At 37.8% G+C, this 72089-nt stretch overlaps 1 protein-coding gene, 3 long non-coding RNA genes and 1 pseudogene across 5 annotated transcripts; 1 reads left to right on the top strand and 4 right to left on the bottom strand.

Moving 5' to 3' along the window:
• Positions 1-15780: 15780 nt before the first annotated feature.
• LOC131236037 (G-type lectin S-receptor-like serine/threonine-protein kinase At1g11330) lies at positions 15781-20996 on the bottom strand. Its single transcript, XM_058233129.1, has 4 exons — positions 20788-20996; positions 19161-19240; positions 16807-16937; positions 15781-16129 (listed from the first exon to the last, which is right to left on the bottom strand). The coding sequence occupies exons 2-4, from the start codon at positions 19180-19182 to the stop codon at positions 15878-15880; spliced, it is 405 nt and encodes a 134-aa protein (XP_058089112.1). The 5' UTR covers positions 19183-19240; positions 20788-20996; the 3' UTR covers positions 15781-15877.
• A 13296-nt stretch (positions 20997-34292) lies between these two features.
• Positions 34293-34861, bottom strand: LOC131236043 (uncharacterized; annotated as a pseudogene).
• A 7511-nt stretch (positions 34862-42372) lies between these two features.
• LOC131236038 (uncharacterized) lies at positions 42373-43971 on the bottom strand. The gene is made up of 2 exons (XR_009166514.1): positions 43927-43971; positions 42373-42560 (listed from the first exon to the last, which is right to left on the bottom strand). It is a non-coding gene; the product is annotated as an uncharacterized LOC131236038 (long non-coding RNA).
• Positions 43972-48109: 4138 nt separating this feature from the next.
• Positions 48110-49170, top strand: LOC131236030 (uncharacterized). Its single transcript, XR_009166501.1, has 2 exons — positions 48110-48217; positions 48998-49170. It is a non-coding gene; the product is annotated as an uncharacterized LOC131236030 (long non-coding RNA).
• Positions 49171-60585: 11415 nt separating this feature from the next.
• On the bottom strand, positions 60586-61543 carry LOC131236032 (uncharacterized). Of its 2 annotated transcripts, XR_009166502.1 has the most exons (3): positions 61430-61543; positions 61052-61327; positions 60586-60762 (listed from the first exon to the last, which is right to left on the bottom strand). It is a non-coding gene; the product is annotated as an uncharacterized LOC131236032 (long non-coding RNA). The 2 variants fall into 2 exon arrangements; XR_009166503.1 differs by having other exon boundaries at positions 61052-61543.
• Positions 61544-72089: the final 10546 nt, after the last annotated feature.

The following is a 72089-nucleotide window of genomic DNA, read 5'->3' as shown; positions in this document are numbered from 1 at the left end:
GCTATTTCACATGCCAAATACGATATTTGTTTCGTGTTTCAGATATATATGAACTATATTGAGTTTAGTGTATTCCATGTATTTGTAAAAAGGGTCATATACATATGGAATTTGAAAATGTGTTTGCTATGATTAATTGTTGTGTTTATACTAGTTGTATGTGTAAAAACTCCGTGGCGAAAGGATTTGCCCCAATACATGTAATGGCCAACATACGTCGTGTATGTTAAAAAGTGTAGTCTAAGTGTTTGTAAAAATGTCCAAATGAACTAGTAGTTAGTAAATTATACTTTATATGATTGTTGAGATATGATTCTCAACTACCTTAATTATGTGTATGATTTCCTCCATGTATTTATATTATAGTGTCTGTTTAGGTATGGAATGTATATGTGTGAACTCATGTTTAAGTTGTATTTCCTAATATGCTCAAATGATTGTATGAATTGAGTTATTGATTCATTGCTGCCTTGATTTTCTCATATGATTATCTGCTGAAGTTGAATGCGCTTGGGATTATGATATAGTCCAGGTAATCGGTAATAGGCTCTGATTTGGTGGCTGAGTTTGTTTCGCCACACCAGACGTGTTCGATGAATCCGAGTCGTACTTGGGTTGTCGACAGTGGTTAGGCCACGCGGAATGCTTACGCACTCCATGTCGATTAAGTCAATGTGCGCTTGTACCCGTCGAGCTCGTCAAGTAACCCGATTGACCCAATGTATGTTCACCATATATGGACACTACTGCTTGAATCTAAGGTAGCAAACTCACCAGTGGAAACCCCTTTAACCTTGGTACCTCGATCCACTAAGACTCATGAGCCGGGTATGGCGATATGGAACACCGTGGTCGAGCTGTCAGCCTACGCTGGGGTGACGAGCCTTCCCGTAGTGACCAGTGAATAACCCAAACTCGTGAGCCGAATACGGTGGTATGGGACACTGTATTCGAGCTGTCGACCTACGTCTAGGTGACGAGCCATTCATAGTGACCTCGAGCATACTCTAAGACTGCGCTGAGGTGACGAGCCTCGCCGTAGTAAACAAGAGTATAAACCAGGCATGCATCGAGGTGACGAGCCCTTTGCAGCGACCTGTAACCGTAACATCGTATAAGATTTACTAGGACTGACGACCCTAGAATGGATCATCATTGGGAATCGATATAAGGGAGGTACCTTAGCTTCCCAATCTTGCTGTATAAAAAAAGGTCCAATAATAACTCGGTAATCACGTTCATGCACCGCATTACGTGTGCGTTTGGCGTAGCAGGTCAAGCACCGAGGAAGGGTTGCATGCTGCGATCGTGAGATGAAGTCGCTGAGGGAGAGTAGGTGAGGGCATGCATCATTATTTTATATCATTCTTTCATTAATCAGAGTATTTACGAATGTTTGAATGTACTGTTTTATCATTACTGCTTGACTGAATTGATAACATGTTAACCTTTGCTTTATAGCTCCACCAAGTTAATCACTCACTCCCACATTACAGGACAGTGTTTTAAACACCAACCAGACCCTGTTGTAGTTTCAGGTGATGACGCAGCCTGCGAGGTGGAGCTAGAATTTGAAGATGATAAGGAGGCATTCTCATACATGCAGTATTCAGGCGGGTTTACGTAGACTGTTCTGAATCGACGGGGCTTCAGGGCTGATACTTTGTAGGGGACCACCACATTTTGATATTTTATATTTTGAAATAATAGTTGTAACTATTCGACCTGGTAACATGATCATACTTGGGAGACTCACAATCACTTACATACTTTATATACTTATCACAGTATTCCGCTTGCGTAATGTAACTGTTTCCAGAGTATGATATGCTATTTTGGTATAATCTCATTCATGGTAAATACACTAATATGGACAACATTTAATCATCACTATCCATGTTGCATAAGTGATGCGTTGGAACTCGGGAGCTGGGCTGATGCTCGACCCCCGATTTTCAAGGCGTTACATAAACTGATTCTGTCAAAGAATGAGAATTTTATCGGAAAGGGATATGCTTGTAACGGGATGGTTAAGTTTTCTCTGAATGAAAGTAGCACTTCTGCGTATATGGTTGAATCCGCTGGACTGTAGCATGATAGACTAGCCCATATAGGGTATAGTACCATGAAGTTTATGGTTAAGAATAGTTTAATCTTATACATAGATAATGAAATCGATAAATGTAAAGTGTGCATACAATCCAAAATGATGAAGAAATTTTTTCCAAGTGTTGAAAGATCGTCTCAAGTATTGGATCTTGTGCACAGTGATATCTATGAGTTAAACGACATTCTTACTCGTGGAGGTAAACGGTACTTCATAACCTTTATAGATGATTGCTCTAGATATGTGTATGTGTACCTATTAAAGAGCAAAGATGAAGCATTGAACATGTTTAAAATATATAAAGCAAAAGTAGAGAATCAACTAAATAAAAAGATAAAAATTCTCCATAACGATAGAGGAGGAGAATACTTCTCCAATGAATTCGATAGCTTTTATGAAAAACATGGACTAATACATCAATGTACAGCGCCATACACACCTCAACAAAACGGAATAACTGAAAGGAATAATAGAACATTAGTATAGATAGTCAACTCAATGCTGATAAGAGCAAAGTTATCACTAAGTCTATGGGGTGAGGCACTGCTTGTAGCGTGCCATATACTAAACAGAATTCCATCTAAAAAATATAAAATATCTCCATATGAAACATGGAGAGGTAGAAAACCTAACCTAAGATATCTTAAAGTGTGGGGGTGTCTTGCATACTGTAGAATCTCTGATCCAAAAAGAACTAAGTTAGGACCAAGAGTTATTAAGTGCACCTTCGTAGGGTATGCACAAAATAGTAAAGCTTATAAACTTCTAGACATAGAGTCTAATACAATAATAGAATCAAGAGATGTTGAGTTCTTTGAGAACTCACTATCCTTTGAGTCAAAGGACAAGAATAGAGAAGAGTCTCAGAGATGACTACATAGACTCATAACACGTCATTTTTCATCTTGTAGAAGGAGATAAAGAAAATATTATAAGAAAAATACCTATAGTGATGACTATAGAAGATGATCCTAAAACATATAAAGAGGCTGTATCCTCTAGAGACTCAGCTTTCTGGAAAGAAGCTATAAATGATGAAATGGAATCCATACTGTTAAATCAAACATGAGAACTAGTAAATTTACCTCAAGGTTTTAGACCCATAGGTTGTAAGTGGGTATTTAGAAAGAAATATCACACTGATAGGACTATCCAAACCTTTAAAGCTCGACTAGTAACTAAGGGTTTTAGAAAAAAAGAAGGGATAGATTACTTTGACACATACTCTCATGTAGCTAAGATAACATCCATTAGGATATTATTTGCGCTAGCTTCCATACATCATCTTCACATCCACCAAATGGATGTAAAGACCACATTCCTGAATAGTGACCTCAATGAGGAGGTATACATGGAACAACCTGAAAGGTTTCGTTCTACCAGGAAATGAAAACAAAGTATGTAGATTAGTCAAATCTTTGTATGGATTAAAACAAGCACCAAAATAATAGCATGAAAAGTTTGATTCCAAAATACTATCTCATGGTTTCATGCATAATGTAGCTGACAAATGCATATATTCTAAAGTAGATGGTAGTTGTATCGTTATTATTTGTCTGTATATTAATGACATATTAATAATAAATATAAAATGGAAGGTGTGACTGAAACAAAGAGGTTTCTATCTTCCGTATTCAAAATGAAGGATCTTAGACAAGTTGATACCATCATATGTATCAAAGTTAAAAAATATTATGGGGGTTATGCTTTATGTCAATCTCATTATATTGAGAAGATATTAAACAAGTTTAACCATCTAAATATAAAGGAAGCAAAAACCTCATTTGATCCAAGTATGAAGTTAAAAGAAAATACTAGAAGAACCGTTGCATAATTAAAATATGTGAGTGCTATAGGGAGTCTTATGTATGCTATGTAATGCACTGGACCTGATATCGCATATGTTGTGAGTAAAGTTAGTAGATTTACTATTAACCCTAGTACTGAACACTAGAATGCAATCAGTAGTCCTTGGTTACTTAAAAGCAATCAAAAACTTATGACTATTTTATTAAGAATTTCCTACCGTATTGGAAGGATATACCGATGCGAGCTGGATATCGAGTGCAGGGGACAACAAGTCTACTACAGGGTGGGTATTCACCCTAGGAGGTGCAGCTGTATCTTGGGGATCCAAGAAACAGACTTGCATAACGCACTCGACTATGGAGTCTGAATTTATAGCCCTGGCTGCAACAGGCAAAGAGGCTGAGTGGCTAAGGGATCTTTTATTAGAAATTCTTTTCTATGTAAAGCCTATATCGGCTGTGTCATTACATTGTGATAGCGAAGCCACATTAACTAGAGCCTATAGCGGCACATATAATGGTAAGTCAAGACATATCAGTCTTCGACATGATTATGTCAGACAATTGATTCGAGATGGAATCATTGTTATTTCTTATGTGAAATCAAGCAATAACTTGACAGATCCTTTCATTAAACCTCTATCGAGAGAGGTTGTAAAGGCTACATCTAGAGGGATGGGGTTGAAACTCTTCAACCAAAGTTCCACCAGTGATGGTAACCTAACCTAAAGTCAGAAAATCTCTAATTTTGAGTTCAATGGGTAAGAACAAGTCACTGATATGTGGAAAGTTTTTAGCACTAAATTATAAAATCTCATCCATAATAGATAAGTGCTGAGCGTTACGAAAAAGGGTTAAGTCTTAGAAACTCTTAATGAAATTCAGTCTATAGGACAAGTGTCTTATACTAACGGAGACACTGGAAGGATTTCACCTATATGAATGTAGACATGGTGCCGTCTCTCATGAGAGTTAGGAGTTCTCTCTCGGGATTGATCACGAATTAGGATAAGCACATGGCCATTAATTGTGCTGATCAAGATTGTGAGAACTCTAACAAACACATAGCGAATATGTGTGTGGTTTCTCCGACTCTGTTATTTAGGAATAATTGGTTCAACGCTACGGCTACCAGTCATTTCGACAGAGTTTTGAGATACTTATACTAAGGAAAGATTAAAATCGAAAGATATCTTTCTTTATGCATATAAGCTAATTATTCTGACAGAAATGTTTAATCGAGAAAAAATATTTTTTTAAATCAAGTGGGGGATTGTTGCAAAATATTGATTTTAAAAATATATTTTAATAAAATAAAAATAATATATAATATATAAAAAGTGTTTGAAAAAATACCTTTTTTGTGGGTTTTTAAGAATAGTCCCACATAGAAAATGGAAGAGAAGATTCTGTGGTTTAAATGAAAACAGTGAAGTATTATAATATTTGCTTAGTCCAAGGACTATGGACCTTACATGTCCACTCACACGTGCGCGCTCGCACTCGCGCTCAGGCTCGGGCTCGGGCACGGGCACGGGTACGGGTTCGGTCTCGATCTCGATCTCTGGCTCGGTGCGAGTGCGTAGGCATGTGAGGCAGTGTTGCTGTAGAGGCGCTAGTGGCGCACTTTGTACTTCGCACGTCTGCATCGTGTCGCGGAGGGTCGCTCCTTCGCGACCTTGAGCAAACCGGAGCGAGATGTGTGCGAGTCACAATGTGACTAAGTGGCTAAGGCGCATGGCTGGGTAAAGGAAAGACTAGAGGACAGAATGAGAGTCCTCTAGTATATATAGAGAACTGAAATAGAGCTGTTGTAACAGATCTATAAGAGCTGTGCCATTAGTGCAGGGTCCAGCTGTAATTGCTGCATGGCTAGCCCAACAGCTAGAAAATGGCTAGATGCTATCTCACAATAGTCAGCATGCAGCAGCTTAATGGCCCATGCACAACAGTCAGAAAACGGCCATAAAATGGCTAGTTTTCTCCAACAGATAGAAAATGGTCATGGGATTTATTTTCCTGGACCATAACCCCCAGCCACCATAGCCTATAAAAGGAGGGCCTGGATGGGTTTCCAAACCATCTCTCAACCCACTCCAACAAACCCATATGAACTGAGACAGTCCTCCACTCCTCTCCTATACTCCAACAAGATAGTAAGGGTTGAACCTTTGCTTGAAGAACAGACCAACGGTGTGGTCTATAACGGTTCAACTGAACCAGTGGCTAAATACTTGACCAGTGCAGTGGTCTAAATCACATATTTTCTTCTCTTTCTTTCTTATGGGAATTTTCTTTTATTGTATTTCTGTCAGACTGTGTGTAAAAGAGTTCCAATAGGTGGGCCTTCGTGTTTGCTGAACGCAGACCCACACTAGGCTCGTCGTATCTTAGAAGCGGTTTGCCTGTAACCTATCGACATACTCAATTCATTTGAGTAGGGGCAAATAGCGCTTTAAGGACAGCATTTCAGACGTGCTTTAGCCTGTCCATATTTCAGATTAATTTGTATTTTTCGGATTCCATATTTTATAGAAAAAAATATTATTATGTAAATTTCCAACATCCTAGACCATTCATAAGCACCGATTTGGTTAAGGAAAATATTAGCCTGCTTCTCAAAATCTTGGGCCATATAGACTAACAAGAATCGATCGACAGATGGGCCCCACTGCATATGGGCCAGGTATAAAACTACTCTCCAAATTATCATAATTATCTGATGAATGGAGTTCAAAGGCGGCCCTTAGAATTTGACTGGTCAATAATAATACTTCTAGTAACATGGCGAGCTATTGATACTCTGGAAGAGTCTTGATACACAGACATCCGAAAGTTGTACATGTGGCATACACTAACCCAAATTAAACCAACTAAATTATGGAACCCACCTTAAATAAGATTGGTTGAGCTATCGTAACCTCTATCGACATGTGTAGTGATTGAGTTTGACACACGCAGATTGTGTGGGTACAAATGGGCCATTGGCAGGCATATTGTCAAATCTTCAAATGGGCGATTGCCAAGCAATTTCTCAGCCAAAAATTTTCAAAGATTTTTTAACTTTCACGGTTTTTCTCATGATATTAAGAGGAAAAATCTCAAACGGAATAATTCACGATAATATAATTTAAAAATATTATGAGGATTCCATGCAGCTCGACGTTTTCGACCACGTGGCACGACTCTTCAACGTGTGGAATTTCAAAGCAAGTGTTAACACACTTTCCATTTGCAATTCTCATTTCACAATGAGAAACGACACTACGCCAAAATCGTGGATTTGCGACGGACCAAATCCATCGTAAAACCAAATAAACGACAGATTTCGTCTGTCGCTTGGTCCGTCGCTGTTTACTGGGTCATTTTTCTCTCGACGGATAAAAGCCGTCGTTTAATCTGCGACGGATAAGATCCGTCATAAAAAAATAAAAAATCTATCGGTAAATGGGAAGTATTACTGAAAACATTAGCGACGGATAAGGTCCGTCGCTAATATGAGTAAGTGACGAACCTCAAATCCGTCGTTGATATTCAATGTTCAGAAAGTAGCAACGGATTTGGTCCGTCACTTAAATATCTGTAAATAAAAAAAATATCAATAAATTATTATTATTATTTTTTTAATCTTGCACCTGATAGTCATTCTAAAAATAATTCACACTATTGTTTGATAAGATTCCTATTCACAAAATTGGTAACAGCTCAATTCAATAAAAGAGGAAATGACCCAAGTGGCCCACTCCAAAAATTCACTTTTAACCCTCCTAACTAAACACTTCCCCCTCCTAAAGTAGGACCCATACAAAAGAAATTACCCGGAACTTCCAACAGTTGGCTGTGCCTTGCCTTGTATTGGCTACTCAGTATCTGCTCTTGTTCAACCTTCTTTTGAGCCCTTCCTACATTTATTACAAACAACAAGATTCAATCCAAGAAAAGACTAGTTTAGTCAACCCTTCACATATTTCAAATAACCAGCTCAAATCCATGAAAAGTGAATAGTTTAATCAACTGAAACTAATTAACAAAATAAAATATTAGAATTCATCCTACCCATTAGAGGTTCAGGTAAGAGCATTTCTTAACTTCATAACATTCACTGGGAGAGCACGATACAGTTTGAAAAGATCTTTAGATGTTGAAATCAATACACAACAGCGCAATGCAATCTGCATTTAATGCACTAGTGTCTAACAACATGACCAAATGAAAGTGTAGGAATTGGGAAATTCCTATTTCCCAACAATCTAAACTCTTTTACGAGCAAGGATGATGCATCAAGTTCAGCTAAGTTGGACCATAGGTTATTGTCCAGCCAGTGGACAACTTCTAACATGTCATGCATGCAACATCCAACTTGTCCAAAAGGTGGGCCGACCGTGAGGAACCCTATATGTATAGATGCCCTGGCCCATAATTCAGGCTAGTATGCTCATCAGGCTGGTCCCACAAGCATGTTGATTGTTTGGGACCACATGAAGAAACTTGATTTATATACGAAAACATCATGTGTTTGGTCAAGCATAGATTGTCTATTTGAAAGAAAAAAAAGGAGAATGTCCACATTTAAATAGATATCCATGGTTTAGATTCCATGTATATGAGAGATTCACGCCAAAGATCCCAGTAACCAATGAATAAATAGAGAGGCAAACAGTTCCAGAGCTAAGGAAGAGCTCTAGGTGCAATGGAATAGAAGAAAAGATAAATAGATCCCCAAACATGCATTGCAACTAAAACAAATACTGTCAGTAGTAAATGCAAGAATTTGGAGATCAAACTGAAGAAAAGAATCCAATGCATGTGCAGTTCATTACCAATGTCCTTGTAAAATCTCACCTGAATCAGCTGATTTCAATGACTGTCAAGTTGTAGCAGAGGGAAAAAAAAAAACCATGATTGTCAGTTGCATTAACATCTTCAGTTTTACTATAACCATCACCATTGGAGTCGGCCATGTATGCTGTAAAAGAAACAAAACTTGAAAATGCCCACAGAAGTGCTTAATGCAAGTGTAAGGGATGGTATTAGACTAAAAAAAACCCTGATAACTTTGGAACTAAAAAATAAAGAAAAAATAATTCACATTCACAAAATTGGTAACCTTTCTTTTACACCTGATAGCCATTTAAAAAATAATTCACATTCACAAAATTGGTAACCTTTCTTTTACACCTGATAGTCATTCAAAAAATAATTTACATTCACAAAATGGTATTACACTTGATAGTCATTCAAAAAATAATTCACATGATTGTTTAATAAGAATCCCATTCACAAAATTGGTAACAATTCAATTCAATAAAGAGGAAATGGCTAAGTGGGGCCATTTGAATGTGGACCGTTGCTTTCTCTCTTCTCATCCGTCAATTTGCATATAGTAAATTTAAGGTTATGAGGATTTTTTTTGGGGATTGGTCCATCTACGTTGGGGCCCAACTAACCAATGGTTTGGATCACTAAACTATGGGCCACATTTCTAGTGAAGGTACAGTTTGATGGTCCCCAGGATTCTTCATATGGACATCTATTGGACAGTTTATTCATGATGAGTATCCAACAGTCCTAACAAACAAGTGTCCACAAGTTGCAAGTTAGGACTACTCAACCAATCTGATTTTGGACTGCGACTGAGAGACAACTAGTTCCAAAAATTGGTTTAATTAGAGTTAACATATGCCCCATGCACAATTTCTGAGTGCTTGCACATATGCACCAATTTCTGAGTTAAGGTACCTGATGTTCGAAATGCATAAGAACCTCTAGCACAACATCTCCGTATCTATCCACTCATAATACAACAATAAAAAAAACGCGGTTAAGAGAAACCATAGCCAATGCCAAGATTACTAGAAGAAAGATGCACTTTCTTGGATGTTTTCAGCAAACTTGGCAAATAATCCATATGCAAAAAGTTTCTTGACAGGAGGCAGCCAAGTTCCATGCCAGATACAAAGTGCTTCCACATAAAAAGCAAGAAAGTAAAGCATGTTAGAAGTGAATCAGAAGTAAAAAAGAAAAAGAAATACTTACAGCAGTTTCCTCATCTGGATCATTCCGGAAGACAGAGAACAGTGGAGCCAAAACTTCATTCATTCCTTGTACATATCTTATACCAGGATTTAGCTTTGCAAACTGTAATGACCCGGAAAATTTCGTGCAAAGACCCGAGTACTACCTCAATGCTTTAGAAGTTAAATGTGGGTTAACTAGCGCTAAACTCGATTACCTGTGAAATTGGTACCGATCACTTTAAATTCGATCTGTAAGACCCAAAACCTATAGAATCGTTAGCGCTACGTTACTCTGAAATCTTGGATTCAACGCTAAATCCAGTTGCTCTCGGGAGTACTTGGAAACTTTGTATCGGACCTGGACCGCGCGTCGAAAGTCCGATAGCAATAATCTTAGACCATCATGATCACCTTGTTGGGCTTGATAATCACCTCTAAAATCAAGTCCAGATGATGTCTTGAGACGAATTGCTTGAGTCTGGAGTGAAGAGTGTGAGAAAGGTGAGAAATTAAATATGAATTTATGAAATCTGAGTCGTGTCACTTGCGCGCCAATTTTAAGCGTTCTGACCGTTGGATTCTGACCCAAATTTACCCTCGAATCAGGGAAGATGGCCCACACATGTCAAAGTGCTTGTGGCCCTGATCGAGTTTCGCTGACCGTTGAATTGAAATTGGTCCGCCATGGACGATCTGGAAACCCGATCGGATTGAAAATTTAACTCGCTTAAGATCTAATATTAGTGAGCTTAAGTCCGACAACACTCAGAAAAAGGACCTCCAGAAACACTCTTTTGGATCGAAATAGACCCGATTTGGTTATAACCCAAGTATACCTTGGACCTGGGGCTATTTCCATCAAGTTTAGGCCTATATAAAGACCTTAAAACCCTCACTCTCAACTCCATACGAATTTTCTAACCCTAGCTAAGAGAGAGAGAGAGGAAAAGAGAGAGAAAGTGAGAGAGAAGTTGGTGAATCATCTTGATATTCTTTCAGTTAATCGGCGTACTTAATCCTTTGTATCTGAATCGTTATTCCGACGATTCTAATCTCATTCTTGGGTAAGTTAATCAAACCCTAACCTGTTTTGGAGCTTAGATTAGTCTATGTGTTGTTGTAACTAACTTAATTCATGCCTTAGGTTGTCTAATCGCCGTTGACGAAGGTTTATCGTCTAAATCTGATCCGTTGCGCACTTTTTGGTGTAAGGTGCGGACTATATTCATATAGGTTATGGTTTTCAAGGCTTTCAATGTCGGTTAATGGTTTATTATTGTTGTAGGTGCAATTTCACATGCCAAATGCGATGTTTGTATTGCATTTCTGATATATATGAACTATATTGAGATTTGTGTATTCCATGTATATGTAGAAAGTATCGTATACGTATACAATATGAGTATGTGGTTACCATGATTAATTGTCACATGTTTATGCTAGTTGTATGTGTAACAACTCCTTGGCAAGAGGAATTGTCCTAAGGTGAGCTATCACCATCATACGTTATGTATGTTAGAATATGTAGCCTAAGTGTTTGTAGAAATGTCTGAATGAATAAGTGTGTCATATATTGTACTTTTATAGGCGTTGAGAAGAGATTCTCAACTATCTAAATGATGTGTATGATTTCCTCCATGCAATCTATATTCTGTCTGTTTAACTTAGACGTTACTTACGTGTGAATTCATGTTAAGTTGAAATCCATCAAATGCTCACATGCTTGTATGATTGGAATTGTTGTTCCTTCCCTGTTCTAAATTGTTAGTATGAATATCTGTTATAATTGAAGGTGTTTGGGACTATGAAATAGTCCAGGAAATCGGTAACGAGCTTGAATTTGTGGCTGAGGTGGTTTTCGCCACGTAAGACATATTTGACGAACCCGAGTCGTATGAGGGTTGTCGACAGTGGTTTGGCCACACGGAGTGTTTGCGCACTTCATGTCGTTCAACTCAATGTGCGCTCGTGCTAGTCGAACTCGTCAAGTAACCCAATTGTCCCGTTGGATGTTCACCATGTATGGACGCTACTGTTTGAATCTAGGGTACCAGACTTACCAGTGCAATCCCGTTAACCATTGTACCTTGATCTGCTAAGACTCATGAGCCGAGCATGGTGGTATGGGACACCGTGGTCGAGCTGTCGACCTACGCTGGGGCGACGAGCCTCCCCGTAGTGACCAGTAAGCAAACCAGACTCGTGAGCCGATTATGCTGGTATGGGACATTATATTCGCGCTATCGGCCTACACTGATTGGTGACGAGCCCTTTGTAGTGCCCTCGAGCATACCTTGATACTACATTGAGGTGACAAGCCTTAGTGTAGCAACTAAGGTATGATTACGCATGCATTGATTGGGGACGAGCCCTTTGCAGCGACTTAGAACCATGTGATCGTATAAGATTGTCGAGGACTGACGACCCTAGAATGGATCACTGTGTGGGAATCGATATAAGGAAGGTACCTTAGCTTCTCAATCCTGCTGCATGAAAAGGACTAATAACAACTTGGTAATCATATGCATGCACCGCATTGCATGTGCTTTGGTGTCGTGGAGCACTGCGGGAGGTTGTCATGCGTACCGTAAGATGAAGACGCTAAGGGAGTACAGGCGAAGGCATGCATCATTTCTTCATACATCCTTGCATTAACAAGAGTAATTAGGACGTGTGATTGTATTGCATTATCATTACTGCTTGATTGAATTGATAATATGTTAACTTTTACTGTATAGTTCCACTGAATTGATCACTCACTCCCACGTTCTGGGGCGGTGTTTCGACACCAACCAGACTCTGTCTTAGATGCAGATAATGATGCGACCCCCGAGGCAGAGCAAGAGTTCGAGGATGATGAGGAGGCGTTCTCCTCTATACAGTTCTCAGGCGGGTTCATGTGAGCCGTGTCCTGATCTACGGGGATTCAGGGTTGATGTTGTAATGATTTACTTCATTTTGATACTTATCTTTTGAAACAAACACTTGTAATTATGACCTGGCAGAGCATACATATCATAGGGACTTACACATATACACATGTATTTCTTTAGTCTTCCGCTTACGTCTTTCACCTATCCCTGGATTATGTTTGTAGTTTTGGCTTAATCTACTTCATGAGTTATGCACTAATACAGACAACATACATTCATCATCACATATGTTGCATAAGTGATGTTTTGAAACTTGGGAGCTAAGTTGTGCTCGACCCCCGAATTTCAGGGCGTTACACAAACACAATTAGTATGTGCCTTAATGCTTCCTGAAATACAAGAAACAATTGAAGTTAACTCAGCTAAATCAATATAATGCCTCGAGCCCTGTTGCCATGCTATAATGCTGGATGGTTGGAGTGAAGGTAATCCTAACAGTTCAAGTAGGGAATTACTACCGCCATTTTGAAAAATACAATAAACATTGCTGAAAACTATCAATAAATCCATATCAAGTAAATATAAAACATGGAGTAAAAACAATTCAATGACAAATAGAACCGCAAGGCAGCCCGTATCCAATTTTTTGGTGGCACATATTAGAAAACAATGTTACTGTCAGCAATGTAACAAATATCATTCAGATTTTGAAATATTGCAAGAAATACATTTGTGGGCTGGATTTATTTGCAGGCTTGGGAGTTGGATTAGAGCCAATATACCTTTCAAAAAGAGGATCCAAAGGTTTATGCTGACTCAAATTGATGTTGGCCATGAGATGTATGAGGAATTAGTTACATATTGCCAAGGAGAATTGAAAATAAAACCAAGCCACGGATGGAAATGAGAATTACTGCTAACCTGCATATTACCAATGAGAAGTGAAAATAAAACCAAGCCACAAATGGAAATGAGAACCCAAAGAAAATCTCCCAAACATAAGTACTTGTTCATGATACGTTAGTATCCCAATCACTCTGCTACATGCACTTTTGTTGCATGATATGTTGAATTTTATATGTTTATTTAACTAGACATCAGAAGTTTTAAAAAAAAAAAAAAAAAATTATTTATGCGAGTTGAACCATTTGGTACCAATTTAACAATGGAAACAGGTCAAAATCCAATCCAAGTTTTAAAATGTAAGCATAATATTGATTTCCTAAAAGAAAGTGCAGAACAATCTTATACAATGCAAAGTGGAACTGACACCCATTGTGAACTGCTTGGAGTAACTTCACTATGATCGACAGTTTATAATGGTTTTGGATGCACCAATTTTGGCAAGCTACGCCTTCCTTGGCCAACACATCCTGCAATTGAGTTAGACTCTCCACACCAGCCCAAAATCCACTGGCAATGGCAATTCTTTCGAAAGTTTTTTCTTTCGTTCTTTTTTGTTTTCAATTCTTTTTTTTTCTTTTTTTTTAGTTTAAAAAATTATTTTTTGCCATACAAACAACATGCCAATCTAACAGATATTAACCAAAACAAGAGATCACCCGAATCACTTTACTGATTTTTTGCAAAAAGTGTTACAAAATATGGAGAGAAAAAATCATTGACTGATTTGAAGGAAAAAATTTAACATAGCAAGGTTTAGAAAATGGAATTGTGACAGCAGAAAAGCCAATTAGTGTTACGGTTGCATAATAGAAGAAACATGGAATTTTATAGTATAATCGTCAGAGGAAGAGCTATCCAAGTGAAACTTACAATGAGTCCAGCATATACAAAAAGTTCTCTGAATAAGAAGGGTGCTCAAAGGAAGAACTGGCAGCCTTCCAGCCATCCTCAAATATGCCATTGTTGCAATTGTTGGTGCCTGCATATATAAAATACATTTTACAGCATTATATTGGTAATTATCAAATAAAATCAGACCATAAAATTCTGGCAGTTGTGCTTTATTCATGATGGAATTATTTAGCTATTTGCCAAAGAGAAAGTGCACCAGCATTGCATGAGAATCAAGATCCCTATGCACCAAATGTTCATAAAGATTTAATATTTTTCAATGAGAAGAACATGTCAAACATACCTTTCCAACTAAAATAAACAAAACACGTTAGATTTCCCAAAACAGAATGAAATCCTCTCCTCAAATCATCACAAACAGATATCGAAGAAATTAGGGCCGAAAAAGATAAAATAACGAAAGAGAGTGAAAATTACTTTTATCCAAGTATCCTATCGGCAATCCCATAAGTACATTTTTCTTTCCAATCCACGCAACTGGCCTAGCGTTCCCTAGAATATAAATAAAAAATCCTAATCCTCTAAGATTATATGGGGTAAAATCCAACATCTTCTAAACTCTTTGTAATCTTACAATTTTAGTGCAACCAAAAACATGAGGTAAAATCCAACATCATTTTCATGTTTTCAGCAAATGATGGGATCTCAATATGCATGTTTTCTAATTTGGATAGTGTTCTCATATTTGAATGTCCAGGATCGATAAGTAATACTTTAGACTTGAGAAGGATTGGCATGTGATTAGAAGTTGGTCTAAGAATCACCACTTGAATCACATTCATAGAATGATGTTCCCAAAATGCCATAATGAGCAAACAATCTAGATGGCTCATAACAGGATCGTCTTGGTTATTCATCTAAGTGTGTTACAACTATTCAAAAGTAGGTCAACCCACTCATTTCTATTAATTTATCCTGAGAAATTTTCCATACAAGTACTCAAGGAGCGATCAAACTCCTTGTTTCTCATATGAAAACCTAACAAAGATTTTGCTCACAATGAAAGAATACCATAATATGACGATCCCTCCCGCTGAACCCCTAATACTTAGGGGGACCCAATCCTTACTCCTGCCCTATTGGTCGGAACTGGTATAATCTATAACTAATCCATTTTCCATTAATGCATACAAACAGTATCAAATCTTCATGCCATAATAATCCATAAAACATAAACAGTGAAATTTGACAAAGAAGAACAAGCTCATCAATCTCAGTTTCAGCTTCTATGGCTACGTGCTATGCCTTAACCTTTTAATTCACCAAAAGAAGAAACACTCGAAATACCAATTTACCAAATAGAAAGGTATCAAGGCTGGTATTAGGCAAATATTCATAGACAAGCATCATCTCTTCCCCTTCTAAGCAGCAACCAAACAGCCTTACTAGGTTCCTATGCTGAAGTTTTGCCACCAATCCTACCTCATTTTTGAGCTCTTCTAATCCCTGAGAGGATCTTCTGGAAAGCCCTTTCACTGCTATTTCTTGGCCGTCGGTTAGCTTTCCCTACAGAAATTAATTTATAGACAACTTAAAAACCATGTTAAGGCAAGTGCATGCTTTATAATATAAGGTCATGTTTTGATGAACAAGTGAATCAAATCTCAAGCAGAACTGCAAATGTTAGTGGTGTATCATAGTAGTCTTCAAACTGCATTTAAATTCCTTTCAAGTCTTACTTGAAAATAACCCAATCAAGATTGTAGTATAGACCCTCAACATGTTACAATCTGGTGATGGCCACTTTTTTAGAATAAAAATTGTAATTTAATTCAATGATGAATCAAAGCACACCCTGCAAAAATTGGCAGCTGTTAGAGGATAGAGACATGTACAGCTGTGTAGAATAAAAATTGTAATTTAATTCAATGATGAATCAAAACACACCCTGCAAAAACTGGTAGCTGTTAAGAGGATAAAGACATGTACAGCTGGGTAGATTTAGATAGTTTGAATTATTTAGCTGTTAAAATATTGCCTCTCTCTGCAGTCTCTCCTTGTACATATAATGGATTGTTCATAATGAAATACACCTAAAGTTTCCAACATGTAGTCTCTAATTCTATCATGATATCAGTCCAATGCCTCCAATCCTTAACCTTAAATCTCTTTTGTTTATCTCTACATCTGTCTTAGGTCGTCATCCACCGTTGTCGCACATCTACCCATCATCTATGTATTACCTTGTAAACAGGACCAAATCCGCCTTCCCCAAGTTTATTTGTATCAGAGAAGTTATCTGTTTCCGCTCTTAGCATATCCAAATCAAATAACATCGAATTCACATTTGGTATCTCATTGTCATCTTGGCTATCTGCAAAATAGCACAATTTATCAACAGGATTATCTAGGAATACCTTTCTAAGAAAAATAAAAAATGAAGGCAGGTCCAATATATAAGTTTCCAAGTTAAGCTACTTCACATGCAAATTGACATCCAGTGGCCTTTGTGCTACTTTAATGACATCCAGTCCATCCATCATGTGTGGCCCCTCCTGTTCTATTTGGCTTCCAAAACTGATATCGATCCAAAACTCTGGTGGGACATACCATGTAAAATCCTGCCTAAAATCTCTAAAATCATGTAGGCCACCTGGGTTTTGGAGTGCCTTGATTGTTTGGTTGCCAATTCATCCCATATTAGATGCACCTTTTGAATAGACTAGATTGAATACACAAAACACAATGGACCCCACATACAGTCTTGGCGGTTTTTAATGGTGGATATCCCTATCCCAACTGTTTCCTATCATGTGGCCCACTTGAGTTGAGTTTTGGATCAACTGGACATGCCAAGGAGAAAAGCAGCAGCAGAAATGATAGGCAGATTCGATGTCACAAACATTACATTGGTCCCCATGCGTCAATTTGTATGTTAAGCTTAATGCTAAAACATTTGTACTGGATTTACAAATGCATTGATCCAAAACTCATGTGGGCCATACCAAATCACACCTAAAACCTGGTGTGTGCCTTAATCTTTCTGTGATCCTAGATTTTTTATCAGTGGAACCATCATGGATGGATCATGCAAAACATCTATGTGAGTTTCAGGTTAGTAACACATTAAACAACATATGCACTCAACCATCTGTTTATGTACTTACCATTCCACCTGTCTCTTTTTCATCTTCCCTAAAACTCAAAGTGAATGACACATTGGGATGTGCAAAATCTGTCCCAAAAAGAAAGTTGAACCACTCATCGCAGCGTGCCATGCAACAGGAAACAACAATCTAAACACTGAAAACTGATAAACAATCGAGTATGTGAATATACATGCCATGTTACGTGTGTACATGTGTCAAGTTCTACATGGGACATAGAACTTAGTCATACCAACTTCCAAAAAGAGTTCTCAGTTATGGCTGTGTTTTGGATGGGACCAATGGGCACAACAAGAGAATCGGACAAATAAAAGATATTATATTTTATTGACCAACGAAGAGCAATAACAAAAGTAATGAGCAACTTAAAATTGAAACGGCAACCATTTTTGGATTGTGTAGAATACAACAATTGATGTAGTGTCTTTGAAGTACCAATACCCAACTGTCAAATCCACATCAATACATGATTAATCTAAAAAGCAAAAACAAAAAACAAAAAAGCTTTCCTATCTAATTGCTCACTAGCTTGGTGTGCCGTAAAGGTAATGGTGGGCATGGGTATTGATATGTACTGGTTCTAGTGATTTATCACAGACAGATTCTACGACCTAATGTCATCAAGTACAAAAGATCAATAAAAATCTGCAAACATATAGTGATAGCGGGCTTAAAAACCCACAACATGATGAAGAAAAAATGTTGAGGAATTCGTGTATTATACACCCTATAGGAAGGGCATCGTGGAATCTTTTGAAAAAAGGAAAGCAAATAGTGGAGCGAAATAATTTCCATAGTAAACAAATGGACCAAATGGCTTTTGCATGGACTGATGTCCTAAATTTCCATAGTGCAGAAGCCTTTTTTACTTTAACATGCACAACCGCAGCAGGTCTTGTACATGCTCGGTGAACTGAGTTTGGACAGCAGAAGCATTGAAGCCTTGATCCTTTATGGCAGATAAGGCAGGAATGCCAACCTATCACATCAAATTTCTCATGCTAGTAAATGGTACTGTTTCTTCTATCATGTAAAATTTCAGCCTAGTAAATGCCAACCTATTTCTCATGCTAGCAAATATACCTTGAAGCTTTTAGTTTTTATGGCAGATAAGACAGGTATACCAACCTATCACATTAAATTTATAATGCTAGTTAATGGTGTTGTTTCTCATGATATCTTAAATGGAGTAGGCATTAATCATGCTCATTTTTTCTTCTATCGAAATTTAAAGTAATTGAATCTATTGAACAAACAGAGATTATATACCCTCAAAAGGCCCATGTTCGAATAAGCTCAAAAAAGAGAGATGAAAACAATATGGGTTTTAGGAGGCAAGTGAAAGAAAATGAGTGCCAGGTATGTACAAAATCAAACTTAAAATGAATCCATCCAAAGGAAGCAAGCATATGGAGTAGGAAGAGGCTTACTACAAGTCCATTGATCGCCCATCTCCAAGAATGTGGAATCCTTGCCCACACATTCAGGATGATAAGCTTTAAGACAACATCTGACAAACATTAGCATGATGTTAATTAAACGTGGGAATAGTAGATAAGCAACTCCCATGCCAATCATGGGAAGAATAATAGTTTTATTTTTTTTTTGAGAGGTGGAAGTATAAAAGATTTCATTTCATAGAGACTAGACATGCTAAATGAGATATAAAAATAAAACAAAACGGCTAAATAAGTGAAAAATAAGCATGATTAACCATTGACTAATCTCTAATAAATGTCAACAACAAACACATCGAAAGTCACATCAGATCACATTACGAAGGCCAGATGCATTGAATCATACATCTGAGAGATAATAATATTTAAAAATATTTATAACATTAAAAATACACAAAAGTATGAAATAAATAGGTTATGAACTTACGGTCAAAACTATCTAGCATTCCACATCAAATTCAGTCAAGTGCTAACATTTTGAGTCATTTCAATGTAATAACAGATTGTACAAAGCAAATAGACTGATCAAACATTGTAAAGAAGCTTGTCTCAGTATGACATCTATGAGCTATTTCATTTCCCTCATCCATGAGTCCACCCTGGAGCAACCATTTCCAACACAAAGGAGATCGAGAGGGGGTATTCCTTCAATCCAATTGGCCATTTTTCCACAAATAGTCCCCAGAGAAGATATCCCCACAATGGCATTAGCAGAGTCTCTTGTAAGTGAAATCCTAAAAACTTTTTATCAGTTTCTTTTCTCTGTACTTTTCAGCAATTATCCCCAGTTTTTCTTTTTCCTTGTTTCCTTTTTATAAAATAAAAAAAAAAAATTCTTTGTCTTTTGAGAAGTCATGGGCAGATAAGTATTACTGTCATGGATATAGCATACAGGGAACAGGGAAGGGATGCCAAGCATCCATTTACTGTAATCTAGGAAACAGAAATGGATACATGTGCATTTGTAATAAAATAGAATCTGATGCAGGACAAAGCACAAGAAGAAATCACGAAAATATGTTTGAATTGACTGGAATTAATGCGAAAATCACAGGTAACAGAGAAGTTTCTAAGAAAATTTTGAAATCAGACCTCGTCTTTCAACATATGAAGCAAGGTAGTCTTTCTGGCATTATCAAGCCCTATAAACAAGATCTTGGCCTCCTGCCACAAACCGAGCGAGGCGAGAACTTCGTAGATCCAATCGAGAAGAAACATGATCTCCTACTAGGATCCGCCTCCGATCCAAACAGATCAAACGATTTCTGATATACCCAGGCAGAAATCGATCGGAAAAGCAACCAGATCCGGCAATCGTAATCCTCTGACGTTGATATCAGAAGATCACCCAAATCTGACGCCTGAACACCCTAATTAAGAGTTTTGAATTTTGAATCCCTAATTAGGGATTTTCAGTTTTTTAATCTATAATCCACAATTAGGGAATTGACACTACAAATCCCTAATTAGGGATTCGAAACTCAAAATTTTCCAATACACAAATCATTCCACAATGTTACTTTAGGGATTAAAAATGCTATAAAAAAAATGCCCAGATTGATATGAATAGATAGATAGAGAGAGAGAGAGAGGGAGATACCTGATGTTGCAGAATGCTCCTTGATGTGTTGAACTAAAGAAAATAAGAAAATAAAAGAGAGAAAGAGAGACAGAGAGAGAGAGAGACAGAGAGACAGAGAGAGAGACAGAGAGTGAGGGAGCGGTAGATCGAGCGAAGAGGGAGAGGGGAGGGTTTGAGAGTAGAGAGGGAGAGAGAGATCGAACGGAGAGGGAGAGGGAGAGGGAGAGGGAGAGGCAGAGGCAGAGGCAGAGGTAGATCGACCGTAGAGGGAGAGGGAGAGGCAGAGGTAGATCGACCGTAGAGGGAGAGGGAGAGGCAGAGGTAGATCGACCGTAGAGGGAGAGGCGTAGAGAGAGAGGGAGAGGCAGAGAGAGAGAGGGAGTAGATAGGGCCGGCGCCCTAACCAGCCCTGTTATCGTACGCGGATTAGCTATTGACAGGTTGAGTAGCGAGACTCGCTACTCAAGTGACGTCACTAAGTTGCGTGGGCCCCACCATGATGTATGTTTTGTATTCACACCGTTCATACATTTTTAGAGATCATTTTAGGGCATGGACCAAAGAATGATGCAGATCCAAGGCTGGAGTGGACCCCACCACCGAAAACAGCGGGGAGAGTGATGCCTACCGTTGAAACCTTTCAAAGGTCCATCATGATTTTTTTTTGAGATCCAACCTGTTCATGTGTCAGAGAATACATAGAAGAAGGGAAAACACAAATATCAGCTTGATCTGAAACTTTTGTGGACATTAGAACTTTTTAACGGTGGGCGTCACTCTCTCCACTGTTTTCTGCGGTGGGGTCCACTTGAGATTTTGATCTGACTCATTCTTTGGATCATCCCCTAATATGATCTCTCCAAGTGGATGAATGGTGTGGATACAAAACATACATCATGGTTGGGCCCACATAACTTAGTGACGTCATTTTAGTGGCAAGAATCCCGTCAGTGGCTAATCCGCGCAGATGGGAATGCGCTGGGTGACGTCAGAAAGTTCTGCGGGTCCCATCATTAGGTATGTCTTATATCCAAACCGTCCATCTATATGGGGAGCTCATCGTAGGGCTTGAGACAAAAAATAAGACAAAATTAACTATCAAGTGGACCACACGATCAAATGCAGTGGGGGATTGAACGTCTACCATTGAAACCCTTTTGGGGGTCACGGAAGTTTTGGATCAATAAGAAATTTGTTTTTCCTCTTCATCCAGGTCTTTGTGACCTTATGAACAGATTAGATGGAAAATAAATGTTATCGTGGGCCCTACGAATTTTTTAACGGTGAAAATAATCACCCCTATTGGTATTTGTGGTGTGGTCCATTTAATCTTTGGATATGATTCATTTTTTTGGATAATTCTCTAAAATTATCTTGAAAAATGGATGAACGGTGTAGGTTGATTCCAAATTTTCAGTAAATCCAAAGCTCAAGTGGATCATGCCACACGAAACAGTGTGGAATAATGATTTCCACCGTTGATGTCTTCCTTGAGCCCACAGTAATGTTTATTTGCCATCCAACATGTTTATAATATCAAAAAGATATGAATGAAGAGAAAACACAAACATGATCAACTTGATCCAAAACTTCTATGGCCTCCAAGAATTTTTCAATGGTAGAGGTTCAATCACACTTTCTTGTGGTGTGGTCCACTTGAACTTTGGATATGCTTCCTTTTTGTTCTTTAGACCTCAAATTATCCGTTAACATGGATGAACGGAGTGGATAAAATAAATAAATAACGGTGGACCTCACAGAGTTTACTTTGGTAAGGGTAATGAGTAACCTAAATGTAGTGGAAGAAGGTTTTTTTTTTAAAACATTCAGAATCATATATTGAGCCTACCTAAATGTGATTCATATATCCAACCCATTCATTATGTGTGTCCCACTTGGATGAGAGGTCAGACCAAGTTTCAGCTGCATCCAAAACTCATGTGGGCCCCACCAAGTGCTTTATATTTTTAAGGATGTCTTCACATGGTTTTAGATGGTATGGTCCACCTGAGTTTCATATACGGATGATTTTTGAGATATCTCATAACCTAAAGGGGACACATCAAATGCACGGTGTTGATGTTTGACACACATCATGATGGGGCCCACAAAACATACTAACATCAATTTTTAGGTTCTCACGATGCTACTAAGTTGGGTCATAATTTTGACCAGAATATTTGGCCCATTTTACATGTCTGGTCCATTTACTCTACTTTATTGATCAATACTCACAATTTGACTAGTTACTCGTCTCGATCAAGCTACATACGAGGAAGATTGATCAACAATTTGAGTGAAATTTGATTTTAATATTTAAATATTCAATTAGTGGATGTACCTAATAATTTATTAACAAATATTTTTTATTTTACAGATAAATTTCAATTTCTATTTAAAAATAACATTTTTTTTTTCAAAATGTATATTTTTTTACTCTCTATTTTCTTTGAAAACTTTTAACAAAATATCATTTTTTATTATAAAATATTTCAAAAAATTAAAATATAAATTCTGAATTTTTATTTTCAAAGTCTCAAAAAATTTCTCAAATTTTATTTTTTTTCCCCAAAAATTCCAAAATGCCGATTTTTTTTCTTTAAAAGTATCATTTTGTTTTCAACTTTTCAATTTTCTTTTTAAAAATGATATATATATTTTTTTCAAATTTCATTGTTTTTATAAAATATTATGGAGGGGGCCACATTGTGAAAATTTTCACATTTTAAAATTTTTTTATTTTCTTTTTCAAGATATTAATTTTTTCTCAAAATCAAATGCTTTTTTTTTTTTAAACAAATTTATCAACTTTATTCAGAATTCTTTTTTCCCACAAAATAGATTTTTATTAAATCACTATTTTTATTTTTTCAAAATCTAATTTTTTTCTCAAACATTGTTAAATTTTTTAAACTTCTCAATATTCTTTTTCATGTGATATTACAAATCATTTAAATATTAATTTTAAATTAAAAAATAAAAATAAAAAATTCACTAATTTGATATAAAAACAAAATAAATTTTCTTTTTGCATTCAATCAATTGTTAAAAAATAATCTTAGATACAAATATGTACAATTAAACCACTGAAATACTATTAAAAAATAATTATTAGACTACAAAAAAACTTAATTTTCCACCATATTCCTATAAAAATGAAACAAATTATTGTTAAGACCTTTTACGACGGAGATAATCCGTCGCAAAAGTCCTTTTACGACGGACCATGATACGTCACCAACGCAACTGAAAAGGGCGCCATTTGGTGTTTTGGGCGGGAATTCATGAGGTCACAAAATCAAATTTTGCGACGGATATTGTCCGTCGCGTAATGGCGACGGACCAAAATCCGTCGTAAATGTCGTAAATCAGTTTTAGCGACGGATTTTGGTCCGTCGCTAAATTCAGCGACGTTCAGGCCGAATTTTCGACAAACACGGGCTTAGCGACGGACTTTTCCATTAGCGACGAATTAAATTCGTCGTTAAACCAAGATCCGTCGCAAAAACACGTCGCAAATTGCCAATTTTGGCGTAGTGCGATCCAGTGTACCAAGTGTGTATTGAAACCTTTCAATACATCTAATTGCATTTGGATGATGGAGCATCTACATCACCTATCAGGACCATCTATTAGGTCCAATGCCCTCTTCTTTCGCTACTAGAAAAACCACATCAATGGTTCTAAACATTTGGCTGGACCTGTCTTCCATGGACAATCATGTTCATCCATCTTTTATGCTATAATTTGACTGCATTATGTGGATCATCCGGACCATCCGAGTAGTATGATTTTCTCTTGGCAGCTTGTGAAGAAGGGACTAGATTGAATGTACCGTCCTAATGGATGAAGTCGTCAAAAAGCAACTAAGTGCAAGGAAAAGTTTCGATGCACTTAGTCCACTGGTTCATTTCTTAAAATAATCTTTCATTTGAAAAATCCAAACCCTGGATTACTAGTCCATACCGCGTAGAATGGACCAATTTGTTAGGCAATTGCATTGACTCCAAGTCGTGCAATCTACCGGAACATGATATTTGCTCAACCCAAAATTCCACATTCAAGAGAGAGAATTAGGTGTTACCCAAAATAAATAAATAAATAAAATTAAAAGAAAAAAAAGAAAAAAAAGGTGTTACCTGGGTAAAAAAGGATAACAGCTTAACGCATGTTACCTTGATGATTTTTTATATATCCACTTCGTCCATTCGTTTCTCCAGTCCATTTACTGACAAGGTACAAAAAATAATGTAGATCTAAGTATCAAGTATACCACACCACAGGAACGGTGGTTATTGAGTGCTTCACTGTTAAAAAATCTAAAGAGCCCATTGTAAGGTTTTCATAATGTTTACCGGCAATCCAACCTGTTGTTAATGTCAATAATATCTGGATGATGGGAAAAGACGTGTATTAGCTTCATCCAAAACTTTTGTGGTTGACAAATATTTTTAAGTATCATTTATTACTGTTTCTAGTGGTATGGTCCACTCGAAACTTAGAAGACTAGGATCCAGACTAAATATGAGATGGAAAAACATATGAAACGTGTGAATATATAACAAATACATCAAGGTAGGACCCACACGATTAGGGTAACGTCCACTAAGTTGGTAGAAGGTAACCAATAGAAAATTTTCCAACTATAGACTTCATGTTTACCCTATCTAAGTAAATTAAAACTCATAGGAGTTTCAACACCTGGTCAAGGGTTTGAGCACCCATAGGTGGTGAAATCCCAGTAAGGCGTGTGTGTGCCTGTTTAAAAAATAAAAAATAAAACTCCAATACCCTACTTTCCACCGCTAAACTTTATATGTACGAACTTCTTTTTCCAGACAAAAATACCCTCAAGCTTGAGTGTCCTTAGTCACCTGATCTCCAATACTGCCCCCACTCCGTTGATCATCCCCGACGTTGCCCCCACTCCACCGATCTCATCCCCATTTCCGTTGAAGGGTTTTGAAGGGGAAGAAGGGTTTTGAAGCAGAAGAGGAGAAAGATGGCTCTTCCATCCAAGAAGCCACTCATAAGTGTGTGTGTGTGTGTGTGTGTGTGTGTGTGTGTGTGTGTGTGTGTGTGTGTGTATTTGAATAGTAAATGGTGAATGGTGTATGGTAAAGTGAATTTCAAATGGTGATTAGGATGGTTGATTTTTTGAATGAATGACTTCGAATGGTGAATGGTTGATTTCAAATGGAGGTTTTTTTTTTTTTTTTGTGAATTGTGAATGATTTGTAGTTATGTCTAAGAACTCGATCTTCACTTGGTTAAGATTCATTGAGTTTATCGGTCAAATTAGTTGTAATCAATTTTACTCGATAATTGTTATCAAGTTATCAGTCATACACTTATACTCGGTGAATACTTAGTGAAAGACTTCCGTACTCGGTGAATACTCAGTAATTTATACCAGGTACTTTGTTATAGAGTTTTGTACTTAGTGAATATTTGATGAAAGACTTTTGTACAAGATGAATACTCAAGTAATTTTTATTGAGTTTTCAATTATAGACTTCTGTACTCGGCAAATATTCACCGAGTACTTGTTCAGCTGAACTAGTTTTCCCATGGTTTTTAGTCTTATTTGTGATTTATTTACACAAGATATCATTGTACTGTGATTTATTTACTTGTGATCTTTCCTGTGAATTGTGAATTGTGAACTGTCTTGTGAACTTGTGAACTATCTCGTGAATTTCCTTGTGAACTATTTGTGATATATTTTGCATTTTATTTTATTTTTTTGGTAGAAATTGATTAATAGTCTCCTAAAAATGTAAGTGATATATATCATCCCAAACATGTCCTCCAAATGTTCACTTACATGGTAGTTTGATAAAGTGAAGACTAGTTTAGAGAAGAATAGAACAAGGTTAGATCTATTTAGGCAGTCCCAATTTTCACTCTTATTAGGCATTCCATCATTTAGATATTCAGAAGCCCTAGTGCACAGTTTTTCTTTGAGACAGAGATCAGGTGATGTCGGTGAAATGTAAACAAGAATATCATTGTGAAATGTATTTAATGTATGTGTATCCGATGAACTCTGTCTTATTAATATGATGGTTATTGTGAAATGTTCATTATAAACTGTTCCTGACAACTATAATTAACTATCATAATATTTTGATAAATCGTGAGGGTTATACCTCACTAGGATAGCCATTAACGCTATCAAAACATATTTAGTGTGCATGAGACATAGATGACTCGCATGTTGCTGCTCACATGAAGTATAAAGAGCAAGATGATCTTATGTTTCTAGATTATAAATTTCATTCATATTGAATTTGTACTTTCATGTATTTGTAAAGACTAGGGACATTGGTTTCTATGAGCCTTCGAGCAGCCAATTGAATGTTTGGATATGTATATTTATATTTCCATTTATGCTTGACTTGTTCTTCTTCCGCTAAACTACTCCTAACTCTGAAAAAAGAAAATATATGTGTGTGTGTGTGTGAAATTTGAGCTGTCTTTGAAATAACACACTTGGTTTCAAGAACGGAGGCATTACACATTAAGTCCATTAGATGTCAATTTCAAGAGTTTGATGTGATCATGTGAAGTAATATTTTGGATGGGAGTGGCTATGATGATGAACATTTATACAAAAAAGGTGTCGTAAACAATTTCTTCCACGTGCTAGAAGCCATCAAAAGAATCACTTTTGTTAGGCAATTGTAACCATCCCATAAATGGCATGGAAATGCATGGCTATAGAACATATCCCAAGTCAAGGATGGATTGGTCGTCCAATCAACATCATTTTTGCATTGTAGCCAACGAAACATGTTATCAACTTACTGGATAGTTTAGATCAGTTGATTGGACTGTCCAAGTGAACTGATGCAACTCAGAGCACTATAATGTATAGTGCTCTAAGGTCACCAAAGCATTTTTCAATAATAAATATCTAAAATAGCTAAATTTTGCGAAATATATAAATTAGCTTGGTCCATGGTGTTGGTGCTACGGACATTTGCTTCTAGATGGGAAAGATCCTTTCCAGCAAATATTTGACATTTTCTATGAACGGTTGTTGTAGTTTGTCAACTGTCAGTTTGTGGGCAAATAAAACAGTTGGAAAGTTTAATGTTGGAGATTTTAGAGGAATCCCTAATCCACATTAAGCATAATAAGATCGGCTGTCTGGATGATTTAACCATGGTCCAATTGTTGGTAATGATGAGCTAGAAAATTATCCACTTTAATGCATCTCGACCATTGGAATTCCTCTTATAATATTTTATTTTGACTTGGGTTAAATGATTATTAAAAAAGATTACATGGTAATTTACCATCATTTTTCTAAGCGGCAGTGACTCATCCATTTGCACGTTGAACATGTCCTTATCATTCCAGATCTTCCAAATCACATGCCCATTCTGGATAGATAATAACTCACACAAGGGTCAAATGATCCTAACCAAATGATCTTAATCGTCCGTTTACAAGAAGTATGGTGGATGATACGCCCACCATTTTCAAAGTTGTACTGAACCAGCAAGGTAGTCCCGACATCAGTATCTTGGTCCCAAAACTTCCAACAAAATGAAAATCTAGATTCACCCAAATACCAATTTGAAGCAATACATCTACGTGTCCTAACCAACCAAAATAGCATCCTTCATGCAATGAAAAGGGAATGAAATATAATACCAACCGTTCTACTTGAAACATGAATACATTCTCATTACTACTTCGTGAAGGTCCACACGCATGTATAAGAGAGCCCATCAACTATGCGAGGGGGAAAAAGGTATAGAAATGATGAGAAATACATTCACGTGGTAGAACAAGGACACACTTTTTCACGCTTTGTTTTTTATTTTTATTTTTCATAGGCAGATACCCCCACCAATCACGATTCGAGGGAGGCCCAAACGCTACCAGCCACAACAGCAACTCAAACTACCAGACGTCAAAAAGAAATTCTAACAAAACCTTAAAAAAGGCTTCTTCTTCTTCTTCTTTTGTTTTGTATATAATCAAAATAAAAAAATCCCATAAAATACCATTTAAGACTCACCGCGGGTGAATCTTGTTGGCTTTATAAGCTAGATCTTTCTGTGCTTCAAGATAACAGAATTTTCTGGGCTTTACAAAGCCTTAGCACAACTCAGAAATCTGATACAGAAGGAAGGAAGAAAGAAGAAAAACAGAAATTTTATTTTCTTAAACTGTCTTGCTGCTGCAAATTTCTCACACTTGCCGTTTTTCTTGCTTGCTATTCACTATTGCTTCTTCACTTGCTCGCTACAACCGGATACAAGGTGCCTATTTATAGGCTTTTGAATGTAAGATGAAAAGACAAAACTGCCCCTACTAGGAGCTTCTAACATTAAATATTCCTAGAAACTATACAAACTTTTCATCTTCCAAAAGCATCTCCATGGGAAGTCTTGCTGAGCTTTGGAAGATGATCAATCACAGTTAATTGCTGGGCTTTGGTTTGCAATTCCAACACTTCAAACCAAAACAGGCTTCGTTCCAAGTATCGATCTCAGTTTCTTGAATGTATCAGTCGGCAATGCTTTGGTGAAGATGTTAGCCACTTGTTCTATAGTATGACAATACTTTAATTTCATCGTTTTCTGCTTCACATGATCTCTCAGAAAATGGTATCGGGTATCAATGTGTTTGCTTCTTTCATGCTGCACTGGATTTTTGGCTAGCTCGATTGCCGACTTTTTTTTTAAAAAAAATAAAATAAAATTTAAAACTGAACTTTCATTCCACAGGGAAAAAGGCTATACAAGGCTCTCCACCATCAGGGCAGACCCCAACAAAAAACGCAGGCCTGATTGCCGACTTGTTATCCACATATATGACTCTGGATTCTTCCTGCAGATGCTTCAACTTCTTTAACAGGTTTCTCAACTAAATTCCCTCACAGACAGTGGACGATGCTGCCACGTACTCTGCTTCACATGTGGACATGGCGACCACACTCTGCTTCTTTGAATTCCATGTGAAAGCAGTCGTTCCGAGATCGAATACATATCCAGTAGTGCTCTTTCTTTCATCTTGGTCACCTCCCCAATCACTGTCTGAGTATCCATACAACATTGCTTCATCATCGTATGGATAGAAAAGATCGAATTCTATTGTTCATTTGACGTACCTGAGGATTCTTTTTGTGGCTAGCCAGTGTGATTCTTTTGTTGCTTCCATGTACCTACTTAAAAGCCCAACACTGTAAGCGATATCCAACCTTGTGATTGTGAGGTACCTTAGGCTTTCAATCAGACTCTTAAACATAGTCGAGTCAATGCTTCTTCCTTTTCCGTCCTTTGTTAGTTTTAAGCTCATTGCTACATGCGTGTTTACGACATTGCAATCAGCCATCTTGAACTTTTCAAGCAATTCCTTGACATATTTCTTCTGAGATATACAGATGCCACCATATTGTTGCTTCACTTCAATGCCCAGAAAAAAGGACATCAGACCTCCGTCAGTCATCTTGAACTCCTTAAACATGGCCTTCTTGAATTCATCAAACATTGGTCGGTTATTTCCTATAAATAGCAAATCATCAACATACATGCATGCTATAAGCATATTGCCATGAACATTCTTCTTGATGTAAACTGCATGCTCATATGGACATTGGGCAAAGCCGTTCTCTTGAAGATAGTTGTCGATGCGTGCATTCCAAGCACATAGAGCTTGTTTCAACCCATAGAGGGCTTTCTTCAGTCGATACACCGTGTGTTCCTCCCCTTGCATAACAAAACCTTCACGTTGGTCAACATAGACCACTTCTTCCAGAATTCCATTCGGGAATGCAGATTTCACATCCAGTTGGTAGATCATCCAACTGTGATGGGCTACAAGAGAGATAATCATCCTCATAGTGTCAAGGCAAGCTATAGGAGCAAAGACTTCTTCACAGTCCACCCTATACTTCTGTTTGTAGTGATCGTTTTCACTATCAGCATTTCTCTTGATCTTGTACACCCATTTGACGCCAATAGTTTTCTGGCCATTAGGAAGCGTAGTCGGTTCCCATATGTCATTTTTCTCAATGGAATGGATTTCTTCTTTCATAACGATTCTCCAACATTCTTCTTTTATGGCCTCCTGAAACGTCAGAGGCTCATGATCTGCATACAGGTAGAAAAGATTGACCTCTTCAGTTTACTCATAGATGTCCCTTAAGCTTTTCATTTTTATAGCTGCCATGGGTGCGGACGAGCTGACCGAATTTTGTCTTGATGGAGTACTTCCAGGAGTGATGGAATGTACTCTTGGACTTTTATGCATTGATGATGCGGCCAAAGAAGGTGTTGAGGACGTTTGCTCTTGATGGTCATGCCTTTCTTCATGTTCTTCTGTTTTGACTTGAATATCTTTGGTCAATTATTCATCGTTCTATTTCCAAACTTCTTCCTCACTAAAGACCACATCTTTACTCACCACTACTTTATTGGTTAGTGGATTGTAGAACTTGTAGGTTTTAGATTCTTCACTATAGCCGATGAAGATGCATTTGTCGCCATGATCATCAAGTTTTCTTCTTCTTGCTTCTAGAACTTCAGCGTAGGCAACACACTTGAAGATCCTTAGGTGCGTCATGCTCATTTTGTAGCCACTCCATGACTCCTATGGTGTCATGTTTCTGATGCTCTTAGTTGGACACCGATTGAGCAAGTAGGCACTACATGCAACTACTTTTGCGTAAAAGCTCTTTGGCAGGCCTTTCTCTTTGAGCATGGTTCTTGTCGTGTCGATGATGGTGGGGTTTTTTTGTTCCACAATGCCATTCTGCTGTGGCGTGTAGGTTGTAGTGTGTTGCTGCTTGATGCCTTGTTCCCTGCAAAAATCTCGAAATGCATTTGAGGTGTACTCTCCACCTCTGTCAGATCTGAGTACTTTAATTTTGTGACCACTTTCAACTTCAACACGAGCTTTGAAAATTTTAAAAATAGTGAAAGCGGAAGATTTTTCTTTGATGCAATACACCCAAAGTCTTCCGCTGAAATTATCAATGAAGGTAATAAAGTATTTATTACCTCAAAGAGAAGAAGTTTCAAATGGTCCGCAAATATCAGTGTGAACCAACTGAAGGGGCTCCTTTATTCTTATGGACACTCCACTTGGGAAGGAGTTCCTTTGTTGCTTGCCGAGTGTGCACGCCTGACACACATGTTCTAGAGCTTCAATAGCCGGCAAGCCATGCATCATGCTTGATGAGGATAAGAGTTTAAAGCCACTGAAATGGAGATGCCCAAAACGAAGATGCCATCTTCATGAATCATCTTCACAAGTCCATAGAGGCACTTCCTAGCCTTTGTGTTAATATGGAGCGGAAACATGTGATTCTTCACCATTTGGACTTGAGCCACAAGTCTCCTATGAGCATCTCTTATAGAAAGAGAATAGTTCTCCATGTGTATGATATACCCCTTCTCAAGGAGTTGGCTAATACTGAGGATGTTATTTTTCATACTTGGTACGTAATACACATTAGAGATGTAATTTGGCTCATAATTCTTCCGATAGATTTTAACTTTTCCTTTACCTATCACGGGTACCTTTGATGAATTGCCAAAACTCACGTTGCCACGAACTCCTTTTATGAGTTCCATGAATAGTTCTTTGTTACCACTCATGTGGTTGCTTGCACCAATGTCGAGAGACCACACATCTGTCCGTTCACATGCCTTTTCTTGTGCGAGGAGTGTGGAGTCTTCTTGTTCATGGTGTGATGCTTCAACATAGTTGGATGGTTCATCTTGATACACTTTGCTCCAACACTCAGAGGCATAGTGGCTGAATTTCTTGCAATTGTGGCATTGAACGTTCTTTGTGTTTCCACGACCACGTATGAACCGGCCTCTACCATTTCTTTTTCTATGGAAACTAATAAACTTATGTTCATTTTGTAGATGGCTTGGATGATATCCACATCCTCTGCCTCTTGCACGATTGCTAGTGCCATAGCCCCCTTGTTGTGTATGGCCATTCTTTTATTCATTTAGAGTCAACTTTGACTCTAAGGCATGTTCAAGCATTGAACCAGCATTCTTTTACATTTGTTGCTCATGCACTTTCAACGATCCCATCAACTCTTCAATAGACAGTTTTTCCAAGTCCTTTGATTATTCAATCGCCACAACCAAATGCTCAAACTTGATTGTGAGAGATCGCAGTGCCTTTTCCATGACACGTATGTCTTCAACTTTTTCACCATTTCTTTTTAAATTGTTAATAATAACAATTAGACGTGAGAAGTAGTCAAAGATACTTTCACCTTTCTTCATGTGCGCCGCTTCGAACTCGGCTCTTAGTGTTTGAAGGCAAACCCACTTCACTTGATCAACACCCTTGAAGATGGTGCGAAGGGTATCCCAACCTTGCTTGTTTGATGTTGCTTCGGCAATCTTTTCAAAGGTTGATTCATCCAACCCTTGATAGAGGAGGAACAAAGCCTTGTTGTCTCTTCCTTTGATTTTTGATAGCAATCTTTTCTTCATTGGTGAAGGTGGCTTCTTCATCCATAGTGGGTTCTACATACCCATCGGTAACGATCTCCCATAGTTCTTGCGATCTGAACAACGCCTTCATATAGATGCACCACTTTTCATAGTTGTCCTTTGACAAGTTAGGAACTTGCGGTTGGATTGTGCTGGCGGCCATTTAAACAAGCTTTATGGGTTAGACGACTTGGTTTTACTAAGCCTCAAGAGGACCCAAATAATCTGATTTTTTTTTTTTTTTTAAGAATGATTGATTTTTATTTTTTATTTTTGAAAAATGAAGGGAGAGGGATTGAAAATCTGATTTTTTAAACAGATAAATTTTTTTTTTTTTGCCTGAAAAACAACTATTGAAATCTGAAATTTTCTTTTAACTGAATTTTTTTTAGCTGAAAAAAAACTGCTGAAATCTGATTTTTTCTTGGCTGAAAACCTGATGAAATAAGATTTTTTCTTGAATGGATTTTTTTTTTTTTTTGGCTGGAAAAAATTGCTGGCAACTTCAACCAGGGAATAAAAAAAAAACTATTCTTAAACAGATTTTTTTTCTTTAGAAAAATCTGTACTTGGCCGAAAAAACTACTGGAAAACTTCCTATAGGAGAAGAACTAGGCTCTGATACCAGTTTGTTGGTTTTATAAGCCAGATTTTTTCTGTGCTTCAAGATAACAGAATTTTCTAGGCTTTACAAAACCCTAGCACAACTCAGAAATCTGATGCAGAAGGAAGGAAGAAAGAGAAGAAAAACAGAAATTTTATTTTCTTAAACTGTTTTGCTGCCGCAAACTTCTCACACTTGCTGTTTTTCTTGCTTGCTATTCACCGTTGCTCCTTCACTTGCTTGCTACAACCGGATAAATGTAAGGTGAAAAGACAAAACTGCCCCTATTAGGAGCTTCTAACATTAAATATTCTTAGAAACTACACAAACTTTTCATCTTCCAAAAGCATCTCCATGGAAGTGTTACTGGGCTTTGGAAGATGAACAATCACAGTTAATTGCTGGGCTTTGGTTTGCAATTCCAACAGATCTGATCAGTTATCAAAAGTAAGGTAACTGATGAAAGGCCTGGCATGGGGCGCAAAAGCAAGGAGATTGGCACGAGAGGCCAGCTCAAAGTCCTAGAATCGAAAGGTAGGCGCGCATGTACATCTGACCAGAGAGTAATGGCACTCGAGGTCCCTCGCCGGAGCTTTCTTAAGTGAATTCCCAATGATTGAATAGGATATGACATCCTGCTTTGGAAATGATCCGAACAACACATTCGGCAGCACCGTGTATTGGGTGCACTGACCGGCTTCTAGATCAGTACCTAGGACAGTCAGCTTTAACCTTCCCATCTTCACCGAGCTCAAACACCATTAAAGGTTCTCCCATGTCAAAATGCCAGGTTACAGCGCATGGGATGTGACGAAGGTGCGAGACGCCCCCTGATGAAAGAAGGAAGTAGAATAATTGTGCTAATGGGGCGGTTCACCTTGTAATGCGATGGAAGTTGAGATTCGGAGAGACTGTTTGAGGAATATCTGAATGTTTCAGAGTAGAAACCTCCTATAGCATAAGGCCGCATATTCAACACAGCCGTAATCTCAGAAGGCTTCATCCCGGGCTTTATTTGGGGCTTCACGTTTTCGGGCTTTGTTTTATGCTTTATCTGGAGCTTGACATGCTGGGGCCTTATTTGGAGCTTCACGGGTTTTATTTTGGGCTTTATTTGGGGCTTTATTTGGAGCTTCACGTTTGCAGGCTTTATTTTGGGCTTTATACGGGGCTTGATGTTTTGGGTATTTATTTGGGGCTTCAAGATTTTGGGCTTTATTTGGGGCTCATTGTTTCAGGATTTATTTTGGGCTTTATTTGGGGCTTGAATTTTTGGGCTTCTTGTGTTGAGACTGCATAACCGATCCGCAGCCCCCCATCCAATGAAATCGTCTATCAAATCTGTAATTAGAAGAATAATTTGAAAAAATAAAAAATAAAAGATACAATCAAAAGAAATAGGCAAAGAAGGGAAAGGTGAGTAATAAATTTTTTAATTCATAAACTGAAATTAGTGATAATCACCTTTTGCAGACTGGGTGATATTAAGCTGCTTTGGCTTGACTTTTAGTGACCCAAGATTTCAAAACGTACTGGAATATTGTCTTAGAACGCATACTGTTATGCAACTACACAAAACTTACAAACCTTAGCAAGATGCAGCTTTTTCAACAGAATCCGTGTGGCGTGGATGAGGAGATGGCGCTCCCCGTTTTTAAAGGGGATAGTGGAGAGGTGAAGATTATGGGATGCGAATTGCCTACTGACACTTTGCATCGCAGCTGGACAGTGTTATGTGGGACCCACCATGATATACGTGTTTTAAACACACCGTCCATATATTTTTCCAGATCATTTTAGGGCATGAGACAAAAAAAAAGACATCCAAATCTTAGGTTTCAAAACTGCCGGCTATTTTATTTTATTTTATTATTATTATTTTTTAAAGGTTTGGTGGCACTAACATGCACGGATGCACCCCTCTCCATAGGACGCGGGTTGCCTGTACCTGAAGCTGAGTCTGGGCCTACAGAGTTGTCCATGACAAATCCAATCCGACTATAAGTTTCAAAAGACTATAATACAATGTGATTATAGAAATCAGGTAAAAGCAAAACTCATGTGGGCCACATAGCACATGAAACAGTGGGAACAGAACGTCCACTGATGAAACCTTACTGTAGCCGATCATGATGTTTAATATGCCATCCAAATTTTTCACAGACTTATTACCACTCAAATAAACTGTAGGCACAAATGTCATCCTGATAAAACACTTCTGTAGCCACCAAAAGTTTTCGAATGATGGGCGTTCAATTAATCCAGCTTTTTCATGTGGATCTGACTGATTTTTATGTCTCTGTAATATTGTGGTCTTTTGAAACTGATGAACGGAGTGAATTTGTCATGGACACCTCTGTGGGCTCCACACAGCTTTCGGCACAAGAACCGGCAATCCACATCCACTCCACATATGCCTTTACACAGTCCACATGCCATCCTTACAGGCGTGTGGGAAATCTTAGCCGTGATAGGCTAGGTGGTGGATGGGCGTGATACCCCAAGAATATTCCAGGCTGGAAGATCCTACGATCCAGTCAGTGTCGTTCATAAGACGATTAAGGCCAAAACTTGGGTAGCTAGAACCTTTCGTGGGATTTTTTTGGAGGATCCTTAATTCCATTTACATCCTGACACATTGAAAAATTGTAACTGAGATTTTGAAAGAAGTCATCTTGCCGTTGGAATTTGTTTGGAAGATATGAGGTGACCGTTTGGAGTCACTTTCAATACCATTTCGAGGAATCCAATCTTTACATGTTGTGATCCAAACAGGAAAAATAATTTGTTTTCCATAAAATCACTGTTTTTATTTTTTAGAAATGGAGAGGAACCCTCAATAACATTTCCATCCTTATCCATTGCATTTCTCTTTTTTTTTGCAAATCATGATTACAAATTTTCATGTCCCCACCTCAATTCCTCCAAAAAAATAGGGCCTATGGGCATACCATTAAGTTCCTCAGGCTGTGGTTGAATGCTAGTTAGTTTTTGCTGATCTTTTTCCACAGCCTTGTACATTGAAGGTGACTGTCAAAATGATATTTAATGGATTCTGTTTTTGGGAGCTGGGGCCACATAAATTCTTTTTAAGAGGGTCATAATCATTAGATCTTCAAAGCGATGGGAAGGGATTTGAACCAAAGTTAATGGCATTTTTGGCACTTTTAAATGTTGATGTGAGTAGCCATAAATGTGTGTCCTACACCAACACAAAATCAAGGTTTGCTCGGATATATCCTCTTTGTATTGCTATAGCATTGGGACTTTGGCCTTTGGATCTGGGTCGTCACCTTAGATGGGGTATATACGAAGAAATAAAATGTCTTAGTTTGGTATATTTTATCCCTTTGAGCATTTGATTCTTTTCCATTGATTTTGGATAGTCTCGATAACCTTTTCCAAGGGATGAAATACTTCAATATGAACCTTTCAAAAGAAAAAATAAAATAAAATCCGAGAGTACTACTAAATTATCAAATAATACCACCTCACTACAACAAAAAGCGGTATAAACGGCATTTGCGCTGCACGTTTATTGGCGCTAACGAAGACCCAACGACGAATATCGTATCATATTAAAAAAAAAAACTCTCTCACATCTCTCTCTCTCTCTAGCTCTCGTACCATATTAAAAAAAAAAAACCTCTCTCACGTCTCTCTTTCTCTCTCTCGCTCTCTCTCTCTCTCTGCAACTCCACGAATCTCCTTTTTCCTACCCGTCTCTCTCTCTCTCTCTCTCTCTCTCTCTCTCTCTGCAACTCCACGACTCTCTCCTTCTCTCTCTCTCCTCTTTCTCTCTCACGGCTGCTTTGGGATCTCTCCGTAGTATCTACATCTGCTACTCTCTTGTTTCCTAGGGTTTTGGATCTGTTTTCTGCACTCTGCTGCAGTTCGGTCTTCTGCTACTGGTGAATCTCAGATTCTCAGGTATGATCTATTTTAGAATACTTGATTAGGAATATGTTTTGTTAAATACAAATCCCTAATTAGGGATTTGCGTTGTAGAATCCATTTTTAGGGATTTGCATTGTCGAATCCATTTTTAGGGATTTGCATGGTCGAATCCCTAATTTAGAAGTGCTTATTACATCTGCAGATTCTCGAATCAGGGTTGTTGATGGTGTTGATCTGATTCACAAGTTCAAAGGTATTAGCTAAAACCTTCATATATATATATATATATATATATAGAGAGAGAGAGAGAGAGAGAGAGAGAGAGAGAGAGAGAGAGAGAGAGAGAGAGAGGGTCTGCATTTTGGAAGATTAGAATGAGAAAATGGTTTTTTTTTTTTTTCATTTGAATTTGCATTCTCCATACGCACACAGCGCCCTACACATCTGCACGTGGGCACATGCATGAGAGGTCCGGATTCTGCATCCAGTGGACCACACTGATTAGATCGTATTCCAGGGCCCACGATTCTACCCTAAAAATTAGGTTGTTCTGCTGCTTAGGCGTGGAAATATAATCAGGGTACTTGATGTTTTCTGGATCTATGATTGTCTCTGCTTTTCCTTTTCATCCCTCTTTTTTATTACTTTGATTGTATTGTGTTTGTTTGTTTGTTTGTTTTTTTTTTTTGTTTTTTTATTTTTATTTTTTTGTGCATAAAAGGGCAATACTTGTTTTTGCTCAGAAAAACCAACCATTTCATAGTAGAATATGTATGATGTTCGTCTGAGAAATGGCTAGTTATATATATATATATATATATATATATATAAAACTGCATTGCAATAAATCAAGTTGATAAAGAAGGAACTGAACAATGTGGAACTGGGCCCCATATCTGCTGCTATGACCTTTAAAATTATTTGGTACACAACTCGAATTGCATGGAATTGCAACTTGGGCTTCCACCATTACTATGAATTAGAATGGTGCCATGCCAATTTGGAAATTCACTCTTTATTTATCTCAATACAATATAATTGAGCATCCAAACATGCCACTGTGGCTACAGTCAGGGTTCAAATTATCATTTGAACGCCATACAATTTTTTTTTTTGCAATACATTACCAATACCAGCACAATTCAATTTTATCATATTGCCCCATGGGTGTGTCACAATGCATTCTTACAATACATTCTGCTATTTTGAGCCTTGGTTGCAGTATGTGAACTGATGTTAACTGTAATACTGAGACTCTTAGTTGCACTATCCTTCTAAATATGTGCTACTCCCTCTTCAAATCAATAATTCCGCTATTTTGAGCCTTGGTTGCAATATGTGAATGGAAAATTCACTTTATTTTTGGCCCAAGGGATCAAGATACATGGGTTGCCTGACAATTGACAATTGATTTTGACAAAGACATATGGAGTTATATATCTCTGGGTTATTTTAAGCAGGTTAGTTCTTGAGGGGAAAGAAATTGTTGCTTTTGATACTAGTCTTCCTCTTGATGATGAATGCAAGGGAGAATCACCTAAAGAGGATTGAAGAGGATCTCTGAGGCAGATACATAAACAAGATCCAGGCCATTCATCAAGTGGGGCCCACTGTGAGCATGCTATGAGCCAGAAACTAGGCTAGTGCACTCATCAGGTGGGTGTCAGTGTAATATAGTTACCCATTTCACGTTGGCAGGTAATATAGTTCCGTTTGCATTTCGTTTCTTTTCTTTTCTTTTCTTTTGTAGTTCTTTCACTCTTTGGTGTTGGTCTTCTTATAAAGAAGAGAGTCTTGATCTGGGCTTGTTGAGCCCAACCCTTGCAATGGGTTTTCTGTTCCTACTATCTGAACTAATGGTAGGTGCATCTGGAAGTTCCCCATTTATGGTGAGGTGGATATGCTCCATCCTAGCTGCAAGTTGTAGCAACTATTAGCACTTACAATCTGGAGTGGTAAGGTTGGTAAATGGGAGGATAACATCGTTCCCATCTCCATGGAAAACAGATAGCAGATTTGTTCTGCTGGAATAGTAGAACAAATCCTTATTTCACCAAACTTCCAAATGGTCTTTAAAGCCGTGATAAATGGAGGGCATCATGTTTATATTGAAACAGCGATAGCAGTGAGTCTTCTCATTTGGCAAGCGGGATATCAGTGGTCATGTTTAATTTTCTCATTATTTTGTATGCTATTGCCAGCGAGACCTCACAGATTCAACAGTTTTGAGGTATATTGGCGTGGTATTAGGGCATTCCCTCCTTGCCTATAAAAGTGCACTTTAGGGAATTGGGAAGCTTCAGGTGGGCCCCACAAGGATCCACTATGATCCACCAAGCCGCTTTAATGACACGTGTCATTTCAATAACCAAAAGTCTCCTGCTTGTACTTTTGCTACTATTTAAAAAAAAAAAAAAAAAACTTTTGCAATTTGATTCAGTTGTGCATCCAGACAAAGCTTAAATAGATATAAAATATTGGTTTTATTTTATGGTCAGTGTTAAACTTTTAGCCATCTATCTAATTCTTTGTACAAATATTACCAGGCATCATTGGCTCGACAGCAGCAGATGTTGAAAGCTCAATCATTGCAAACTGGTTCTGATATGAGGCATGCCATGGCGGCTTCTGCTCTAGATGGAAGTAATAGGTATGGTTCTATTGATGGCATGCTTACTGTTTGACATTAATCACTTGAAATCCTTGTTTACCATGTATTGATTGATGCAGTGATCTTGAATATGTTTCCTTTTCCTTCCATCTGTTTTTATTTTCGTAAATGAGAAGTGTCAACCTAACTTCAATACATGCTTGGTAGATTAAATCTTTGTGAGGGAAAATGGTGTCAGCCCTATGCTTTTGGGGGTGTAAAACAATGTAAGAACATCATTAAATTGGCTCCAGTTGAAAGTCTAATAAATTTATTTTTCGACCAGCCTAACATCATGTAATTCTAATACTATTTGAATGACTTAGAACCATTTGGTTCTTTGGTGGAAAGCTTTTAGCCCTTTAGTGAAATTGGTGGGAGCTGCTTTGATGGTTTTGTTCATCTTTTCTGGTACAAAAGTGGAAGCAGATGGATCAAATCACAAGTATAAGCCCTTTGTATGCAAACAAAGTGGGTCGTTTTTACATTCCAAGGTAATCTTTCTTTTTTTTTTTTCTTTTTGGGTCTTTTGAAAATTATGTAGATTTGTATTTATCTTGTTCTCTTTTCCCAAGACAATTTTTAATGAATTTTCTTTTTTTTTCTTTTATAGACCCCATACTATAAGTAGAGTAACAATGTAACCATGGTTATGCCATTGATGGGAAGCCACGTAAAGCGCCGAAAAACCAACTTCTATGGAGCAGCTAAGGACTAGCTTGGTTCTGGCTATCATAGGAGCAATTTTCAAAGGGCTAATGGTGGGTGATCCACTCTTCTCGTTGCATACAAGTGGGGCAATCCAGAGTTCAAATCACTTCAGCCTTTTGACGCCACTCGTGTTAGGAGTAAGACCATATAGAGGATTTGTTTTTATTTATTTATTTACATTCAAGACCATTTATTGTAATATTTTTTTTATTGTGTGGTAATATAAATTTTGTTTAATATTCAGTTTTATTTGTATTGTATCATTTTTATGTTTCAAATATTTAAAAAATACAGGTTTTGATTGAGTTATATATAATAATAAAAAATTACTGGCATGCTTGGGCCTCACAAATCCATACAAAGGCTTCTACCGGTGCTTGTGTAGAAATCTTACGGCGCTTTGTTGCAGGAAAAAGTGTCCACAAACCATTTTTACCAGCGCTCTAAGTGATTTTTACCGGCGCTTTTTCGCGTCGGAAAAACAGGCAGTTATCGGCGCTCAGAAAGGCGCCGATAGAAGTTACTAGCGCCGCCAATACTTTTAGCGATATACCCATTTATCAGCAGTTGACTAGCACCAATAATAGAATCGTCAGCGCTTTTAGGGAGTTATAGCGGCGCTTGTGAGCGCCGCTAAAAGTCTCATTTGTTATAGTGCCTTTTGAATAACTTCTTCACCATTTTCCACGACTCAACTCATCACGTGTGTTACATGTGCCATATGTACTAGTTTACTTGGAGTCATCTAAACATCTTGACCATATATGATATTAGGTTCTGTCCTTTTCATAAGCAAAAATCTAGAGAAACACAAATAAATCGGTAGTTCGCATTTCAATCACTATAAGAAGAATGACATTTAGCGGCGCTTTTAAGCGCGCTAAAACTCTAAAAGCACTGGTGTCTCCTTTTCGGCGCTAGCTAAAAGTTTACCGGCGCTAATATACTTTGCGGCGCTTGTCTGGGAGCTAGTAATCGTATACCATTTGCGGCGCTCATTCTACCTTTAGCGGCGCTTTGTGGACACAGTATTTCTGACAGAAGCGCCGCTATAAGTCTTTAAAACGCCGACATAAGTACACATAAGCGCCGCTAAAATTTCTATTCAGGAACACTTTTTCAGAAAAGCGCCGCTAAAAGTCATTGTATAGATTTGAAAGGCCCCGGTAGGCCAATAATATTTTTTTATTATATAAAATTCAATTGAAAACCTGCGTTTTTTAAATATTTGAAACATAAAAAATGATGCAATACAATTAAAACTGAATATTAAAAAAAATTTATATTACTTCATAATAAAAAAAATATAATATTTATTACAATAAATTAAAAATGGTCTCGAATAAATAAAAACAAATCCTCTATATGTTCTACTCATAGCACGTGTGGCGTCAAAAGGGTGAAGTGCTTGTAGGCCTAAATTCAGGCACAATTGATTAAAATCCTACAAACAAGAAAAAAAAAGAATCAAAAAGTAGCATTCAACAAATTGATGCATGGAAAATAATCAATCATTTGATCCTATCCTTCTTTTTTTTTTTTTTTTTAAGAGAAAATTTTTTCATTCATAAAAGGTTTGCACAATATTTCGAACCCCTCGAACCAAAAAAATAGAGAGAGGGTCTATCGTAGGGAATCACAGGCGACCCCTATATACAAAAGAAACTAAGACGAAAGGAAGCGGGCAAGAAACAAGTAGGACTTAACAGACTGATCTGAGCGACCTTAGCCCGACCTTATCCAAGAAAATCAGTCCACGGACATGAACCGGGAGCGTCAAAAGCTGAACATGGATCGCGTTTAGTTGAATATGGCTCCCCTCTTGGGCCAACCCGTCCGCTGGGCAGTTACCCTCTCTGAATGTGTGGGAGAAAGAAAAAATTCCCAGCTGGCGCAGGTGGTTAATACGAGTAATCCAAGGTTTCCACTTCCACGGAATCTTGGACTGATTTGTGAGACTAGTGACCACCAAGTTTGAATCAGACTCAACCATAACTCTATGCATACCTTTCTCTAAGCATAACACCATACCGTCGTCGATTGCACGAAGCTCTGCCAAGTTGTTTGAACCAATTCCATAGGTGACAGAAAAATCGAAAACGAAGGCACCCTTGTCATTCCCACAGACTCCGCCTCCGCCTGAGTGGCCTAGATTATGAACCACCGACCCATCCACATTCAGTTTTTGAACCACCCGGGGGAGGGCTGATTCCATTTTACCAGGATAGAGGCAAAGCGTTTCGTATTACTAGGCAGCTGACTGATAGCAGTTCCAAAGGTCCAACCGAGACTAGCCATCCGATTAACACCAATCACCAAAGTCGCCCACCATCTGATTCGGGCCGAAGAACTCTTGACGTTCATGGGGCAATTGTCAAAGAATGCAGCATTTGATCCTATCCTTAAAAAGTCAAAAACTATCAAGGCAACAAATGTTGTAACTTGAATTCCATTACATCTATTGGCCCAACATTGATGCATGTGTTTTATCCACGCTCGTCCATCCGTATGGACCCTTCACTCGTGACATTCAAGTGTACACGTGACCAATATCAGTGGTGAATCTCATTCACTAATTACAATTATATGATCTGCTTTATGTGACATGGATGAAACTAGATGGTATCTAAGATGTGTTGAGAATCTAAGCAAGAATCTTCTACATAATGATCACAATAACAGTAGTAAAGGAACAGATTTAGAAAGTTGAGAATCTATTAGCATCTACAACAACTCTCAATTTAATTACATTCTAATATTAAAAAAAGAAAATAATCAAAGAAAACCATTCCAAAATATCAAAGCATTACCTCATATATTGTTGGGGTAAATGAAAACCCACGCCTTATTTCTCTGCATAAATAAAGAAACAAGGTTCAAAAACTGAATCTCCAGACAAACCAATGAAAAAGTGAAAAATTGAAGTTAATAAGAGCTATTGGAGGCTTCTTGCAGATAAATCACTTGCTAGCAAATGATGGCTAGCAAATTAAAAGGGGGAAAAGGTGGTAACTCATTTACAACTAGTAAATGATTTACTAGTATTTTAGGGCATCCAAACGCAGTAAATCATTTACAACTTGCCTCATTTACCATCATCCAAACGTAGTATAGCTGTGGCTTGGTTTTTTTGTGGAGCCCACCCACATGAATATGCACTTTTTTTTTTTTCATTATCAACAAAGTTATTGGCAGTGTGCTCCAACCTTTTTGAAAAAAATAAAAATAAAAAAATCTTGAATTGCTTAGATGCTCGAATGTTATAACCCTTGTGATCATAACTCTACAAATCCATCCCCAAAGTTGACACCATTTCCAAAGTTATAAGTATGAGCAAGGTGGCGATTGAGTGAAGCAGAGTTAAACTGGGTGAGGATGAATATCTTGTTTATGCCACTGTTGATGCAATTACTCATAGGAACATCGATAAGCCGATAGCATCCTCCGATAGGAACCTAAAAGTGACATAAAATTGTGTTAGAATGCATTCTGAATTTTCAAAAAATTGAGAAGTGAGATTTTCAATTTAAACAAGTTACAGTTAGTTTTCATCATTTGTCATGAACATCAACCCTGGTGACCCTTAAATCAACGCTTTCACCCATACTTGGTACCAAAGCTTTATCTAGTGCCTGTTCTAGTAAGAGAAACCATGCAAACTAGCTTTGTACACCATGTTCTTCAGGAGAGGATGAAAATGTTGCTAAAATTTGGGATGACATCACCACTGCCCCATGTTTTTTAGAAAAGAAGACAGCCTTGTTGATCATTGCTAAAAACTATCAATAAATACAATAATCATTGCTGAAAACCATCGATAAATCCATATCAAGTAAATATAAAACATGGAGTAAAAACAATTCAATGACAAATAGAACTGCAAGGCAGCCCATATCCAATTTTTTGTGTGGCACATATTAGAAAACAATGTTACTGTCAGCAATGTGACAAATATCATTCAGATTTTGAAATATTGCAAGAAATACATTTGTGGGTTGAATTCATTTGCGGGCTTGGGAGTTGGATTAGAGCCAATATACCTTTCAAAAAGAGGATCCAAAGGTTTATGCTGACTCAAATTGATGTTGTCCATGAGATGGTTGAGGAATTAGTTACTTGCATATTGCCAAGGAGAATTAGAGATCCACTCCATCTGTACAAAGTACTTGAACGGCAGAGATCTCAAACATGTCACCAAGTGGTGGGACATAAGACGTAACTCCCCACAACGCAGAATTCCAACCGATGCCAATTATAGAAAACCAAACCCAACTAATTATGTTTGAGAACCAATAGCAGAGATGTTGTAGAGATAGGGCCAAAGATAGAAAACTACACCTGAGTTGTTGAAGCATGAAGCGAAAGGTTAAGTACAGGATCAACGAATGGCCAGGATACAGCCATGAGCTACTGGAAACATCCTCATCATCTTCATCATTTACTTCAGACTTCGACTTGTCAGATTCTTCCTCATCATCTTCGTCTTCTTCATCAGCTTTAGCTTTTTCTTTGGATTTAGTTACTACTACAAGAGTACAACATTTACAACAGGTATACAAATTTATACTGAAAAATATATGGCACATCCATGCCGAAGCTTGGCAGATCCCCATCTGAATTATTCAATAATGAAAAATATAGCGCATCCATGGATATGTATAATACTCTACATGTGGGACCTACAAACTCATCTGAATGAAAAATACAACAATGAAATTAAAATTCCAAATGAAATCAGAATTCCAAAGAAAGCCCAATTCAGCTACAAATTATAGATTGTTGTCATTCCAAAATTACAATTGGATATTAAGTTACAAAAACAATAAGCAGCACAAAAGAAAGCCAATGCTTACATGCTAAGGCATTGCAACTGTCACCCTGCACTAGTGGACATGGCTCGTGTGCAAATGGGGTGACACAAGGCTTGATGCAGTGTCTGGCAAGAATGCCAAATGGTGAGATGGATTTGTTGGTGGAAGGAGGGCTCAAGTTCTAAAGCCTTCAAGATTAGAATTCAAGATGCAGCTTCAGCAATCTACAACATGAGAAATCAATCATTTGGGTTGATTGGCCAGAAGTACTTTAGAATAGGAACAATTCATAAAGAACTCACGTTCAACAAAAAAAGCAAAAAAAGAAAAGCCTATAAAATAATGGCATGGCTCCGGATAATTTGGTTTTTATGATTTCGGACATATGGAGTATCCACAGTTAGGTATAATAGATGAACGGTTTGGATCTCATACATATGTGCCTTACGTACCTGACATAACTAAGATATTAGCATCTAGCACTAGATACTTGATGATTCATACAACAATGAAGCACTTTGGCATCTGCAAAAAACAAAATGACAAGTGGAATTCTGCATATTATTAGTTTGCATTGGAACAAATAACCAACCAAATGGACTATAAAAATGAAAATTAAAGAATGAAACACATTGAAAGAATAAATTTTCATTAGTCAGAGGTTAAAACTTACAATTTCCCAAACAATCTTAATTTGAGACCCCGCCCTGTCTAAAGATGGGCCCATGGTTTGAGTTTGGATCAGTACATGTATGCCCATGATTTGAGCCTGACTTGTATTAGGTTGAAGTGTCCTGTTACCTGTTACAAGTGTGGCCAGTAGTTGTGAGATATAAACTTTAATTTGATAAGCTCTGTCAAAGAATATAGAATATAAATATCAATTGTTTAGGAAAAAGATGGACAATGATTAGATGGTAAGGTACACCCAATTAGATTTGGTTGAGTTATGGCAAAAAGAGAACTTATAAATTCCTAGATGGCCAAAGAGAACTTAGATGGTAAGGTACACCCAATCAGTTTCTCATAAAGAATTTGTTTCCAGAAAATAAATTCTTTAGCAACTTGTAAATTCCTAGTTTCCAAACAACCCAAAATACAGATTCGTTACATCACATATGAATAAGGAATAGAAGATTATAACCGACTTATTTGGAAGTGTAAACAAACAGATGCAAATGAGTTCTACTGTGTGCTTGTAAGTAAACAGATTACATGCAAAATCATTCATGTTGATAGCTTCCAACATTCTCAATCTGCAAAATCATTCATGTTGATAACTTCAACTTCTCAATATGATCTAACATGAACCTTGCATGTATTTGGGGTTCTTTCAGAATGGGTCTGCTTCCTTGTGCGGAATATGTCCATCCAGCTGTAAGTTAGAGCCATAAATCTAGTAGTAGTGATTTCATACTTGTGTTTTTAGTGCAGCATTTGTATCTAAATCAAATGAATAATACCCCTCATTACTGTTTAAGAAAGAACAGATTTTCACCACTTACAGATGAAAAGTAAGAGGACTCAAGCAAGGGGCTATCGCTGCAAAGAAAACTCCAAGAGGCGGCTTGGCTAAAGGAAATTTGGCCATGACTTCTAGAAGGCTTCTTTGATTTGCAACTATCCATTGTGCATATTCATCCTGCATCAAGAAGAAGGTTCCATATGAAAAGGAGATCATTTAGAAAAGCAGTAAAGATGCTAGAGTTCCAGAGACTATTCCTAACCTTTCCGGCAGGAGACGCGAGAAATCTCAAACGTTCAGCTTCACTGGGGTCAGAAGCATGAGCAGCTAATGCAAGTAGAGCAGCCTAATAAGATGCATCCATACATGTAAACATTGTGATTCTTGGAGAGATTAAAATGAATACAAAAAACCATAATGAAGCAGGAAAACAGGCACTTCAAGCAGTTTCTAGAACTTAGATGGGTGTGTACATAGAATATAACCACCCTTTTATTTTAAAGAAATAAATCTAGTCCAAATATTAATTCTTAGAAATAATTTTTTTTTTTTTTTTTTTTTTTTAAACCGTGGAGAATGAAGAAAGAGCAAAAGGCACTTTTATAGAAATTCTTCCTGAGTTATCTGCACAAGGTCCTGCCTTAAAAGTTTTTTAAACTATAAGAAAAGGGCATTTTCTTGTCAAAAATCATAAAACTTGTTTTTAAGTTTCCCCGAAGTCCACTTTAAAAATCAACATGTTCAGTCAGCCCCATCCAAAAAACACATAACAAAAAAAACAACTGCTTCAAGTTACTTTGCAAGTCAACACTAGCAACTATTTAAGTTTCACAAATAATGCATCACGGGTCAAGGCCCTTGGTTTATTAATCCTGACCATTGGCCCTGCCATGGATGGAACATGCCCCAAAAACCTCCTAAATGGAACAATCCTAAGTTCCTGACCTTCATTTTATGGCCTGAAAATAGACTGTCGAGAGAAAAGAGGAAAAAATTAAAAATTAAAAAGAAAATGAATTGAAAATCAATAGGAAAAAAAAACTTTAGAAATGATGAAACTGATTCTTTAATTCATTTGATATTTTTAGTTTTTAGTAAATAAGATTCAGCTTTTTCTCTTTGAGACCTGAATTGAATTTTAGGATTTTTCAAACAACATTATACTAATGTTTACCATTCCTACTCATAAAACCAAAATAATCAAAATAATAACTGAATTCTAACCGAGACAATGACCTGACTGTTCTGTGGTGAATTGGAGATGGATTTGAGATGTTCTTCCTCTATTCTCTTCTTCGACTTCCAATAAGCCAAGCCTCGATCTCTCCCTTGGTGAAGGATCTATTTCTTTGATATGTCACTGGAAAACCCCACTAGTCAGAAAACACAAAATACAAAATGCACATAAAACAACTATAGAAAGGCAATTTTCTTGCTTGAGAACTGAATCGAATTGATAGCATGAATTTTGGACAGTTTTAAATTGGAATTCATGACTTTCAATCCAAATCATTTTAGGCACCCCCCTCCAAATCCACATTGGAACGAAAATCCTCAAAAGGCTCATTTTAAATTCAAAAGAAAAAGTGGGAAGCAAAATCCTAGATTTTGAATCATTTTCAACTATTATAAAACCACTCTCTCCTCTTTTTAAGGGCCATAATTAAGTTCCCAATTCCTCATCTAGGCTGCCAAACACAACTATAAAAGAAATGTAAAATTCAGGTTTGAAAATCTAGTAAGTTAGAATCCAAATCCATGCAGCCAAACGACACCTATATATATATATATATATATATATATATATATATATATATATATATATATATATATATATATATATATATATATGAAACGAGATAGTCAAGTGTAATTACCAGCTTTAGGGTCTTGAACATGTGAATCCCAGCCAGCCATTAGAGAACCCATGGACCCAACTAATCTTCTGTTATTGAACGAGAAGCAGCAAATATCTGATAAGATTTAGTTCATGTATGGGATATTTTCAGATTGAGGGTACAACTTGTAGTTGGCCTTAGCTCAAGTGCTTGATCTTATCTCCTGTGGTTAGTGCTTCCCTGCATTAGCATCCATGCCTGTGACAACCTGCTTCCCTCATCCATTTTGCAGCTTAAGGTGTGGAGAGTGTGCATGGGGTAGCAAACCTCTATTAATTAATAAATGGGAACACAAGAACAGTCCATGATAGCAGAAGTAATCATCAACATATCACCATAAAGAACACTTTCTGTTCCTCTTCCTTTTTGGGGTTTTTTTTTTTTTTTTCAATTTGAAGAATATCACAGTGAGAACATTTTTCCAACACATGTATACACAAAATGGATTCTTGGCACTGGTTATTTTGTAAGAAATCTAAAACCAACCTTGCTTCCCTTTTCAATTAGGCATGTAAAATCAAGCTTCTTACTTAATAGGCTAATTTTCTAACAATATAGGATAGAAAAAAAAAAAAAAAATCTGACACGGAAAACATCCCCTGTAATAATTCCCCATCTAGTACTTGTAAAAAGAAGTAGGAGGAGAAAGAAAAGAAAAGAAACAACAATCACCCTCTCATGAGTCCTGAGCCACTCTTTGTGAGATATAGAAGAGGCCACTCACAGCACATGTGGTATCCGGGAAACTCGGCAGCTACCGTGAACATGTCCAGGCAAAAAATCAAGATGGTACACTCATCAGGTTCACCATGTGTACCTTGAATATAGACCGCTAATCAGTTGCCCACCTAATGAGTGGACTGGCCTGATTTTGAGAGAGGGCATGTTCGCAATGGCCATCACCTGATGGGTAGTAGCCCAGATCTCACACGTGTGTCATGGCAGTAGGTGTGCCACGAATCACCTCTTCAGTCTCTCCTCGCAGTATTTGCCATAAACTTCCCTGAAGAAGTAAAAAAAACTCAATCACATAACTTCTCATCAATGTCTTTTACCAATTGCTGCAAGGACCAAATGAGAATTCCCACTCAAAAATCAATATTTCCTTCCACCATAACCGATTCCCAAAAAAAGTAAAACCCTAGGATTCAATTGAATTTTCACAGACATGCATACAACATGTACATAGAAAGAGAGAAAGAAGAGAGATTGGAGCTTAGAAGATTTTTCCATACCCATTGACAGATTTGTGCATGGCAATGCCGAAATTCGAGATGCTGGATGCGATTGAGGAGAAGAATCCACCGCCTTGCTTTTGATCTTTTGAACCCATCTCAAAAACCCTAATTCAATCTCTCCCTATCTCTACCTCTCAGAAGAAGAAAAAGGTATTTAGAAGACGGGTCATTTGGCAACAATTCCACGATTGGATCTCAAACAGAGGAAAAAACCTATACCAACCGATGAATCGAATCGATCAGTAAGAGAAATCGATCAAGAAAGAGGGAGAAGAGGAGAAATGGGGAAATCTAGAAAAAACAGCAAGGATAGGAGGTGACATCTGACCTGGATGTGGCTTGATGATGCGTATATCATTTGCAGGAAGCTTTGAGAGTGCGAGTTTCAGAGATGAAGAAAATCCATTTTCTTGCTTGAAATTGAATTTATCTTACAAAAAGAGAGAGGTTCATCTTCAAAAACCTTCCCAGGGCCGTATCTCAATCCATACATACGATCGTATATGACCGCATATCATCTCATCCCGACCTTATAAATCTCCATCTCCAATCCAGTACTTATAGCTCCTTGATTCTCTCCGTGAGCCTTTTTTCTCGATTTTTTTGGTTTTGTTTTCAAACCCTAGGGTTTCGATTTCAAAAACTCTCGATCCAAAGCCCTGCATTATTTTTGCTCAAATTTTTCCTATGTTCCAAGAGAGAGGATGGGGAGCAGTGAAAGAGGATTGGGGGTGGAGAGGGAGAGTGGCATAGAGAGGATTGGGACTGGAGAGAGAGAGAGAGAGAGAGAGAGAGGAGGGGGTAGAATGGGGGCGGGTAGAGAGATTGAGTGAAAGAGGGTTTTTTTTTTTTTTTTTTAAAAATTATTATAGTAACCATAAAAAAGGGTTACACGCTGTTTCTTTCAATCGCCCCGCACAAACCGTCGACTATGATTGGAAAAAAAAAAAAAAAAGGGCCGGGAATGCTGTTGTTTCTTGTAGTGCAACAAAAACTAAAAGGAGCAAGAAGAAAAGAAGAAAGATTCAAAATTTATAATTAAAATTGGCATTATAATTAATGGATGGATAAAGTCATAAGCTGAAAAATATTAAAAATGTTATCAGCTGAAAGAAAGCAACTTTTCTGTTACTTTTAAATGCCGATTCTGTACAAGGCTACCCTGTATGAACCAGATGGAAACGTTATATGGCACTCCCATATCTTTGAGAATAAAAAGAACCATTTCCATTATCCTTCTTACATATCTGGCATGTGAATCTTCTACTTGCAGTGCCCCACTTCCAAATCTCACAGGTCCTAGATGCTTCCAGTCTCTAAAATAGTTTTTCTTTCCTCATGTAGTTTCTGTTCTTCCTGCTTCCTATTGCTTGTAGTAGTTGAGGAATTCCTTGAAGAACACGAGATGGACTTGCATTTCCAGCTTCCTCCATTGCTGGGAGTGTAGGCAATTGTTTTTTTTTTTTTGGTAATAATTTATTCTTTAGTATGAAAGGCCTTAGTTATATGGAAAGTGTACAGTTTGAGCTCTGCTAATGACATCTGCTTGAAGAGGATTGAGAGTTCTCATCGTAGCACACCTGCAAGTGTGGAACCCATGTATGAGCTCCTTGTCGAGCAGGCTCCATCATGGACATGCTCTGACCCAAAATCAGGCTGGTCCTTTCATCAGGTATGGTGGTGCATGTGTAAATCAATCATTGAGATAAATTGACCAAAACTTCACCCTCGACATATGTGTGTGGTCCGCCTGGTAAGTGATCGGCATGAATTTTGGGCCAGGGCATGCTCATAGTGGAGCCTGCCTGCTGTATGCCCGGATCCCACACACTTGAAGAAGAGACGGAGGCATCTCAAAAGGGACCTCTCAATCCTCTTTGGCACATATATCCTTGTATTTCTCTCATGCAACATAAACCATGAAAACGATGACTTGTTTGACTGCTGGGGCTTTTCTGATGTAACTAACAGACTGATTATCCTCTCAGGCAGTAGAAGAATGTACATCAGTGCTTGAGCTGGATCACAATCACACTGGAGCCTTGATGCTACGTGCACAGACTCTGGTCACCCTTAAGGAATACCAATCAGCACTCTTTGATGTCAACAGGCTTATAGAGCTGAACCCTGTTGGACACGGTGGTGGATTTGTGCAAATCCAAAACCGTGTAAGGATCTTATGAGCCAGCTGTGCATAACGTGTGAGAACCGTGTGAGCTAGTTGTGCTGTTAGATTTTTTCTAAGTTTAAAGTATTAGCTGGGTTAAGATAACAGTAGATATTTTTCTGGATTTTTTCTATGTTTAACTGCCCCTAAGAAGTATCTAGATAGGGATATCTTAGTCATTTCATATAAGTAGAAAAGCCTATAAAAGGCATCCTAGGATTTCGGGTGGAGGTGAAATATGTAGAGGGGAGAGGGGCGAGTTCATTTTTGCCTTTGCAGTTGGCTTTGGTTTTGGGAAGAACATGATTGCCGAGCTGCGAGCGGTGCATGATGGCCTTCTCAACGGTATTCAAAGGGGCTTTGAGCAGATCATTAAGGAGTCAGATTCAAGGCTGGTAGTTGACCTCATCAATGGGTTAGCGCGGCCAGGTTGGAAATGGAAAGCTTGGCTGTTTAGAATCACTCAGTTGAGGCGCCGGGTACAGTTATTATGGTGCACGTCCAAAGGGAAGGGAACTATCCGGCATATTCATTGGCTCGTTTGGGCAGTGCTTCTCAGTCTCATGTTTCTTTTGAGAATCATTTGGAACTTCCGCGACAGGTTCGAGGTAACATTTTTCTTGATAAAGTGGGTTTGGGTGCGATTAAAATAGCGTCATCCGCTTAGCCTTTTTGTAATTATTTCACCTGATTTCGGGATGGGGCTCTTGTTTTTTGAGTTGGAGTTCCTCTTTTGTATAGGTTTTTTGAGCTGATAGGTTGGCACGATAGGTGTGGTCCGTTTTCTTTTTGTTCGGACCCTTCCGAATCTTGTACATGTTTCAGTTGAATGCAATTCAGGTAGCAATGTTTTTTTTTTCTTTAAAAAAAAAAAAAATAAATAAAATACCTTGGGTTGTCCTTCAAAAAAAAAAAGGGCTAGCAATTCAACTCTCTCTCTCTCTCTCTCTCTCTCTCTCTCTCTTAAAAAAATTTATGTTCTATGGTGGCTGTAGCCAGAAGTCAGCAAGAAGTTGAGTTTTAGACCCAACAAATTGGCATCAGAGCAATTGATCTTTGGCCTTAACAACAAGAAGCAGGTCCCCTTCCAAACGAGCAGCAGCCGTCACCTGCACTAGCCACGTTTCCTCCTAGTTTGTTTTTGAAAAACCCAACAAGCAGTAACAAAAAAAAAAAAAAAAAAAACTGCCCAGATTTTTTTTTTTTGGGCCTTGATAACAAAAATTGCCTAGATTTTTTTGAGCCTTGATAGCAAAAAAAAAAAAAAAAACAAACAAACAAACTACCCAGATTTTTTTTAAAAAAATTTTTAAAAGATTCTTTGCATATTGTATAGAAGAGACAATTTACAAACATTCGGCCGGGGCCACAAGGCAGGAAAAGACAAGTAGGCCCTGACTATCATCTAACACAGAAAATTACAAAAGGAAAGGGAAAAGAGGCCGAGGCAGGGAGAGGAGGACTGGGCGAAGGCAGACTCGTCAGCAGGAAGAGAATAATAGGGCTTGAGGGAGGCTGGGTGGAGTAGAAAAACCGATTACCCAACACCTTTCCTGATTTTGCGCTGCCTAATCTGGCCCATGCCAGCTTTGTGCAAGACAAGAGTGCCTCTAATTAGACAGGGAAGGTCAGAAGGCCTGAGATAAAGATGATCAGAGGAGCCGCTGCTAGCGAGATTAGCAAGACCATCCGCCACAGAGTTTCCTTCATGCTTAGGGTCTGTGTTTGCTGATGTATGTAACGAAGGAAGTACTAGAGGCTTGAGCCGCAAGAAGAGGAAGGGGAAGAAGCCGTGTCGAAAAGAATGTAGGAATCTGTCTCAATAATAATGGAGGACAGTCCGAATGTAGAAAAAGAAAAGACACTTTTACCTACGAAATTTTTCGTAGGTAAAAGTCATTCGTAGGCAAACACTTTAACCGACGAAAAGTTTCGTCGGTAATTTCGAAAGAAAACTAAAATTTTTGTTGGCAAAGATAAGACTTTTGCCGATCATTTTCTTTGGTAGGTAGAATCTTTTACCAGCATTTTTTTCGTAGGAAAAAGATTTTAAAAACCTTCACCTAAAACTACAAAGTTTTCCCTACGAATACTTTCGTAGCAAAAAATATTTACAAAATGCTTACAAAACCTTTCCCTATAGGTCTTTTCGTAGCCGAATTGTTTGGTAGGTAAAACAATTTTACAAAACAAAACCTCCGAATATTTTTGCCTATGGATATTTTCGTTGATAAACAATTTTATTGAACTTTTCCCTACGAAAATTTTCGTAGGTAAAAAAACATGGATGACACTATGATACTTTTACCTACGAAAATGTTCGTTGGTAAAAGTGAGTTTATTTTGATACTTTTACCTACGAAAATATTCGTTGGTAAAAGTGACTTTTTTTTCCACGAAAATTTCCTGATATACACCTGTTACAACATTCCTGATATACACCTGTTATATAAATATTTCATCATATTCACATTCACATCCATTTAAATCCAAAGTACATAAATCCATCCAAATATAAACTACATCCATCAACATGACATTCATTCACACATAAATACATATAAGTTTAACATCATAAATAAAATAAAAAAGTCACAAAGATAAAGGCGGAGGTGGTGGAGCATCAATGGATAAGCGTGCAACGAGAGCCTGAAACACTTACATCATCCGTCTCATGCTCCACCCGCATCTCCTCCCGTCATCCGTCGCTCATGCTCCACCCGCATCTCCTCCCGTCATCCGTCGCTCATGCTCCACTCGCATTTCTTCCCGTCATCCGTCGCTCATGCTCTACCAGCATCTCCTCCATCCTCCTCTCCTGCTCCTCTCTCTCCCTCGCCTGCTCTTCCAACCTCCTCTCCTGCTCCTACCTCTGCCTCGTCAGATTCCTCTATCCTCCTCTCCTGCTCCTCCCTCTGCCTCGTCAGATCCTCCATCCTCCTCTCCTGCTCCTCCATCTGCCTCTCTAGCTGCTCACTCTTCTTCTCCAGCTGCTCTCTGGTGGTACCTCAAATTGTGTCCCTCACCAAACTCGTATCCAACTCTTATCCATGTCTACAATGAAAAGACTAAAGTCAGCTTATGGAAATAGCTTTAAAATTAGGCTAGGTTATAAGTTTAGGTTATAGATTATTGGTTATATGTTTAGGATTTGAGAATAGGTTTAGGTTTAGGTTATAAGTTTAGGTTTACGTTATTAGTTTATGTTAAGGTTATAAGTTTAAATTAAGGTTGTAAGTATAGGTTATAGGTTATAGGTTAAGGTTTAGGTTTAGGTTATAGGTATAGGTTTAGGTTATAAGTGTAGGTTATAGGTTTAAGGAAATGTTAGGTTTAGGTTATAGGTTTTGGGATTTGAGAATAGGTTTAGGTTATAAGTATAGGTTTAGGTTGGGTTATAGGTTAAGGTTAAGGTTTAGGTTTAGGTTCAGGTTAAAGTCTAGGTTTAGGTTATAGGTTAAGGTTTTAGGATTTGAGAATAGGTTTAGGTTTAGGTTAAGGTTATAAGTATGGGTTATAGGTTAAGGTTAAGGTTTAGGTTTAGGAAATCGGGTTCGGGATCAAGTTATGGTTTGGGTTTAGGTTTTAGGTTTTAGGTCATAGGTTTATGTTATAAGTATAAGTTTTGGGATTTAAGAATAGGTTTAAGTTATAAGTATAAGTTTAGGTTGGATTATAGGTTAAGGTTTAGGGATTTGAGTTTAGGTTAAGGTTTAGGTTTATGCTATAGGTATAGGTTTAGGTTATAGGTTATAATTATAGATTATAGGTTAAGGTTAAGGTCTAGGTTAAGGTTATAAGTATATGTTAAGTATAGATTATAAGTTTAGGCTTAGGTTGTAGGTTAATGTTTTGAGATTTGAGAATAGGTTTAGGTTAAGGTTATAAGTATGAGTTATAGGTTAAGGTTTAGGTTTAGGAAATCGGGTTCGGGTTCAGGATCGGGTTAAAGTTTTAGGTTTTAAATTATAAGTATAGGTTATAGGTTAAGGTTAAGGTCTAGGTTTAGGTTATAGGTTAAGGTTTTGGGATTTAAGAATAGGTTTAGGTTAAGGTTTTGGGATTTGAGAATAGGTTTAGGTTAAGGTTATAAGTCTAGGTTTAGGTTATAGGTTAAGGTTTAGGTTATAGGTATAGGTTTAAGTTATAGGTTATAAGTATAGGTTATAGGTTAAGGTTAAGGTTAAGGTCTAGGTTTAGGTTATAGGTTAAGGTTTTAAGATTTGAGAATAGGTTTAGGTTAATGTTATAAGTATGGGTTACAGGTTAAGGTTTATGTTTAGGAAATCGGGTTCGGGTTTAGGTTTGGGTTTAGGTTTTAGGTTTTAGGTTATAAGTATAGGTTATAGGTTAAGATTAAGGTATAAGTTAGGTTATACGTATAGGTTTTGGGATGTGAGAATAGTTTTAGGTTAAGGTTATAGTCTAGATTTAGGTTATAGGTTAAGGTTTAGGTTTAGGTTATAGGTTATAAGTATAGGTTATAGGTTAAGGTTATGGTCTAGGTTTAGGTTATAGGTTAAGGTTTTGGGATTTGAGAATATGTTAAGGTTAAGGCTAGAAGTATGAGTTATAGGTTAAGGTTTAGGTTTAGAAAATCGGGATCGGGTTCAGAATCGGGTTTAGGTTTGGGTTTTCAAGTTTAGGTTCAGGTTCAGGTTTAGGTTACAGGTTTTGAGATTTGAGAATAGGTTTAGGTTAATGTTATAAGTTTAGGTTTAAGAAATCGGGTTCAGGTTCGGGATCGGGTTTAGGTTTGAGTTTTCAAGTTTAGGTTTAAGTTAGGTAGTTGAGATTAGGATTAGGTGTATGTTTAGGTTTAAGGATTTGAGAATACGTTAAGGTTTAGGTTTAGGAAATCGGGTTCGGGTTATAGGTTTAGGTTTATGTTAGGTTATAGGTTAAGGTTTAGGAAATTGAGTTTAGGCTATAGGTTTAGGTTATAAGTTAAGGTTATAGGTTAAGGTTTAGGTTATAAGTTAAGTTTTAGGTTTAGGTTAAGGTTATATAGGTTTAGGTTTAGGTTATAGGTTTTAGGATTTGAGAATAGATTTAGGTTAAGGTTATAAGTTTAGGTTTAGGAAATTGGGTTTGGGTTCGGGATCGGGTTTAGGTTTGGGTTTTCAAGTTTAGGTTTAGGTTCAGGTTAGAGAGTTGAGATTAGGAATAGGTGTAGGTTTAAGTTTAGGGATTTGAGAATACGTTAAGGTTTAGGTTTAGGAAATTGGGTTCAAGTTATAGGTTTAGGTTTAAGTTAAGTTATAGGTTAAGGTTTAGGAAATTGAGTTTAGGTTATAGGTTTAGGCTATAAGTTAAGGTTATAGGTTAAGGTTTAGGTTTAGGTTAAGGTTATATAAGTTTAGGTTTAGGTTATAGGTTTTGGGATTTGAGAATAGGTTTAGGTTAAGGTTATAAGTTTAGGTTTAGGAAATCGGGTTCGAGTTCGGGATCGGGTTTAGGTTTGGGTTTTCAAGTTTAGGTTTAGGTTTAGGTTAGAGAGTTGAAATTAGGATTAGGTGTAGGTTTAGGTTTAGGGATTTGAGAATACGTTAAGGTTTAGGTTTAGGGATTTGAGAATACGTTAGGTTATAGGTTTAGGTTATAAGTTTAGGTTTTAACATTAGGTTATAGGTTTAGGTTATAGGTTTTGGGATTTGAGAATAGGTTTAGGTTATAAGTATAGGTTTAGGTTAGGGTGTAGGTTAAGGTTTAGGGAATTGAGTTTAGGTTTAGGTTATAGGTTTAGGTTTAGGTCATAGGTTTAGGTTTACGTTATAGGTTTAGGTCATAGGCTTAGGTTTAGGTTTAGGTTTAGGTTTAGGTTATAGGTTTAAGTTTAGGAAATCAGGTTCGGTTTCGGCTTCAGATCAGGTTTAGGTATCCTCTAGTATTATCTACTATTGAACCTAGTATTATCTACTATAAACTAGTAACATACAACCAATATTGGGGCACCATACCATAAGCTACAAGAATTTCATGTCCCCCTAAACAAGGCATCCTCCATTGATAACACACACACACACATATATATATATATATATATATATATATATATATATATATATATATATATATATATTATAAGTTTTTTATTTTCATTTACAGTCACAAATACATTCATCATCCATCCAGGAGTAAAATCTGAGGAACTTACTGGTTTATCCTCTATGTGATCACCATTGGGTTCAACCACCTTTTTAGCAAGCCAGCCCAATGTGAAACTATGAAATTTGAATTTGAGAAAATGTTAACATTGCGATCAATTACCAAAAGACATGAGTAGACACAAAAGAACTCATCCAACCCAAATCAAATAGACAAAAACCCAACATTTCCTCATTCTCACCCCTTGAGCAGATTTTCAAGAAGCAATGGTGGAAACAGAAGCAGGAGAAGATCCCAAATACCTGAAAAGTGTTGAGAAAAGAGGCGAGCCGTTGAGAGGAGATTGAGCAAGATCTCAATGTTGAATTAGCTCCTTTATTTCTTTCTACATCTGCACAACAAAAGGTCAAGTCATCTATGTTTAGGCCATAGAAACTTTGGCTCTCTAAATGCCAAACAATTTTGAATCCAAAAATCAAAAATTGGATTTGGGTTTTGAATTTCTGCAGTTGAGGACCTAGGAATTTAAAAACCCAAAATGAGAGTTACCATTTTCTAGCATTGCAGAGCCAAATTCAAAGAAACAAAACAACCAAATGCCATTTTAAAGTCATCTTCCAGAAAGAAAGGAAAAAAGCAAAAGAAAAGAAAAATCCACTTGAGTTCTTTGGAATCCGTACCATAAAGCTTGAGTTATGTTTCAAGATCATGGATCCCACGTGAATAACCTCCACTACTGCCATCGGGCTGTTTATCAATCAACCGCCTCCTTTTCTTGGTCATCGTTTCTTCAAGAATTCAACTCAACAAACATAAAAATACTATCAAACAGATCCCAAACCAATTTCCAAAGAAACCCAACTTCAATTCAATGAAATCATCAATGAAAACAGAGAATTCTTCATGAAAAAAATAAATAAATAAACACTAAAAAATAAACCTTACATCATACGGATGAAGGTCCATTTGAGTTCCTAATCATGATGATGTCTAGCTGATGGAGCAAATACAAAATCCAAGTAAGCCACATAACAGGAAAAAACAAAAATGGAGAATGAACACCCACCATTGAAACATTCATGAGGACATATAAATTTTGAACCAAGCTAGTATTATTTGTGTTTTCAGTTTAGAAAAGAGGACATCTCAGAAATCTAGTTTGCTAAGTGCCAAAGGGCACAAATCATAGTACCAGACATAGCAATAGCTGGTTCGGATCAATGTGATTTTCCTGCATAACATGAAATGGGCATAAGTACTTGGATGAAGACCATCCATCCACCAAACTTTAAAACCCATGTCATTTACAGGCATGCACATTATCAATTCATACCTATCCATATGACAATATGGAAGTGTTAAAACCAGCCAAGGAGTTACTTTACCAATGGGATGCCAACCAATCGAAAAATATCTTCGTGCTAGAAAGGAGCAACACCCACACAAGCACATAAGCTAAAGATGTAATTTTATTTTTATTTTTTAAAAATGTATTAAAGTAAAAAAAAAAAAAAAAAAACACATACATTTAAAGGGCCCTTTCAAAAGTCTTTCAGATTGGAAGAATCCCCTCCACCCTCCCTCCTTTTATTCTTTGTTCTTTTCTTCTTCTTCTTTTGTTCTTTATTTCATGAGGTATTGTTCAGAATTGCTCAGGTTCAAAACTCGAGAGTTATTGTTCAGAATTGCTCAGGTCCAAAACTACTCATAGAAAGAGTTACCAGGATCTTGATACCAAATGCATATGATATAAAGTATAAAGAGACCACCACTAACATTACATGATGTATGATCTTACACTCCTAAACACAAACAACTCTCAAATAGTTTTAGGTTACATGATCAAGAAATTGAAAAGAGCATAAAAACCATAGACAATAAAAATGATTTAAGATCCAGAGCGTACCACATAACAGAGGTACAGCTGATCCATTCCATAAGACTCCAATTGCTGGAAATCTGCGGAATTTGAATAAGAGGAACAATTCATTTACAACACCAACCATTCATCCAAACTCCAGGAATAAACCAGGTACACAAAACTTGTCATTCAGATATGTCAAGTTCACTTTCACTTCAGTAATGTAACTTGCCTTAAATTTATAAAGCGAAAGTATGAGTATGTATTTGGTCGGCATTCAGTTCACTTCGGTCATTTCGTAGAAGCCAGAAATTAGGGAATCGAGTTTTACAAGATCTTATCTATAATAAAGTCAAAAACAGGAAATTGCAGGTAAGGGTAACATACCAACAAATGATTGAGACTGTACAATCACTATAATTTTGTTCTATGACCCATTCATGATTGTCCCAGATCGAAAGAATGGTTCAGATCATCATATAAATTTAATCCTCCCACATTGACTAGATCTCCTCAGTCTACATTATCAAGTTTAGTTCACCACTTTCACTAAAACTGAACAATCTCGAGCAGAATTTCCATCCTCCATGCAGCAAAAACAAGATGCAGATCTAACATGTAGTCTCATGATGTTGAATTCAACTTAATATCATGCAGAACCAACTGCAATGATAGCCACATAGCGAAATATTAAAATGAATCTATCAACACAAGGGAAAAAAAAATTCCAAGATACGGAAAACTATGGGGAAAAGATCAATGTACCATATCCATTCTCAGGAAGTCAAGTAATGCATGGTTTTAGATCAATGTACCTGCATGGCAAACCATGATATTATTTATCTCCACATCCATATTCTCACGCAGTCGAATGATGCTGCTTTTGACATCATCCTCCTAATGAGTAAGAAAAAGATTTAGAAGGAAAGGAGTTCCTAGAATAGATAATATAGGGACAAGTAAATAGAGGATTCATGATCTGATGTTGAACTCAACAGGTGGCACTTTGGCAGTTGCATCTGTTTTATTGGCAATTCAGTTCAATTGAGCATCTAAATACATGAACTAAAATAGATATAAATTTCCAAAGACTTTTCAAAAGAAGTGGATGGACATACTAATGGTTTAAACTACAAATGTCCTAAACAACTGCAACAAGTTGATTAACTAAGACTAGATTCGTTACATTCACAGCTTTAACAACCATCATAATACATGAACTAAAAATTAGTCTCATTACATCATGGCATCAGGAACCATCAAAACACATGAACTAAAAAACAACATGTTTTCATGTAGGGTGCAGATCAAATCAGATTGGATAAGATGGCCATATCAGTTTTGTTTTGAGAGAAAGACAATAGGAAGTAGAATCGAAAAGGGTGTCCATCTTGGTCCATGACATTTTGGAGAAACCATACATCAAACAAACAGGCCCAAAATGCATTGGCATTCATTGCATTAAGAACGGACTAAATGAATAGAACATCTTCGCAATGATCATCCAAAACTTCTTGTTAAAAATATGAAAATTGCAATCATTTGAGAAAGGATAAGATCCACGCAGCAAATTTTCAAATAGCACATAGTTTCAATCAAGGTATTAAAAAATGGTTAGGTAACAGCTGTTGCGGTGACGGTGGGACCCATTACGCGATATAGGATTGTAATTACTGATCTGAAAAAAGGGCTAGGTACTTTTACTCTCCTTGTAAGACAAAAAACATGAATATCGTGTCCTACTCCCTTCACAGCCATTGTGGCATGTCTAAACCTAATTCCAATTCAAAGCAACCACAATCCCAACTAAGCGAAAATCTAGTTTCAACTAAGCTCACTAAGAAAACCAAAACCCAAATCCCAAAATCTCCATAGCTACCAAACACCCAACTGAAAATCCAAAACAACCCAACCAAAAAAACTTAAAAATCCAACATAAGTGCTAAAAAATACTTAAATTCCATACAAAAATCCACCACACCCACCAAAAACAAACAATAGAATTCACAAACCCCCTCCCCAAATCACACAAATTACAACAAAACCATAGCAAAAAAGAAGCCCATGCAAGCCCCCACATTCAAAACCAAGATCCATATCTTGTTGCAAACAAAACAAAGAAACCAATCCCTAAAAAGTCCAACGCAACCCAACAAAAAAAAAAAAAAAAATCAACCACAACCACCCATAAAACAAAAAACCCAATTCACAAAATTTCCCCAAATCACTAAAATTCCCATAAATAAATAAATAATCCAAAAGGAAGCCCAAGCAGTGCCACGTTCACAACCCAAAACCCATATCTTGCAGCAATCAGATCAAAACAAACAGAAAACAGAATCAAACCCAACGAACCATCACAAATTCAACACCAAATCTACACAACCAAATACAGAAAAATCAAAAGTTTGTGAGATTGTAACTCAAAATTTTGTGAGGGGCATTTATTGATTAGGGAAATAAATACATTCCAGGGAAACAACTATGAATGCAAAGAAAAATGAAAAATGAAAAATGAAAAACGCATCTTCTCACTTCAATCTTCTAAAATCCAAAACCCTAGCTATAAATCTAGTAAATCCCCACCATAACCAGTAAAAATAAAAAATAAATAACTCGCAAAGCATAGAGATCGAGATACCTGATGGGTTATCTCGTTGCTGCGGCTGGAGAGAGACGAAGGTAGCCGTGTGTGTGTGTGTGTGTGTGTGTGTGTGTGTGTGTGAGAGAGAGAGAGAGAGAGAGAGAGAGAGAGAGTGGAGGGTGAGAGATCGAGATAAAGAGAGCGGGGAGAGGGAGGGGATTAGGGCGACAGAGAGATAGGAGAGGGGCTTGGGTGAGAGTGCGCGCGCCTATTTGGGGGTTATTTTGAGCGCCCAATTTTAAGTGGCGCGCCCGATTTTTTGTGTGGGGTCTGGTATGGCTTTATGGGCCCCACCATGATGCGTGTCAAACATCTACCCCATCAGTCAGATGCACCAACCCATGGTGGGCCTAGGGATTAAAAATCAAATCAATCTATCACTTGTGTGGGCCACACCACATACAAAAGTTGAGAGGGGTTACCCTCCATTAAAACATTTATAGTTATTTGTGGGCCCACTATGATGTATATGACATATCCGTGTCATCCATCTACTTTACCGTGGCATTTTGAGGCATGAGCCGAAAAATGAAGCAGATCCAACGTTGAAGTGGCCCACACCAAAGTAAACAGTGGCCCAAGAAGTTTTTAACCGTGGGTGTTCGATTCCCTTTTTCCAGTGGTGTGGTCCACTTGAACTTTAAATCTGGCTCATTTTTTGGCTCATGCCCTAAATTTTGGCCAGGGTCTAGTATGGCTCTGTGGGCCCCACCATGATGCGTGTAAACATCTACCCCATCAGTCGGATGCACCATCCCATGGCAGGCCACACCACATACAAAAGTTGAGAGGGGTTACCCTCCATTAAAACATTCATAATTATTTTTTGGGCCCACATTGGTTTAGATTCACAAATCCAACGCATTCATTATTTGTGTGCCCCTTGGATGAGAGGTTATACCAAGTTTCAGACGCTTCCAAATTTCAGTTGGGGCCCCACCAAGTGCACGGTTGATTTTTGGGATATCCCATAATTTAAAGGGGACCCATCAAATGCACAGTGTTGATGCTTGACACACATCATGGTGGGGCCAACACAGCTCGACCTCATGGGAAGTTCCCATGAGCTCCTCAAATAGGGTTGAACCAGACCCATTGATCATTCCACGAGCATACTCGTCAACTTTTGTAGCTAATTCATGCATCGTCTCGCCAATCTGTTTTGTAACTCCCTGTAGAAGTTCCCGACACATCAAATTGTTAGTTGTACTTGTACCCAACCCCTGCAGGAGAGAGACTCAACAATGAGGTATGACAAAAAATGAATCCCTGAATGAAAATGGAATCATTCGTAGTTGCCACACATAACCAACATAACCAGTTTCTGAATTCTTAACAATTCTCATCATACATCAAAGCTCCATCATCCACCATGTTTTTATGCTGCAGCAGTGTCCATCAAGAACACTACATTCAAGTTGTTCATCAGGTGGGCCTCATCGAGACTTGAATTTTGGATCATACTAGTTTTCAGGGGTGGTGAACATGAGGACTTGATGATCGGAGTGGATAGCACGTGCTTTGTGGGTCTTACAGAGTTTCATATGGTATGGTCTACTTAAGATTTGAATCTGCTTTATTTTTAAGCTCATACACTTAAAATAAGCTGGCAAAACGTATAGACAACATGTACATACATCAAGGTGGGCCATTAAATACCTAACGGAATCACAGTCAGAACTCATAGATACTTAACGGAATCCGCTCGTCTTTGATAAGACCGTGGGCCATTAAATGAATAGGATTTTGAAAGTATCTATGAATTATTAATGATGGATATCCAAGGTTAAGGTTTTCATATGGTGTGGCAACCATCCATTACACATGCCATACATGTATATAAGTTCATACCATCTAAATCATCATCCCACAACAATTGAAAAGCGATAGGAGATAGTCTTATAAGACTTTAGATGGAGCAAGTTACCAGGCAGGCACTATAGGAGATAGTCTTATAGGACTTTAGATGGAGCAAGTACGAAAATCACAGTGGTAGGAAGCAATCCATCAACATTTTTTCATATAATTTTATATTATAAATAAAAAAATGAGGTAGATCCAACACTCAAGTAGACCACAATATACTATTGAAACTTTCTTAGGACCCACCATAATGTTTATTTGTCATTTAACCTGTTTATAAAGCCATATAAACTTGGATGGAGGGGAAAAAAAACAAATATCAGCTTGATCTAAACTGTTGTGGGCCCAAGAAGTATTCAACAGTAGACAGTCAATCTCACTTGTGTGGTTCATCTGAGAATTAGATTTATTCATTTTTAGGTTCATGCAGAAATATTTATAGGAAATACAACAAGCTCAGCACGAGTATGATGGTTGATACCCATGACATCTCCCCTACATTCATACATGTGTACATGAACCTGGACAGTCCAAGAGTTGGATCCCACCTTGGATGGGTCATAACCTGAAAAATGATCTGATCAAATGATCCTAGTATACTGATTGATGGACTTACACATATTGAATGTGTACTTTTGCCCATACTTTTTAATCATCCATTTAGAACCCCTTGTTCAGACAATTTGGATAATAAATTAGTGTAATGTTTGGCTAAGAAGTAAGAACTAATCATTGTGGAACCAACACAATGATATTGTCCGACATAAACATGAGCTACATGTATGGAAAAGAGAATAGAATATCACTTGTACCAGACATCATGCCATGAAAACAATAAAACTACCATCGAGATGACACTTTAGGCTTGTTGGGGAGTGTGGATTTGGAACCAATAGGATTTGAAATTCTCCTGTCATGTTTGGCACCCTGGATTTAGAATCCCTTGCAATTTAAAAGTAGTTATACATAGTATATTTGAGGGATTTTAATTTAATTACTATATCAATTATAATATTTTTAATTAGTGTATGCATATGTAATGTTTAACCATTGACTTGCATGGGCAATGTTTGGACAGCACGGATCTTTGTATTAAAGTAATTATGGTGATGCAATTGATAATCTAATTGTTTTGAGATATCATCACTAAGCCATGTACCCAATAGATTAATAGCATAGTGACACCCATGTTACACATGCATTTTCTCACCGCTTCTTGTGGTGTGGTTCACTTACCCTTCAATCTGCATTCTTTTTTTAGCTCATGCCTTAAAATATCAGTAAAAAATGAATGGACCATGTGGATAAAAATATAAACATCATAATAGCCCCACAGAGCTCATGACTGGACCATCCATCTCTAAGTAGGACCTAATGGAAATAGTATCCAATGTTCCTACAGAGCTCATGACAGAACCATCCATCTCTAGCTAGGTACACATGAGCCACATGTCTTGTAGTAAATGTGAGAAAAAAGCTTTATGTTAAATGGTTTAAAACTCATATGTTTAAAAACCTTAAAATGTAAAGTTGATATTGAATATTTCTTTTTTGATTTTAACTTAAAATAGTGGTGTTTCTTTGTTAAAGTTGGTGTTGAACTTACACCATAAACAAACTAAAAAACTCATGTTAAAAGAAAAGAGTCTTGAAAAGGGGTTTTTTTGAACCCTAGCATGCGACACAAGCTCTCTTCCACTTCTTTGATTCTCTCAATCCACAAGGACATTAAAGGGGAGATTTTGGCCGATCATTGGAGCTTGCAAGAGGGTCCATTTGTTGTTTTTTTCAAGAGCATTGAAGTTGAAATGAAGTAGAAAATCAGATTTCCCCCTTTCCGCATCCATACGGCTTTGAAATTGCAATTTTTAGATTTTTGATTGATTGAATCTCTCTTCTTGAGCTTGCAAGAGGTATGTTTGATCAGCTATGCCCTTCATACAGCTTCATTGATCTCTATATTTGATGCTATGCACAGTCCTTTACAATTCCTCATAATGTTTACATTAGCATGTTGTAGTTTTTCAGCTGAGCTCTCATGCTTTATGCCTCTAGATCAGGGATCGCTGTCATTAGATAGGGTGTTACTTTCATGGTGGCCCACTTCAAAAAGAAGGAATCTAATGGATGGTTTGGATTGAGATTGATCATCCACATGCACCTGAGCTTGAAAATTTTGTTCTAGTAACATGGTAATTAATTAATGGGTTTTCCAAATAGGGATTGAATAGAAACATCAAGTGGTTCATGCCTCCAGAAATTATTCATAATCTCCACCATTCACCAGCTCTATCAGGGCAGCCTACTGGCTCTGGTCCGTCTGATGTTTCTTGAACTGGCGGTGGGCACGTTTTATATCCTCAGATCATTTCCATGGTTGGGGTTATGCAACTTTGCAGTTGCAAAAATCTTCACCCATGACAGTAGGAAAGGGTTTATGTTGCCGCTCAGTGGATGACTTACTATCTGCTGGCAGCACTACCTCTTTATCCTGCATGTTCCACATGTTGAAGATCCCGACAGTTCATTTGGTGGGTCCTACCATGGATTGGTGGTTATACGTTAAAAATCAAACCAGTCGAGCAGTTTCGAGGATTTAAAATGAAAGGTCGAAGAAAGAATATCCATTGCCCATATATCATCTGATCAGATGGTTAAGATAATCTGATCACTGTGAATTATGGGGCACAGCCCAAGGAAGGTAGGGACCGCCAGATTAGTTGTTTGGATTAAATGCACGCCAATGTACCCAAAATGGGGCCCATTCACTTAAAAAAGCCTAATTGAAGGGCTAAGCCTTCTCTATCAAAGCATTGCTTATTATTATTATTTTTTATATATAAAAAGTACATGGTGACATGATTCGAGTGGCAACAGTTTCTTAGTAGAACTTAGGGAACGGTGTGGATTTCATCATTTCCTCTACAAACCATTGGTTAAAAGCATCAGTGAAATGTAAACCATCCCAGCTCATATACTTGCTTGGTTGACTGCATGCTTTGGCAGCTGGATTTCCCCCACAAGGAATCAGAGGATTGTAATTAAATGGGTCACCACCAAATCCATAGCAGGCCTTGAATTTTGCCCTATCATCAAACCCTGCATTTAAAAAGACAAAAAGGAGAAGCATTTTATTCCATCTCTCCCACACACACCCATAGTGGAGATTTCCTAATCCTAGAGTCACCTACATGACCATTTGGCCATTCCTTTCACTATTTTACACAATTTTGGTGGAGTTTGCAATTTTCATGACGAAAATCAACCCTATGTTTGGCAAGCCAGTTTTATGATTTTCCTGCTGGAATCTTTATATACAATCACTTTACATCATCTTATCTGAAGTGAAAATAAGGTTGGGAAGATTTCCTTTTGATCTGAAATAGTTCCTTGTGCGTTGTGTTGTACTTTTGAGTCCTGCTTTTTTACCATGGCATGCTTTTGTGTTGGAACAAGTTCAGTATATACTTTGGATCATCTGTGGTAACTATTCAGATTTGTTTATGGTGTTTACCCATCGCCATTCTGCAACTGATCCTTACCACTATCATCCTTGTTATTGTCCCATGAATCCAGAATCTGTAGCAGTGAATTGTCTTCATCACTTCCACAGTTCTTCTCCCCCTGCTCTTTGCCCTCTACATCACCTATCTACTCTGTCCATTAGGCCAAGTCCACTCTTCTTGGGCTGCCTTGAAAATTCATAGTTACCAGATGATTGATGTGCTTTTTTTTTGTGCATAGTAGTGGAAGAAGATTTGGTTAGACCTAATGGATGGTCCAAGTAGGTGATGTCCTCATAAGGCCAAATGCAACTGTGTATGGGAAGGTTTCTATACACTTCGCCCACTAAATCATCTCTTTAGGAAAATTGTTGGTATTGTGCTGCCATTCACAAAATTGATCATTGCTGGTTCTCTTCTTCTTCTTCTTCTTCTTCTTCTTTTTTGTTTCCCAAATAGCAATGATGCGGACACAGGTGCATTCAAGGTGTACCAACGAAGAAAGCGCCAAACACAAGTGCCGTCCTTGTGGATAGGCGAATATTGAGGAGCTGAAGACCTTTCACATGTGATTGGACATATAGAAGACCCCACTTAGGGAAGACACATGTGAAGGAAGATTGGAGAAAGAAGATCGAGCGCCCAAACTTTCCCATACTTATGTTATTTGCACGTTTTCTAACTTAGTTAGGGGTCTTTTAGTAATCTTATATCTTTATTTGCTTATCCTAGGAGTATTTTAGTAATTTTATGTCTTTATTTGCTTATTTAAGTGAGGTAAAGCCCTAAACACGAATTTCAACTATTGATTAATGAAAAGCAAACCCTTTGGTTGCCTCCTTCCTCTCTTCTCTCTAATGGTGCTTCTTCTCTCCCCTTGATCTTTTTTCTTCTAATTTCTTCTTGTGCCCCTCCAACTTCCTCAAGGTAATAACTTTCTTTCTTCTATTTTTCAGTTTTGGCTAATTCCTCTTCGATCAAAATCTTGAGAACAGATCTAAATCCTAAATCCTCAAATTTTCAAATCCCTAATCCGAGAAACTTCTTGGTTCTTCGGACTAGTGATCTTCATTGATCGATTGGGTGTGACCATGCAAGATCGGGAGGTCTCATCCCTCGCCGGATCCAACCTAAGTAGTACTTGAATTCCATACTCCATGGTTGTAGTGATGGCCCGCTCCATTGCATGTTTCCTTTATGATTTTCTCAGTTATGATGATTACTGTTAGAATTTTAGATCATTTATTCCTTTTATTTCCGCTGTTTAATTATCTCTATGAGCATGCATCATAATTAGGGCTGTCCTGCGTCAAATTTAGTATCAAAGCCTAGGCTTGCATGGTTTTTGTCTAGATCGAGTTATCAAATTAGGGTTTTGATTTTTAGGTTTAACTTAGGAAAGTTCTAGGTTTAGAAAGTTTTCAATTTTAGAAACTTTCCAATTTTAGAAGGTTCCTAATTTGAAAAATTTTCAGATTTGAGTTGTTTCCTGTTTCAACTTAATTGTGCCAGTTCATAGTAGTTTTGCATTCATCGCATTCATCTTGAAAGTCATAACTCCTAGTAGTCTAGTTAGGTAGAGTTTGGTTCAAGTCTTCATTGTATGCCCACGAGAAGAGGTAGAGGTTTCGGACTTCAACCTACCATGAATAACGAGCAGTTATCTGAGCAACTTGCTCAATTGATACAAAAGATAACCGCCCTAGAAGCGGGTCAAAGGCGTGAGTTTGCCCGCCTTGAGAACCAAATTACCACCACCATGACTAAGGTGGAGCAACTAGAGGCGTCCCAAAAGGAAAACCCCGCTGTAGGGGAAGATGCGCACTCCCAAGTGGAAGGAATCATTGAAGAACGTGCTGCCACACATGGTGGTAGTGAGGATAGAGATCGTGGTAACGGTCGTGGTGTGGTGCGAGAGGCACAAGCCACATGTGGTCATCAAGACCGTTATGATCCAGATGAGCGTGCGATGAAGAGTGTGAGAGTTGAGGCCCCGAGTTTTGATGGATGCTTGGATCCCAAGGCGTTCCTTGACTGGGTTGTTGACATGGACCACTACTTTGAGTGGTATGGCATGTCGGAAAACCGTCAAATGCGGTTTGCTAAGATGAAGCTTGTGGGTCAAGCCAAGCTCTTCTGGACCAACACCGAGCGTAGGATAGAGAGAGTTGGTAGAGCTCCTATCACACATTGGTATGAGATGAAAGAGAAGTTGAAGGAGAAGTATCTTCCTCTCTCATACCGTCAGAAGCTCCTTGACCAATGACAATCCTTACGCCAAGGGTCAATGCCTGCCGCTGACTACATCGCTAAATTTGAAGAGTACGTGATGCGATGTGATATCCGAGAAGACCCTCTAGTAACGCTCTCGCGTTTCAAGACGGGCCTTTGTGCGGATCTTCAGCGCGAGCTTATTACTCGGCCCTTAACGGACTTAGATGAAGCATATCGAGTCGTGCAAGAGTAGAGCAATATCTGAAGGCTCTTGTCGTTCGTCGTTTTGAGTCCCGAGACTCCAGTGCTAGATCTAGTTCCCAAGGAACTAGACCTAATATTGGTAGTCAACCTAGGGCACAGGCGACCATTCCGCCTAGGCCTAGGGAGGACAAGGGCAAAGGGGTTCTTGGTGCCGGTCCTAGTAACATGAGTCAAGTGAGGTGCTATGAGTGTGGCAACCTTGGCCACATGTCTAATCAGTGTCCTACGAAGAGCCGTGGGAGAGCCTTAGTTATAGGTGAGCCCCACGAGGGTGGAGATGACCAGGGTGATTATGAAGTTGAAGAGTATCACCCTGAAGGAGGACTTACTGATGAAGAAGTGGATGGAGAAGTAACGCTTGCAGTAGTCAGGCGTGTGTTAGCTCAGTCTAGAAGTAGCGCTGACTGGCGTCGAAGCACTATCTTCTACACTATTGCCAAGTGTGGTGAAAAGAATTGTAAGGTGATAGTGGACAGTGGAAGTTGTCAGAATGTGATTTCCACTAGCATCTTAGATTGCTTAAAACTGAAATCCACACCTCATCCAGACCCGTATAAAGTTTCTTGGGTTGACAAGACATCCCTACCTGTCACCCAGCAATGTCTAGTCCCCATCGAGTTTGGGTCATACAAAGAGTCCCTGTGGTGTGATGTTTTACCTATGGATGTGGGACATGTTATCCTAGGTAGACCGTGGCTATTCGATAATGATGTCACAATCTTTGGCCGTTCGAATGCATGTACTTTTATGTATAATGGTAAAAAGATCAAACTTAATCCTATGCCACCTGAGAATACACTAGGGAAGAAGAAGGATGAGAAGGCAAGTGAGCCTAGAGAAATGGGAAAATCCAAACCTAAGTCTTTACATATAATTAGCGTAAGAGAGTTTGAAAAAGAGGCTAAGGAGGATTCTATGGTGTATGCCCTTGTGGCTA

This window comes from Magnolia sinica, unplaced genomic scaffold (assembly GCF_029962835.1).
Source record: "Magnolia sinica isolate HGM2019 unplaced genomic scaffold, MsV1 ctg129, whole genome shotgun sequence".
Lineage (NCBI taxonomy): Eukaryota > Viridiplantae > Streptophyta > Magnoliopsida > Magnoliales > Magnoliaceae > Magnolia > Magnolia sinica.
The sequence above is the reverse complement of the archived record's forward strand: the minus strand, read 5'-3'. Positions and strand labels throughout refer to the sequence as shown.

Bases quoted from the DNA above. Each gene is read 5' to 3' on its own strand.
- LOC131236037 (XM_058233129.1), bottom strand. From the start codon at position 19,182: ATGGGCGATCAATGGACTTGTA. The intron at 16,938-19,160 runs GTAAGCCTCTTC...GCTATTTTGCAG, and splicing joins GGGCGATCAATGGACTTGTA to ATAGCCAAGATGACAATGAG. The intron at 16,130-16,806 runs GTAATACATAGA...TAATTTCTGTAG, and splicing joins GATTTGGTCCTGTTTACAAG to GGAAAGCTAACCGACGGCCA.